Source organism: Toxotes jaculatrix, chromosome 20, assembly GCF_017976425.1.
Source record: "Toxotes jaculatrix isolate fToxJac2 chromosome 20, fToxJac2.pri, whole genome shotgun sequence".
NCBI lineage: Eukaryota > Metazoa > Chordata > Actinopteri > Toxotidae > Toxotes > Toxotes jaculatrix.
The window spans coordinates 13,948,539-14,020,627 of NC_054413.1; the positions used below are offsets into that span (position 1 = coordinate 13,948,539).

Consider the following 72,089-nt stretch of genomic DNA (forward strand, 5'->3'; position numbering starts at 1 on the left):
ACTGCAACACATCCTGCACCACCGCGACTCCCCAGGGACATATGCAAGGATCCTGTCCGTGGACTTCAGTTCAGCGTTCAACACCATCATCCCTGAACTCCTCCATTAGAAGCTCTCCCAGCTCACAGTGCCCGCCTCCACCTGTCAGTGGATCACCAGCTTCCTGACGGAGAGGCAGCAGCAGGTGAGGCTTGGGAGAATCACATCCAAGACCCGGTCCATCAGCACTGGTGCCCCCCAGGGGTGTGTCCTCTCCCCACTGCTCTTCTCCCTCTATACTAATGACTGCACCTCAAGTGATCCATCTGTGAAAATTCTGAAGTTAGCAGACAACACCACTGTCATTGGACTGATCCAGGACGGCGACGAGTCTGCTTACAGACAGGAGGTGAAACAGCTGGTCCTGTGGTGTGGTCAGAACCACCTGGAGCCGAACCTGCTCAAAACAGTGGAGATGACAGTGGACTTCAGGAGAACCCCCCCCCACTTCCCTCCCCCTCACCATCATGAACAGTACAGTGTCCACCGTGGAATCCTTCAGGTTTCTGGGTACCACCATCTCCCGGGACCTGAAGTGGACCCTCCACATTGACTGTTTAAGGAAGAAGGCTCAGCAGAGGTTATACTTCCTACATCAGCTCAGGAAGTTTAACCTGCCTAAGGAGCTGCTGATCATTTTTTACAGCGCCATCATCCAGTCTGTCCTCTGCACTTCCATCACCGTCTGGTTTGGATCAGCCACCAAACGGGATAAGACTGGACTGCAAAGGACAACCCGGGCTGCAGAGAGGATTATCAGCACCGACCTGCCCTCCATACACGACCTATACCAGGTCAGAGTTAGGAACCGTGCTAAAAACATCTCTGCAGACCCCTCACATCCTGGTCACAAACTGTTTAAACTCCTCCCCTCCGCCAGGCGCTTCAGAACATTGCTCGCCAAAACCAGCCGATACAAGGACAGTTTCTTTCCCCAGGCTGTGGCTCTGATGAATATGTGACTGTTTTTTTTCCCCACTACCTCCTTCAGCATCTTTGCACATTTTCCACTACCTCATTTCACCGTCTCTTTTATGTTTTTTGCACTATAACCTGCACTATTTCTCTCAATAGCCTGAATATATATTTATAATAGTCTGAATATATATTTATATATATGTAAATAGTTATATTGTTATCTTCTGGAACAAATTGCACTACCCACATTCAGACTGTCCCATTGCACCATTAGTGTTCCGTCGGTTGTGTGAAGTGTGTGTTGTTGTTGTCTTTGTTGTTGTACCGCAGGAGAGGAAGAAAAACCGGAGTCAAATTCCTTGTTTGTATGTACAAACTTGGCCAATAAATCTGATTCTGATTCTGATTCCTCTTAGTACTTTCCTCTTTCTCTTATTTTAGTATTAAAACTTTCTTTTCTTGTTCAACTTGCACCAACAACACCACGTCAAATTCCTTGTATGTGTAACATACCTGGCAGTAAAGTTTTCCTGATTCTTGATTCCTGATTGAGATAGGTCTCCATTGTACGTCACATTGTCTGACAACATGTCAGTTGTAGTGCTGAAATGTGAAAATTTAGGTGACTTTTAACTTGAACTAAAACTGTAATGTTACTTCTCCACATAGATCGTCAAGGAATTCACCAGGCTCATGTCAATGGACATCAATAAGTTCTATGAGGGTCTGGACAGCCATCTGCATAAACTTCTCCAGTTATTCTGGTTGAAGCGCTTTGAGGAAGTTCAAGAAGTGACATCCTTAATGGAGAGTCTCGACATGGATGTAAGTGCATATTTGTTGTAGTTGTGGTCCACATTAATTGTGCGACCCCACTGAGGAGAGGGACCAGGATATAGATTATGACAGACATTAAACCTCCTCTAATTAATGTGCTTGGATAGGCACTTTGATACAGTCTGAATGAATAAGGAAATGAAACAACATAGCTGACTCTGTAAGATGGAGGAGATGGAGAAAAACTCTTGGTTTGTTGCATAAAACCTGCCAGTGAGAAGGTCAAAGTTACCTCTCTTGAATTGAAAGCTCAGTTTCCGTCATTTGAGGGTTGACAAAAATGAGAGTTCTGATATCAACTGAATTCACCTATCATGTTTTTGCAGGTATCAAACCAAAGGAAGAGATCAGCAGCTTTGCAGGGACTGCCATGGTACATGAAGGAAAATCCTTCTACACTGATTAAGAAATGTGAGGTAAGCAGCAAAATGTGTCATGACTAGCCCCTGAGGGGGCTTTTTTTCTGAATCCCCTTGCTTTGTTATGAACTCTTTTGTAGACATTTGGACCTTTTCAGAGTCTAGTTTGTTAAGTTTTGTTCATAGTTCCTGTTTTATTTTGAAATCATGGCCCTTGTGTATCTTGTCTTGTTCTACTTTCTGTCTTTGTCTTGTTTCCCTCCATTTGTGATTGTCTGCCCCACCCTAATTGGTTTCACCTGTTGCCCATTGCCTTGTGTATTTAAGTCTCATCGTTTCCCTGTGTCCTTGTCAGTTTGTCTGTGTCCATGCCTGAGTCTGTGCCTATGTCTGTGTATGTGTCACGTCAAATCCCCGTGTTCGTGTTCCTGGTTGCCTCGGTTCTGACTCCCCCATGATGAAATGTTGTTCAATGATACAAAAAATAGTTTGCAATGGGCAGGGTTATACATACCATTTCAGGCATCCTCTGTGTGGATACACTATATAGCAGAACATGTCTAAAGAACAGGCACCTTTTTGTTTACCTTACTTTTGAGGTGATTCAGTGCCTGTTCATGGGAATCGGGTCTGAGATGTGCACTCTCAGGGTCCACTCTCTAAAGAATAAACTGCTCAGTTAGAGGGATGGCTCATGTTTCTGCATTTGGCCCTGAGGAAGTGTTGTCATTTTTTTTGCCATTTGTCCATTGCACTATGTAGTAAGAGGAAAAGAAATGTAAAGCTCTTCTGTGGGTCACAACTGTTTTTTATGTTTTCATGTTCTAACAGAACTCTCTTGCTTTCTGTAGAGGAAATGTCTCTTGCAGACACTAATCTGTATTTTATGTTGTAGAGCAAACATGAACAGAGTGGAGATTTCAGTAACGTTTGAACGTGTTAATTTTCTGGCTGACATTTGAGCAAGTTTCTCAGAGAGATACAATTTTGTATGTATATCTTGCTGCATTTTACTGCAACAATGCTGAATACTCACTTAGAATGTGTAGCCAGGACTTTCTCCCTCCCTGCCACTACATGGCACTGTGCCAACTGTTGGCACACGGAGTTGTGAGAGGTGCGTTGCGCCCCTATATATATGCAGGTGTGCCCATACCTCGGTTCCTCCTCCTGTTCTGCTCATTTCCCGTGGTGGCTGTGGCCTGGCGTGGCAGAGTGTTTTGTTTGGCGTGGCTGTGAGTTCTTTCAGTCAGACGCAATAGTAGTTGTTTGTGGCAGCTGTCAAGGCACCTGTTTCCATGCATTCAGGTAGGGTGCACTGCTATCCCTCCTCTGATTTGCGTGCGTAATGAGCGCATTTTAATATGGGTTCTGTGTGCGTAGCACACCTGGTTGCTGGCGCTGTGGGAGACGGATTGTGCCGCTGGATTGCTTCCGGGTGCACGTTTGGTAAGTCGCCATTGTCTGCCTGCCTTCGTGTGTCTGTGGCTTGGCTTCAGGTCAGCCGGTAATATATATTTTGTGCCGCACCATGGTCGAGCCTGGCCTTTGAGGTCCAAGCCTTCTAATTCTCTGTGTAGTCGCGCCATATGCCCAGGCGAGAGTGGTATGTATGGTTTCGGTTATTCCTTAAAGGAATAATCCGACTATTATTACTATTACTATTATTATTATTTTATAATATTTTAAATCTATGATGTGCCCTCTCTTTTAGCGTCCTGGCATTGCTTGGCCTGCCACTGGCTACCACTCCTTGGAGGCACTGCTGTTCTGTTTTACTCTGTTTTTACTCTGTTCTGGTTTCTGGTCGCTGTTCTGTCTTATTCTATTTTATTGTTCTGCTCTGTTTTATTCTCCTGTTTTCTGTTTTGTCATTATTCTGCTGGTGTGTGGAGTGTGGCGTTTTGCACAGACTGCTGCTCTTTTGCACTCTTTTTGTTTCTTTGGGTTTCTTTGAAATTTAAAAAAAAAAATCTATTTAGTCAGCACTATGTGTGAAGCACTTGGCCTGTTTTAATTTTTTTTTCTTTCAAACAGGTGCTGAGGGCCTGAGACGGCAGTTGATCCCTGGTGGTGGTGTTCTTCACGATTCCTTTTTGTTGGTGTGTGGTGTCACGGGTGGCTAGTTTTATGGACCTTCTCCTTTTGATTTTCCCTGCCGCCGTGGTAAGCCCTCGCCCTGTTTGCACCCCTAGGCCCAAGTGCTAGTTTTATGGTGGCTACGCCTTAGTGTCTGACCTGTAGTTTTCTTTTGACATTTCTATTTTGGTAATTATTTGTTAAATAAAGTCATTGTTTCTTTTAAAACCTCCTACACTGTCTCTGGCCCGATTGGTATTAAAGAACCTGTAGTTTTACACTCCGTATAGCTTAGTTATTTCTTGGGGTGAAATTCCCCAGGTGGTGTTGTTGCAACACCTCTTTCCTTAAGCCTCCACTCCCGCCACAAATGGATCAAAATGTAGATGTTGATCAAGTCACTTAGAGAGTTGTTTTTTTATTTCCCCCTCAAAGGAAGGATGCTTTTTTTAATTATTTTTTTTACAAGCGGGACACAGTGTAATTTAAGTTTTTGACCAGCCCTGAAAGAGTGGGAAGAGCATGGATGTTTAAGAGGGTGTGAAAGCTTCTTTTGTCGGCATGTCCCACAGGAAGAATTCACTTTTTTTTTTTTTTTTTTTTCAATATTTAGTAAGAGGAGATGAAATGTATCACGCTTCTTTGGGTCACACCACCTTGTTTTAATGTTCTGACTTATGTCTATTGCTCTTTTTGGAGGAACACTAATCCATGTGCTGTTACAGAGAAATTGTCAACAGTGGACATTTCAGTAATGTTTGTGTGTAATGTTTTTGAGCAAGTTTCTCAGAGATACATTTTTGTTGTTTTTATCTTTCTGTGATTTACTGCAGCAACTCTGAATATTCACTCAGAATGGACTCAGTTGAACTTGGAGAGTTATTGTTTTTCCCCAAAGGAAGGGTGCACTTCTTTTTATGTATTGTATTATTATTTATGTGTGGGACAGTGTAATTTCAGTTTGTGAGCAGCCCCAAGCAAAAGTGTGTTTGAAGCATAGACTGTATAAGACATGGACGTCACCCATTGGTTTCGGGGAGTCATTTTTGTGACCAAACCATGGGCATTTGAGCTGCGCCATCTTGGATTTTGCGGGAGTGTACTTTCCATATTTGGCGAAGAGGCGGTTACTCTACGGGTCAGCCGGCCGAGAATCCGGCCACTTAGCTCGGACCAACCGAGCTAGCCTAAAGTTAATCAGCTAATCAGCTAGGCTAACAAGCTAAGCGGCAGCTACACGCAGCTACATCCAGTCCCCGAGTCCGACCCGACTAGCTCGACCCCGTGTAACCGCGACACAGAACATACAACAGAGATCATAATGTTGCTGCTGTGTTTTAAACATGACTGTTTCAGATAGAGAGGTTTTAGATGGAGCTGCAGGGTTTGGTGGAGTTCAATTCAATTCAATTCAATTCAATTTTATTTATATAGCGCCTTCCACAATCAAAATTGTCTCAAAGCGCTTTACAGAGACCCAGAGCCTGACCCCAGAGCAAGCACTTAAGGCGACAGTGGCAAGGAAAACTCCCTTTTAACAGGAAGAAACCTTGAGCAGAACCTGGCTCAGATGGGGGACCCTCCTGCCGATGGCCGGGCTGGGTGAAAGGAGGAAAAGGAGGAAGATAGGACAGCTAGGAATGGAGGAGAGGGGGAGAAAGACATGTAACATAATACAGACAATGTGGGTCAGTATTTACATTACAGTTAGTGAACAGTTATTGGATAATGTGTGCTCAGCAGATTAGAATTATGAAACAGAGCACGGAGGCAAAAAGCTGTCATGACTGGTAGTTATTTACATTACAGTTTGCAAAGAATATTAATCCAATATTTATCTGTAGCAGAACGGAACATTAAACATGTTAGAAATAGATCATTGTAAACAATAAACAGCAGCAGGTGGGTGGAGCCAGGACCATAGGACATGCAGCTCCGGAGCCAGAGGTACCTGCAGAAAGGTACAGAGAAAGAGAGACCAGAGAGAAACAAACACAGGACTACGGGACAGAGAGGACACAGAGTTAATGACATGTAATAAAGGCTAATAAATTTGAGAGTGGGTCTGAGGAGAGAAAGAGAAAGAAGAAGTGTGCAGTAAATCATGGGATGTCCCCCAGCAGCTTAGGCCTATAGCAGCATAACTAGGGGATGATTCAGTTGCCTGAGCCAGCCCTACTAAGGGCTATATCCTTAACTGTAACAGTGTCTATAGAGATAATTGTGACTAACTATAAGTTTAATAAATAACTAGGACTGTAACTACAACTAATTATAAGCTTTATCAAACAAGAAGGTTTTAAGCTTCGTTTTAAAATTAGAGAGGGTGTCTGCTTCCCGAACCCAAACTGGCAGTTGGTTCCATAGGAGAGGGGCCTGATAGCTAAAGGCTCGGCCTCCCATTCTACTTTTAGAGATTTTGGGAACCATAAGCAAACCTGCATTCTGGGAACGAAGCAATCTGTTAGGATGATATGGTACTATCAGCTCTTTGAGATATGAAGGAGCCTGGCCATTGAGGGCCTTATATGTAAGGAGAAGGATTTTAAAATCAATTCTGGATTTTACAGGAAGCCAATGAAGAGAAGTTAGTACAGGAGGAATGTGATCTCTCTTGCTAATTCCAGTCAGTACTCTCGCTGCAGCATTTTGGATCAGCTGGATGCTTTTTAGAGAGTTAACTGGACATCCTGATAATAGGGAATTACAGTAGTCCAGCCTAGAAGTAACAAAAGCATGGACTAATTTTTCAGCATCACTCTGCGACAGAATGTTCCTAATCTTACTGATATTGCGCAGGTGAAAGAAGGCGGTCCCAGAGACTTGTTTTATATGTGAGTTAAAGGACAGATCCTGATCAAAAATAACTCCAAGGTTCCTCACAGTCGTACTGGAGGCTAAATTAATGCCATCCAGAGTAACTATATGATTAGATAAACTGTTTCTGAGGTGTTTGGGACCAAACAAAATAACCTCAGTTTTGTCTGAATTCAGCAGAAGAAAGTTACAGGTCATCCAGGCCTTTATGTCTTTAAGACATGCCTGAAGTATGGTTAACTGATCTGTTTCGTCTGGTTTCATAGATAAATATAGCTGGGTATCATCCGCATAGCAATGGAAATTTATTCCATGCTTCCTGATAATATTGCCTAGGGGAAGCATGTATAAGGTGAACAGTATCGGTCCAAGCACAGAACCCTGTGGAACTCCATGACTTACTCTGGTATATATGGAGGGATCATCATTAACATAAACAAACTGGTATCTATCTGATAGATATGATTTAAACCAGCCTAGTGCTGTTCCTTTAATCCCAATAACATGTTCCAATCTATCCAATAGGATATTATGATCAATGGTGTCAAATGCAGCACTAAGATCTAGCAGGACAAGTATAGAGACGAGTCCATTATCTGATGCTATAAGAAGGTCGTTGGTAACTTTCACCAGTGCTGTCTCTGTGCTATGATGAACTTCAAACAAACCGTTCCTATGTAGATGATCACACAACTGAGTTGCAACAGCCTTTTCAAGAATTTTAGAATTAAAGGGGAGATTGGATATAGGTCTATAGTTTGCCAAAATGTCAGAGTCCAGAGAAGGCTTTTTAAGTAAAGGTTTGATAACTGCAACCTTAAAAGCCTGTGGGACATATCCTGTAACCAACGAGAGATTTATCTGATCTAATATGTGAGTGCCAATCAAAGGCAACACATCTTTAAGAAGTCTGGGATAGGATCCAAAAGACACGTTGATGATTTAGATTTAGAAACTATTGAAGTCAATTCAGCTAGATCTATGGGAGAGAAACAGTCTAACGACAAATCAGGACTGGCAGACATTTCTAAAGATGCTGTTCTAGACATACCTACATCATTAACAGTTGTAGGCAGGATGAGATGGATTCTGTCTCTAATGTCTACTATTTTGTTGCTAAAGAAGCTCATAAAGTCATTACTAGTGAGAGCTAGAGGGATGGATGGTACAACAGAGCTATGGCTCTTTGTCAGCCTGGCTACAGTGCTGAAAAGAAACCTAGGGTTGTTCTTGTTTTCCTCTATTAATGATGAGTAATAGGCAGTTCTTGCCTTACGAAGGGCTTTTTTATACGTTATAAAGCTGTCTTTCCAGGCTAGGCGGAATTCCTCTAAATTAGTGGATAACCATTTCCTTTCCAGCTTTCGTGATATCTGCTTTAAAGTACGTATTTGTGAATTGTACCATGGAGCTAGCTTCCTCTGATTACTGGGGCAACAGAGTCAAGGGTTGAACGCAATGAAGCAGCAGTATTATCAACTAGATAGTCTATATCTGCTGGAGTAACGTTTAGGCCATTGCCCTCTGTAAAACTGGCACATGGCAGCGGAGATAATAATGATGGAATAGCTTCCTTATATTTGATAACAGCATTATCAGACAGAAATCTACAGTAGTTAATTTTTTTCTCAGATGCTGTGCAGTTCATTATTGTAAATTCAAATGTTACTAAAGAATGATCAGATAAAACAGGGTTCTGAGGGAATACTGTCAAATATTCAGCTTCTATGCCATAGGTTAGTACAAGATCAAGGGTGTGATTAAAACAGTGAGTTGGTTTGTTAACATTTTGTAAAAAGCCAATTGAGTCTAATACTGAATAGAAAGCAGTCTTAAGGCTGCCATTGTGGGTATCGACATGAATATTAAAGTCGCCCACTATAATTACTCTATCCGTACTAAGCACTAAATCAGATAAAAATTCAGTGAATTCAGACAAAAACTCTGAGTAAGCAGCAGGTGGACGATACACCACAGCAAATAGTACTGGTTTTTCTGTCTTCCAATTGGGATGTGAGAGGCTGAGGATAAGGCTTTCAAATGTACTATATTTCGGCTTAGGTCTAGGATTAATTAATAAACTTGAGTGGTAGATTGCTGCCACTCCTCCTCCTCGGCCTGTGCCTCGAGGAATGTGATAATTAATATGACTAGCAGGGGTTGACTCATTTAGACTGACATACTCTTCCTCCTGCAGCCAGGTCTCAGTCAGACAGAATAAATCAATCTGCTGATCCATTATCAAATCATTCACTAACAGAGATTTAGACAAGAGAGATCTAATGTTTAATAGCCCACATCTGATTGTGGTGTTTTTAGGTTCAGATGCTTTTGTAGTATACATTTTTTTGAGGTTTTTATGAGTAACACCTCTTGCATTTTTTAATTTATGCACTTTTTGTTGACGGGGAGCAGACACAGTCTCTATAGGATAAAGGGAATCGTTAGAATGGTAGGAATAATAAGAATCATGGGTGGGTGACAGCTCTAGAGAAACTGCAGAGAAGCGTGTAGGACTGCAACTCTGCATCCTGGTCTCAACTCTGGGTTGTCATGACTTTGGTTTTCTAATGAAATCTGTCATATTTCTAGATATGAGAGCTGCACCATCCAAAGTTGGATGGATGCCGTCTCTCCTAATCAGACCAGGTTTTCCCCAAAAAGTTTTCCAGTTATCAATGAAGGCCACGTCGTTTGCTGGACACCACCTAGACAGCCAGCGACGGAATGAAGACATTCGGCTAAACATGTCATCACTGGTCAAATCGGGCAGGGGTCCAGAGAACACTACAGAGTCCGACATTGTTTTGGCAAAGTTACACACCGAGTTGTGGGGGGGGATTTATTTCTAGCCTGTTATTTAACTGTGAAACAATCATTATTATTTCATATTAATAAAATATATTTAAAAAGTTAAAACATTATTATTATTATTGTTATTGTTGCCATTAATATTAATGATATATAATGAGTGAACGATAAAAAATAATGATGATGATAATATATTAAAATGTTTAATATTTAATATTTACCGGCTTTCGCCGCTGCATCCATTCACTATCCATTTACAGTTACAGCAGCACACAAACAACAGCAGCCGCTGACTGACCGAGCTGCTCTGTCCATGCAATGTCGGACTTTTTAAACAGAAAAATGAGACGAAATAAAGTTGTAGCCTCGTATTGCCGCGATAAACGGACTCTGAGAGCACGGAACACACCGCAGCAGCGTTCCTAACATTATCCGCTCCGGTCCCCTATCTGTATCAGCAGCGACAATAAATCGGCAATTAAGTCATAAGCCAGCGGCAAAATATGCCGGTACTAATTAGTGCAAACATCCAGGTAAAATACTGAGAAATTTACTTACCGAAAAAACTGCAACACAGACTCCTTCGACGGTCGGTTAGTACAGTCCACACTACAACAAGCCATACTGTCACAAAAACCTATCCGAACATTGGTAAACAAACACGGACACTGCAACTCCTGTCAACCGCTGGAGGTAGCCGTAGGCCTCTGGATGTAGCCGCCTAGCCCAGCCGCTGCTTTAGCAACGAGCTAACTGTCAGTGCCTGTCTACGGACTGTCACTCAACGTAACCACGCCCCAATTTATTAAGCCTAAATAACACTAAAACGGTTGTGGTACAAAAAAATTCACCCCCGTCACAGTGTTCACGGAGGTGGAAACTATCAATAGAGACCAAAAACAAAAAATGTACCAGGCTGTAAATATGTTTTTTTAGGCTGTAAAGTTGGCTATTTTAACATGGGGGTCAATGGAGAATTGCTCACTTCTGGAGCCAGCCCCCAGCGGCAGCCGAGGAACTGCAGCTTTTTGAACGCGGAAGTGATCCTCACTGCTGAAACCTACAACTCCCCCCTTGGTTTGAAGGCAATTTTTTTTAAACATGTCCCAAGGAAGGTCTTTTTTGACATCTCAACATCCATTGACACTTATTTTGAAGCAAGGCTGGTTGAAGTTGGACTTGTTGGGGTTTTAATAAAGGTCCTTATTGAATTGTGTTTTCAACTATTTTTTCATGTGTTAATATTTAAGTTTGATAGGCTAATTCTCACGTAGATTCTTTTCTCTTTGTAGATATTTGCTTGAGTCTCTTTGTAGATATTTGCTTAAATTTTTGAAATCTAACAATTTCTGTAAACTCAAGTAACTTGGCAATAGAGCATGAGAAAAAAAATAGTAATGTTGCCTTGTTGCACCTGTTGGTGTTTTCCAGTCCACATTACTTGATATAGAAAGTTGAGTCAACAAATCACGAGTTGTATTAGTTATGTATTCCATGTTGAACCAACGTGATTCACAGTTGTAGGAACTTCATTAAAAAAATGTAACTGACATCTCTTAAAGTTATCTAAAATAATATTTTCAAGTCCAACTTAGATAAAAGAAGTTGAGTCAACAGACTGCATGTTGAGTCAGCTCAGGTTTTGAAGTGTAATAAACTTGGCACTATAAGTTGACTCAAATTAACTTAGTCAAAGCAACAAGATGACTTGACTTCAGTTGAGTCAACTAATCTTTTTTTACAGTGTAGATGGAGATAGTATAGGGATGACAGGAAACAAGGAAGAGTGGAACAAAGGTCTCCAGCGCAATTCAAACCAGGGACAGTGGCTTGTTATTGGCGTCTTAACCTCAAAGCCTTAGGGTTAGGCTTAGATGGTTAAATGGTCATACATCCAGGGCTGCAAATAGATTTCTGCGCAAAAACAACCCATCACAACGGTAAATTGGTGCCACAGGAGAATAAACAGCTCTAACACTTTCTTTTACAGTTGTCCCTCATCTCTGTAAAGGTGACTTCATTGGAAAGTGAAAAAAGAATACCTTTTTAATCACATCCTCTCTGGCTTGAAAATAGAGTTTACTTTCACCTAATAAGATTAGTGTTGTAGGGGCTTCATTCAGCGAGAGCATAAGCTTGATACTCTATCATGGTGAATGGCACAATTAGCCTCAGGGCTGCTGTCAGGTATTACTAGCATCTGCAGTGAGAAATTAGGCTAAACTACAAATTAAATGGACAGGAGCTGAATGCTCCCACACAGAATGTATTCCCACCCCTCACCTTCCCTTGCCCTCCCTGTCTTTCTCCTTTGCCTCACATTCTCCTCTCCCTTCCTTCCTCATTGCCTCCACTTTCCCTGTCTCAACTCACCTTCTGCTCTTCCACACTTTCCTTCACCTCTCACTCACCTTCCTTGCCTCTCCTTTGGCACATACCCCCCCCCCATTGCCCCCATATTATCTCACATTTACTCTCCCTTTGCTTCTCTCATTGGCCTCCTTCACCCTGGCCTAACCAACCAGTGACTACTCCTCAATTATTGGATATTGGGCATTCTCCCACATGTCTCTGTGCTAATTAAATGTGGTGTACACTGTCTGGAGAATGTCACAACTGATTTTTCTTTCTTCAACGAAGTGGGGAACCATTTAATTTTGAAAAACCTACCACCACCTCCACAATACACATACGTACTTACAGACACAAACATGCAGTACTCATCCTTATACCAATCCTAAGAAAAGATCTCGGTATATTCAGTCTGTTTTAACAAAGCCTAACTTGCTTATATGATCCAGGGTACAGGGTGTTCATGAGTTCGAAAACTTCTATCTGACCAAAAAGGACCCCTTATCTTCCTAAACCTGAGATAAATCAATCCATTTAAAGAAATAGTGAAATAAACCAGACCCATTAACAGGGTATAAACATGGGACAAATCCTCCACCACTGCAGAGACCTGTAATTTAGTTGCCCCTAGTGGTACTTCTTGGTCATGCATTCTAACAAGCATTTGACTATGTTCTTTGGAAGGGGAGCTGCAGAGAGGTTTTTGGGGCCATTTGCTGGAGAAAAACTGTTGACCATCTGTAGATTATCCTGAAAATGGGAGCTTGTTTCTTTTTTTTTTTTTTTTTAAATCCATCCAAATCCAGCGATGTGGGGTGGAGGCAGCAGCTTCAGATGTTCAGACTCAATATGTTGTCCCTCCAATACACCATAATAAGTTAAACAAGTAAATAAAATATGTCTGAAATATTTAGACTGATGTTTTCAGGGACTGTAAAGACCTTTTCCAGGAGCTCCAGTGTTTTCAGTAGCAAATAGAAACATAGGGGGTGCATTGATTTCACTGTCACTAAAGAAACATCCATCAGCTCAGAGCCATCAACTGAAAACACACACCCTTGCTAAGGCATGATGAACAGCTCTGTCAGACCTCACCTTAGATTTGCTTTATTTGGCTCAGCACTACACTGATATTTCTAATACCACAGACTCACTTCTAACATGTTAACATAACAGTCCTTTGCTATTATCATTATTGTATGCTATTGTATATATATATATATTATTGTATATTGTATGCTACAATTTATTCATTGTTGTTCTTTGAGATACATTTGTAGTATGTTGGACATCTAATGATCTGTTAAAACACCTTAAGTACACTGGGAAAACTGGCTTAAATATACATATAAACATAAAATTTTGATGATACATCACTCAAACATTTTATGAACAGTGCCTGCATTCTCCAACTGACATTCAAAGTCTGTCCCCAGTGGCACTGTCTCCCGCTCTTTATTAATCTTCCAGCTATAAAAGCAGTCCACCCAAAATTAATGTGACTACAACTGGGTCAAAGTGGTAGCTGAACTCTTTTCAGGCCTTGTGATGCTCTGTATTGTCTGTTCAGAGCACGAATGAGACATACCATTCATTTAATGCTGTGGATAAGCTTCATTGCTGAAATCTTATATAAATTAAGTTATTGTACAACTTGAGATGTGAATCACTGCAAAAAAAAGAGGATGACAATTTTTGGTTGTACAGTTAAACAGAAATTTCAATTTTACAATAGAATTTAAAAACCTGAGATTCCACTTCATGACCTAGCAGCAGAACTGTTAGACAAACACCCTGTGAAATGTGTACATGAACTACTGCACCGTACAGTGAGAGTTCATCTTAGCAGTAAGTTACACTTACTTTTGCCATTTTAGGCTTTGTTCCTCTTGAATGTAGATCAGTGCTGGTGGTATAGGGTTCTTTAAAAATAGAAGGTACACGAACCTGTCACACTCAGTTTTTTACAATTGGTAACACGCATTTTTCAATATTGAGTTAACTTTTTCAAAACTCTTCACATAGTCAGCATAACAGAAGTCAGTGTGGATCAATGTTCAGTGCTTTGGCACAAAATTCATTCAATGCCCACATTTCTACAAATTCATGAACCGTTTTCTCACTCAAATTAACTACCACCCAAACTGTGTATTTACAGTCCATTTTTATGTTTGTATAAGTATTAGTGTAAAAACTGTTTAAAATTCAATGAAATTAAAAAAAATTTAAGTAAATCAACTCCTAAGTGGGCCGTACAACACTGAGCACCTATTTTCATGCCTTAATGACCTCTATGAAAGACTTGTACCAGGTGAGGAAACACCTGGAGCAGAACATGTTGCAATTGTATGCAACAATATGATGTTTTACCATTCCCTTCCAGTCACAGCAATGGCTTATAGCCCATCCCAGGATGGTGTCACTTTTCTTTACACCTCTCCATTTGTCATCCTCAGAGTCAGTCAGGGCCTGAACCCAAAAGCAGAACGTAGGCAGCTTCGAGAGAAATCAACAGTTTATTCACAGAGAAAACAAAAGAATAACTAATAGAACTAAGGGCGGCGGGATATCCCGGAAAACGTGTCGGCTGAGGCAGAGGGAAGGAAGCTCGGGGAGGAGGAGTCCGGCGGAGTCTGCAAGGAGGGAGAGGTGAGTGGTTAGGAGAGGGGCAAAAAGGTAAGTCGACAAAAACCACAAAGGAAAAGATTCAAAGCGATAATGACAAGGGAAAAAATCACGAGGCTCATAGATCTAGTCACCGGGAAGATGGTGGTACGATCTGGCGAGGACTGACTGGAAAGTTGAGTCTCTTATACTCCGAGGGGGAGGTAGATTGCCACCAGGATGAGCACAGGTGATTGGAATCGTTCTGACGAGGAGGAGGGAGCAGGGAGGACCCAGCCAGGAAAACGCCAAACCAAGGCCACACCAACCAAGCAGACAAAAAGAGAAAAACAGAAAAAGAGACCACCAACAAACAAACTCCAGAGGCAGCTGAGCTGCCTCATGACACCATTCCTACACCCCATTGAGGAATTTTATTCCTTTTGGAGGTAGAAAGCTTATGACCACAAGCTACATTGATCAGATGTGCCTCTGACACTCAGGTTAACACTGCTTTATTTCAAATTCTGTACAGTTCAAGTATGTATATATAGTTCAAGTAATATATATAGTATATAGTATATATATATAGTATATATATATATAGTTTTGTACGGTATTACTGGAAAAACTTCAGTCTCAATTTGTGCACTTGTAATTACTCAATGCAAAAATACCATGTTGCAGCATTTGTAATTCATCTCTGTCATTCTGTTATGCACAATAAATGCAATAAAGAACCAATGGTACTGTTCTAATTTTAGAGTTGATCCTGAGATTTGCATGAAGGATTTTAGTTAGTGTACTGTGAATGATTAACTATTGTGCCAAACTGCATGTCAGTAAAGAGGTCTGTCTGAACAATTTTGAGTAATGAACTTAGAGACATGTATAGAGAAATTAATGTAATACACTACTGTAATACACTATAAATTGTTTTGCTCAGACCAAGTCTTACTGTAGCACAAGATATAATGCAAAGAGCAATTTGGAAAAGCAAATAGATACGACTTAAGCACATTTTGTAGGTGCAGGTTTACTTCTAAAGCACTGTTAAACCCAGTCATCATAGATCAGGATTACTGCATACATGTTCCCTTGTTTATGAAAATGAGGATAAACAAAATACTAACATCTCTTGCTAGAATGCAGTACCAATAATACACCACAAGCAAATATTCATAATTTTCCAAAGATCTGAAAATTTTGTATGACACAGCTTCACAAGGTAGTCTTTACTGAATTACTATTGTGTTGGAGGCATTATTTTGTAGTCTATTGTACTGTAGTAAATTATAGTTTTTAAATACTTGTGCATGATAAAAGGTGACATTAAAATCAACAATTTATTTCCATGAATTTAAATGTGAAAATGTACTGTCTCAAGCTGAGAATGGGGACACTGTGGTTAATACTTCATGAAGAAAGAGTTGAACAAATCTGCTGGTCTATAAAATGTGATTTAAAATAACACAATGAGCTAATTTACCCCAATGGAAGAGAGTGGGGAAGTAGAAAGAGAGAAAGTGATTGTGACAAATGTGCTTTTGCTACCAAGTGCCTGTTAAGTGAGATGAGTCTTTTTATACCCTGACAAAAAATGGAGATATCAGTGATATTGAAACAGACAAGGCTCCCTTTAACCTACTTGGCGCAATTTGCTTGGAGTTAATAGTCTGTTGTTGGAGATTTGATCAGCAGTGAGCCAAGTGGATCACATCTAGTCCAAACAGTCCATAGTAGCTGTCACTTCTCATCACATCAGCATCACTGCTGTACCAGGCTAATACAGAGAGAGGAAAAACCGCTACTAGAGGAGAAGAGTGTGTCTGCATGTGAGTATGTGTGTTTACTTAAGGTACAACAACAAAGAACTGGTTGTGCTGTGTAGTAGAGTGTGTGTTTGTACGGAGGTCTGTATGTTTGTGCAAAAAATACTAAAATCACATCTGTTTTTAATTAGACCCACTTCTTGTACTTCTTATTTTATTGAACCACTGGATGTATTACATTAGTAATTCTGTCGTTGGATTTAAAACCCACAGTGGGACATTTTTAAAAACCCATGCTAATGTGTATGTGTGCGCCAGATCTCGTGCTCTCTTGATTGCGCACACGCACATTTGTACTTGTTTTGGATTTGTACACTTTATTTACTGTATTTCTTCTTTATTTATCTCTGGTATCAAGTTGTTTAGCAGATTGGCATCAAATGTTCATCTTGTGTGTTTGAAGGCAATGCACTGTGACAGCTCTGCCATTTTCCTGCAGGGCCTAAACACATTTCAACCTGACCTTATCTCTTACACAGAATAATCATGTGCAGCTTTAAATAAAGAAAATAGCTTTTGTAGCATAATGCTGTATATCAAAACCATTCGCTGACAAACATTTTCAATTAGATATTCCTTTTGCTTTAGTGGTGTTGGTAAAATGTATCACTGTAAATTTGATCAATTTAAGTAAATTTTTACTCTTTCCCAGAAAAATTAACTAGAATTTTTAAAAGAAGAACTCCAGATCATCATTTTGAAAGTCCCTTCATCTTAATTAAGCAATCATTTTAACCTAAACCATAATGTTTCCCTATACCTAAACAAACTTCAAACTTAATATTGCTAAATAATGAAAAATGGCTTAATTTTCAACAGTGATGTATAACAGTTTTGGAAGAGATAAATAAATAATTTGGTCCCATCAATAGGGGGATCTGATCAGGAAACAATTCTATAACCTCTATTTTTTTATTGGCATCATATGTGTAGCCACGGATAGGTTCACCCAGTGGTGTAGTGGTCCATGGAGAAGTGGGTATACTCAATTTTCACCTTTTTTTTTTTTTTTAAAGTAGTCTAGAAAAAAAGCCGTTTTAGAAACAGTGACATGTAAGACTACTCTATTAAGTTTACCCAAAAATCCGTCATTTCTACTTGCACACTATTATAAAATGATCATGACTTGATTAGGAGCAGTTTGTAGTTACTACTGGTCACACAAGCAGCCTGGATGAATGTAAAATGTATTTATCATGAGGCAAACATGGTGTTTCAGTTATTTTTTTGAACATTTATTTAAATAAAATACTTCAAATCTGAAGTTGACAATGCATCCTCATTCATATTTCATCTTAAATAAAACACACAAATCATTCTCTTCCAAACATCAAAACCAATCAGATAAACTTTAAAAGTGCACTGTCAGAAAACTGAAATAAATTATCTGGTTTTTAATAGCTGAACACTATTTTAGCAATATCTCCCTTTCTTTTCATTATCTATCCCTATACAAAATAAGACAGCCTGATTAGACCTCAATATTAGAATAGAATAGAATAGATCTTTATTGTCATTGTCACAGGTACAACGAAACTTAAAGTGCTCTCCAGTCAGTGCATTAAAAAAAATATTAAAAAGAATAAATAAATAAAACTTTTTTTTTTTTTTCACTGGCACCTGAGGTGTTAGCGACCCTACTCTGCCTCTGATTGGCTCATCAGTCCTCATGTCTAAAGTTAGCCAATCTAATCAGTGAAGGCTGTTAGTGAAGGGGGATTTAGAAGTGGGTATACGCAATGCTGACTGAAAAATAAGTAGGTATACGCCGTATACCGGCGTATACCCTGGACTACACCACTGGGTTCACCCACTTAACACCATCCAGATCTGGATGAATGAACTAAATTATGTGAAAACTGAAAATAAAACATTTAATTGTAATAATGATTCATGAACACATGATAGTGAAATATTGCTTGAATTCATAAACAAAGAATAAATGATTAAATTAAAAATTTAGTTAATGGTGCACATAGATGCAAAAGGTGCATTTTGTGCTCCTGATGCTGGGACCTGGTCTACGTGCCAGGCTTGGGCAAAATGCCTGTTGTGGGTTCTTCTTCCCTGCTGCTCTTCTTTCTCTCCTCTTCTTCTGTCTTCTTTCAAATGCAGTCAAGTGATGCCATTCACTGGTTTCCTTAACTTAAGAATAATTGAAAAAGGTATGTGGTGGGAGGTTGAGAACAAATAAGTAAGTTGGGGTAAGACACTAGATTTATTGGTTGCAACTAACTCTGTATTAATTTAATTTTTGGTGAAGATAAGCAAGTCAGTGTTGCCAACCAAGTACCTTTCTGGTTAGAGTTGCCAGCTTTTTGGACCCCTTTAGCAACTTTTTTTTTCAAAAAGGCACACAAATTATAATTTCCTCTAATTTCTTATCCTGTGGGACACTTGTGATGACATTACTGTGTACTGTTACACACAGAAATTTGAGTATTGTAGGATAAAATGTTATTTCAATTTAAAAAGAGAATAGAATAGAATAGAGTTTTATTTGCCATTTGCACAGATACATTGCAGTACATGTGCATTGGAATTCTTGTGCATCCCTCCCTTGAGTCAAGCTTACTAAAGGTTAAAATAATACAATAAAATAAGAAATAAAATAAAATAACCAAGAAATAAATAATACAAAAGAAGAGCAAGATAGTAGACTTACAATACTGAGAAGATTCTTAATAAAATTAAGAAAATTAGGTGCCTAATATAGGCACACTGTCACTTCCAGTATGTGCTGTTTCACATGGTGATCGTAACGGGCATATTGCACATGGTGATATTGCAAATATTTTAGAAATATTTCACATGGTGAATATAAGGACATATTGCACATAGTGATAACAGATTGTTTTTGACACGTTTTTTTGCACATTGACAGGGTTATGATATGTAGTAGCTTCTTCCCTCCTTAATGTCCTGTGCCACTGTTCTGACAGTGGCTGGGAATAAGCTGTTGTGGAGACAGGCTCTGTGGGCACTGATGCTCACCGGCCTGTGATGCCTCAGGTTGTAGCCTGAGTCCACCCACTGAAACAGAGTACGAGCTGGATGGTATTTGTGTTTCACGATGCTCTGCGCTTTGCGTCTGCAGCGCTCGGTGTTGATCGAGTCCATTATTTAAGATGCTGTGACTTTGTGGATCATAAAAAAACCTTGCTATTTGACTGCAATCTGCATCACACCACCTGGTTCAGATAAGTATAGACCTATGTGTCTTGTATTGAACCTTCTCAAGTTTTCCAAAATCTCTTCTCTGTTCACTACACTGGCTCCTTGTCCAGAGAATCCAGTTCAAAACTAGTGATTGTTAACAGAGTAGTAAAGGAAACTGTTCCTTCCTACCTCCAAGCCGTGATCAAACGTATCACCCCTGCTTTGGTCAGGGCAACAGAATAACAGGACATCTTCTGACTCAGGCTAAAAGAAAAACAAAACAAACAAATAAAAAACCCCTTTTAAGATTACATCTCAACAACCCTTCCTAGCACTAAGTTACATCTCAGTTATTTCTGCTCATTCAAACAGAAATAAGTAAACTGAGACCTCCTTCATCTGGATCACCTGAGGAATGGGGAGTAAGGTGTGTGTTACACAATTGGTTGATGTTGATTATTTTGTTCTTTTTCAGAGCTTAAAACAATGTGTGTGTGTGTGTGTGTAACTGTCAGGCACAACTGTCAAGCTCTCAGGAAAGTTTCTGTGCACTGAAACTTAATGAGTAGGACGCCTGACAGTTGTGCACAGCATCACTGTTTGTAGTAAACTTACTGTGCACTTACATATGACAACACTTAATCACAGAAGAGACTAGGCTTTTAACACTGATTAATAGAAAAAAAAGGTTCTTTTAATTCAATTCAATTCAATTTTATTTATATAGCGCCTTCCACAATCAAAATTGTCTCAATGCGCTTTACAGAGACCCAGAGCCTGACCCCAGAGCAAGCACTTAAGGCGACAGTGGCAAGGAAAACTCCCCTTTAACAGGAAGAAACCTTGAGCAGAACCTGGCTCAGATGGGGGACCCTCCTGCCGATGGCCGGGCTGGGTGAAAGGAGGAAAAGGAGGAAGATAGGACAGCTAGGAATGGAGGAGAGGGGGAGAAGGACGTGAAGCATAATACAGACAATGTGGGTCAGCATTTACATTACAGTTAGTGAACAGTTACTGGATAATGTGTGCTCAGCAGATTAGAATTATGAAACAGAGCACGGAGGCAAAAAGCTGTCATGACTGGTAATTATTTACATTACAGTTTGCAAAGAATATTAATCCAATATTTATCTGTAGCAGAATGGAACATTAAACATGTTAGAAATAGATCATTGTAAACAATAAACAGCAGCAGGTGGGTGGAGCCAGGACCACAGAACATGCAGCTCCGGAGCCAGAGGTACCTGCAGAAAGGTACAGAGAAAGAGAGACCAGAGAGAAACAAACACAGGACTACGGGACAGAGAGGACACAGAGTTAATGACATGTAATAAAGGCTAAGAAATTTGAGAGTGGGTCTGAGGAGAGAAAGAGAGAGAAGAAGAAGTGCGCAGTAGATCATGGGATGTCCCCCAGCAGCCTAGGCCTATAGCAGCATAACTAGGGGATGATTCAGTTGCCTGAGCCAGCCCTACTAAGGGCTATATCCTTAACTGTAACAGTGTCTATAGAGATAATTGTGACTAACTATAAGTTTAATAAATAACTAGGACTGTAACTACAACTAATTATAAGCTTTATCAAACAAGAAGGTTTTAAGCTTCGTTTTAAAATTAGAGAGGGTGTCTGCTTCCCGAACCCAAACTGGCAGTTGGTTCCATAGGAGAGGGGCCTGATAGCTAAAGGCTCGGCCTCCCATTCTACTTTTAGAGATTTTGGGAACCATAAGCAAACCTGCATTCTGGGAACGAAGCAATCTGTTGGCTGATGAACAGATTCTATCTACAACAGACCCACATCCTAGAATCCACAGTCTTCCTCCATCCCCTTGTTTTTGTAACCATTACCTTTAGGCAGAGATCAGTTCATGCTTTCTTTGAACCATCCCCTAGTTAAGCTGCTAGACTTAGACTGCCAGGGGACTTCTCATGATGCACTGAGCTCCCCAGATTACAGAACAGTTAGTTGATACTGTGTGCTCAGCCGATTACAGTTATGATAGGAAACAGAACACAGAAGAAAAAAGCTGTCATGATTGGCAATTATTTACATTACAGTCTGCATAGAATATTAACCCAAAATTTATCTGAAGCAGAGTGGAACATTAAGCAGAGTAATGTGTTAGAAATGGATAATTGTAGACAATAAACAGCAGCAGGTCGGTGGAGCCAGGACCACAGACAGAGAACATGCAGCTCTGTAGCCAGAGATACCTGCAGAAAGGCACAGAGAAAGAGAGACCAGAGAGAAACAAGCACAGAACTACGGGAAAGAGAGGACAGAGTTAATGACATGTAATAAAGGCTAATGTGAGAGTGGATCTGAGGAGAGAAAGAGAGAAGAGAAGAGAAGAGGTATGTAGATGATCATAGGAAGTCCCCCAGCAGCCTAGGCCTATAGCAGCATATCTAAGGGATGGTTCAGTTGCCTGAGCCAGCCCTACTATGGGCTTTATCCTTAACTGTAACAGTGTCTATAAAAATAATTGTGACTAACTATAGGTTTAGTCATAATAACTAAAACTGCAACTACTACTAATTATAAGCGTTGACAAACAAAAAAGTTTTCAGCCTAATTTTAAAATTAGAGAGTGTCTGCCTCCCATTCTACTTTTAGGGATTCTGGGAACCATAAGCGAACCTGCATTCTGGGAAAGAAGCAATCTGTTGGGATAATATGGTATGTGGAATTTTTTTTCAATGTATCTGTGTTTAGTGATACTACGTTTAGGATTGTAAATTTAGAAATAAACTGTACCCAAAACCATTCTTTGTACAAGTTATCCCACATTCTTTCAGGTTGTAAAACTCTCCCTGGAGGGGTTTTAAGACAGTAAGGATTATACCTTGTGATCATTTAGAATAGATGTCCACTAGGGTGAAATGACATCTGTAACTGCTGATCTGGAAGTGAACTCCATCTGATTGTCATGAGTTTTACAGTAGGTGTGATCAGAAGACATCCTTTATCATCCCTCAGGCTGGGAAAGATATTTATGGCATACTGTATACAGGTATAAATAGTCACACTACAGAACACTCTACAGACAACACTGCAGAACACACTGTGAACTGTATGTCTTGTCTCCATGCTGCATGAAATTAAAGACTTGATTCACCCGGTCTGATTCTTCCCTCTGCAGGATTAAACCCTCACATTGTTTTCACAGGTACTATCAGCTCTTTGAGATATAAAGGAGCCTGGCCATCGAGGGCCTTATACACTACTCACAATAAGTTAGGGATATTGTTATTTACATGAGTGCTTTTCTGATGGAAAAATAATGGGATGGCTATACCTTACCACTATACTTTTGTGCAGCCTGACCTACAATGCCTTGAACTACAGCAAGGGGCACACATTGTTCCTTTGAGACAGATATGGAAGCCTGTCCGGTGCATATTGTTCTTCTTACACAGATACAGAGACAGACACTCAAGGAGACCGGCTGCATGTATGCATGTTTAGACTATGACTTTGATTATCAGCTCGAAGGGGAGGTGAGGTCTCAACCCGGTGAAGACATACATCTCACTACCCGGAGGAATTAGAGGTGATACTGTGTTGGGGCTTAGGTTATATGCTGCCACCTAGAACATGGCATCCTTTCAGACAGCCTGGGTTGTGTGGGATCAGGGGAACAGTTTCTATACTTGTTGTCATCACACTTATCATACTGATCCGCATCTTTTGGTGGGAAGCAAATCAACGCAAACTGAGATCACATAAAGACACTGACATTGAAACCACAACTATGAGCACCGTTTCTTCTGAGCAAGCACCAAATCAGGTTCTGAAGAGATCAAAGAGACAAACACCAGTAGTATCACACCCAAATCATATATCTGTGCAGTTAAGACACACAGATAAAGCTCATAATCATAGTAGTGCGATGTCAGCCATCGAACAATCCTGTTACACCTGAGACACCAGTTGCCCTACCTACACCACCTGCCGACCATTCAGTAGTTAAGTATGTAACTGATCTGAGTCTAAAAGACACTCTTGCCATTGAGACTGGTTTCTCTGATAATAATGTGTGGATTGATTGGATTTATTATTCTGCAAAACAACTTCATGTTTCTAACTGTATGATTTGTGCTGTTTCCAGACCTACTCTTGGTACGACCCCAGTTAGATTGGATCCTGATAATGACCCAGAAGGCTTCGTCTGTCTGTTGCAACTGTTTCTCTCCCCTACACCACCAACTAATTGCGAAAGTTTACACTACATGTTGCCACCAGTGCCTGCTCGCCGACTTCCACCACATTTCACACCTTACAAAGCAAATTACACGTTTTCTTAGATACATGCACAATGGCCTTTCTGTAGGTCACCTCTCGTGGTGTAACTCCACCTACAACATCACAGGAAATGGCGCGGGCTTCGATCCTATCTGGTTTAATAGCCAGACTACGGCCAGGGCGGATGTGTGGTGGTATTGTGGCGGGAGACGCCTGCTGTCCATACTTCTGAATACCTGGACCGGTACCTGTGCACCTGTACAACTTGTGATGCCTTTCTATGTACTTCCTATTGAGGCTATGGCTTTGAGTGATGCTAAGGTTTCTACTATGCATCGTATTAAACGAGAGGTGATTCCTGGCAGTCACAATCCTTCTGTGTACATAGATGCTATTGGGGTCCCCAGAGGTGTTCCTGATGAGTACAAGGCCAGTAATCAAATAGCAGCAGGTTTTGAATCTGTATTTTTCTGGTGGGCAATGGTTAACAAGAATGTGATTGGATTAACTACATTTATTATAACCAACAGCGATACATGAATCACACTTGGGATGGGATAAGAGGACTCAGTAAGCAATTAGACAAAACAAGCCTGATGACCTGGCAAAATTGTATGGGCCTAGACATGGTCTTTGCAGAGAGAGGAGGTGATTGTAAAATGTTTGGGGCTACCTGTTGCACATTCATTCCAAATAATACAGCACCTGATGGCTCTGTTACGAGGGCCCTTCAAGGTTTGGCCACTTTAAGTGAAGAACTGGCTGAAAATGCAGGTTTAGATAATCCATTTACAGATCTCTTAGGAAAATGGTTCGGTCGGTGGAAGGATGTGGCACTGTCAGTTTTTACATCATTCTGTTTTACAATATTTCTATTAGCTCTCTGTGGTTGTTGTGGTCATTCCATGCTTACGAGGCCTGTTGCTAAGACTGATTGGCATTGCTCTAACAAGGAATCAGTTTGTGTTTAAGCAGGTACTTAAGGAGCTGCAGGAAGCCGACCACTACACGGATGGAGAATGTACATCACTGCTTGATTATGACGACAATGACATCCAGGCTGACGACAGAATATGACCTAGCACTGTTTTTAGAAACTGAACTGTAATGCCACGATGAATTGCATATCGAAAATCGCGAAAATAATGTCCCTTTCAGGCAAATAAAGACAGTTTCACTCATGCATTTATTTTTTTTCCTTTTTGCATTTACTTTTTATATATATTCTACTTCATGTCAACATATTATAATGGTCTATTTTAAATTCTGCAACGATTCATTTTTAGGTACTGTAAAGATTTTAATTGTAATCAGATTGATTTGATACATATACTTATATAATTGAATTTGATTTACTAGACATAAGTAACTTTGTTGTAACCATGATTATTTTTACTATTGTTTTCATTATCCTTTAATGATTATTTTCCATAATAATTATATTGGGTTTTTTTTTTTAATGATTATTTTTCCTATTTTATATTTGTTATACTTTGTATAAACAGGGGGGAAATGATGGAAAAATAATGGGATGGCTATACCTTACCACTATACTTTTGTGCAGCCTGACCTACAATGCCTTGAACTACAGCAAGGGGCACACATTGTTCCTTTGAGACAGATATGGAAGCCTGTCCGGTGCATATTGTTCTTCTTACACAGATACAGAGACAGACACTCAAGGAGACCGGCTGCATGTATGCATGTTTAGACTATGACTTTATCAGCTCGAAGGGGAGGTGAGCTCCTGTGTGTATAAAGAAGACATAGAGACTTCTCTCCTTGGAGTATTACAGCGATGCCATTCTTGATTCATGGTTGATGTAGACTCCTTCTTGCAAGAATAAATACTAAAAGCTCTGATCGTCTCTGAGTCTTGGCTGAATATGTTAGGATTTATTTGGTCTGAATTTTAATGAAATAAGTTCCCTTTGATATTACTAATAGTGAATGAGTAGAAACACCATTTTCATTAGTTTAATATTTATTACCCCCAAAATTTGGACAATAACAAGGATAGCCCCAAATAACAAAAATTGACAATGTCAGTAGCCGGTGTTTCCACCATTTGCTTCAATGACAGCTTGACAGCAATGTCTCATGCTCCTCACTAGCCTCATGATGTTTTTCTGAGGTTCTCTTCCACAAGTGCTACACACAGTTCTGCCAGGTCACGTAGGGGTGGAGTATGATCATCCAGTCTCTGCTTCAGCTGGTCCCAGACATGCTCTATGGCGTGGTGGCACTGCTCGTCCGTTAAGTGACGTTGCGTGTTCATGGCTGTTTGAATGATGAATTTGGAATGACTTACTGACAATACCAGCTTTTTATACCCACAGAATGTTGAAATTGATGCCACATTGAAAAGGGTTGTCTTTTAGTATTTTTTGGTATTGGCCCCAATATGTAAGGCACACTGTACACAGTGAGACCATTACGTGGAAAACACAAAATTAAGTGTGTCTATCACCCCAATACAATTGCCTCACTATCCCAAAAATCTCTGAAGTGAAACAAACACTGTATGTATGACATCCACTGAATCTCTCACAATATCACTAACTTATTGTGAGTAGTGTATGTAAGGAGAAGGATTTTAAAATCAATTCTGGATTTTACAGGGGGGCAATGAAGAGAACTTAATACAGGAGTAATATGATCTCTCTTGCTAATTCCAGTCAGTACTCTCACTGCAGCATTTTGGATCAGCTGGAGGCTTTTTAGAGAGTTAACTGGACATGATAATAGGGAATTACAGTAGTCCAGCCTAGAAGTAACAAAGGCATGGATTAGTTTTCTGAGACTAGACACTGAGACAGAATGGCCCTAATCTTAACAATATTCCGCAGTTGAAAGAAGGCAGTCCTAGACTTGTTTTATATAAGAGTTAAAGGACAAATCCTGATCAAAAATAACTCCAAGGTTCCTCACAGTCGTACTGGAGGCTAAATTAATGCCATCCAGAGTAAGTATATGGTTAGATAAACTGTTTCTGAGGTGTTTAAGACCAGACACAATAACCTCAGTTTTGTCTGAATTCAGAAGAAGACAGTTACAAGTCATCCAGGCCTTTATGTCTTTAACATGCCTGAAGCATGGCTAACTGATCTATTTCGTCTGGGTTCATAGATAAATATAGCTGAGTATCATCTGCATAGCAATGAAAATTTATTTTCTTTCTGTTCGCATTCATATCCCATTAAGGCTTACTAACTTGATTCCTTTCCTTTTCCATAGTTTTGTACCTCCTCACCTCTCTTCTCTTGTGCTGTTGCTCTTTGCTGACCTCGGAGCTGTGGAGTCTGGGTCGGCAGCTGTGGGCCACCTTTTGAACCCACAATTAGTCTCAATAATTATTATTAGTCCTCTTATTAGTTTTACTATCATTAGTTATATGATTATTATTGTTTGTATTGTTATTAGTCCTATTACTAATCCTACTATTGTCTTTTTCTTATTTTTAGTCTTGCTGTCATTGTGTGGAACCTGCACTGTGCTATGTTCTCTTTCCTTCTGCTCTTGCTTGTCCTTTGATGTAATATCAATATAAATAAAAGACTGAACTTCTCATTCCTCTTGCTCTTGCTTAATTTCACTATAATGCAGAAGAAGAACATTGTCAGGCAAAGATTTTGTATATAGTGACCAACCAAGTTATTCAGTGATCTCATTTTACAGATACTTGAAATTACCTTTGTGGGTAGATGCAGGAGCCCACAGGAGGACTTCTGTATGTTTCTTTTTCATGGATTCACATGTACACACACTATAATGGAATACACACAGAGCAGAGGCAGGCCTATTGTTAGCACAACATCATCCATCACAGAAAAAAATAACTATGTGAACCACCACTTGAAACCTCTGGACCAGATTTATGTGCATTTTAGAAGTGTGTCATGGAGGGTCAGAGAGGCCCGTCTGCTGCAGGGGCAAGGCAGGTCAGAAATACATGTATCTCTCAGTATACTGGATCATCTCCACCTTCACATCTGCACATCAAAATATGACTTTTGTCACATAACCAGTAACACAAGCACTGAGGAAGTACGTGTACGTACTGCCAAATTTCGTGTTTTTCAGGTAAAAATTTATTTTATTTTTTGCTGTTTCACATATTTTACCAGAACATATACAGTTAGTAAGCTTGCATGAAATCTATGTAGGCCTGTGCCACACAACAAACACCTTCAGGTAAAGTGGTCCAGTAATGTAGTGAGTGATCCATGTAAAACACACCGAATTTCTTTTGTCAAGTCCTGGTCTTTTTCTGTCCCACATGTCAACTGGCCTATTTTCCGTCTTATCTGATGGTTGTTGTTTTTTTAATAAAAGCAAACAAACAAACACCTGGGGGAAAGTACGGGGGATGTCCCAGTGAACAGTGTCCCAGTTGGCACTGGGTATCTGTTGATACCAAGTCTGATCTGGTTGATTAAATATATATCTAATACAACAAAATGGCAGGTGTTGATACTAAATCTTTATTTTTCACAAGCTACTTGATCCAGATACTGAAGCTCCTGATTAACTATGAAAAACTATGAAAACTATGACAATATACTTAAATTATTGATATGATATGACTGAAAGTATAACTAGAAACATGCAACACCTGAAAGTGATGTGATGTGACAGAGTAAACGTCTTGTGCTGCATTGGATTCACGTCAGATCTCGAAGTGTTCCATGATTCTTGATGCCAAATGTAAACAGTCATTATGGTGTTAGAGTTTTTTACATCATAAACAATCTTGATTTAAGTACGGACACTGCCTTGCAGAGACACCACATACCGAACAAGAGAGTTTCATTTTGACCTGCCATCAAGTTACTCGTGGCACAAATATTAATTAATGACAGCTGATATGACTTGCTGCCAGTGATGTGTCACTTTAACCAGAGAAAAAAACGGTCAGAAAGGGGTTGAAATGAGAATGTTTGCTGAATGTTTTGCACAGTGCTCTTTGCTCATAAAAGAGGAGAGATAAAAGATTTGTAACTGCGAGAGCTTCATGAATTAATGTATTTCACCACCCCAGGTGTCAGAACAAATCAATCACATCTAATTTTCACTTGCATACAGTATGCAGCAAAATGCTCACATTTAGGCTGTCATGAAGGAGAACAATACTGCAACACTAGTAAGCTGATGTGGACAAAATGCAGTTCATAACTAGTTAAGAAACTGATCTGATTTTGATCTGCTTTATTTTAACTGATATCAGTCCTTGAGATCAGTAAAACAAAGTCATGTCCATTTTATTTTTCAGCAAGTAGGGCTACCATTGTTCTATCTTCAGTGCATGCAAAATGAGTGAAAGCTCCTGCACGAACTGCTGAGAGGTGGGCAATGTCATTAATTCCACTGAATAAGAAAGGCTAGCATAATAACCAATGGCATAAGGAGAGGAGAGGACAGCACTAAAATAAATCACACAAAAACATATTTCATCTTTAATAGAGGCGGAAATTAAAAATCACTTATTTTGTTCAGTTTAGTTCAACGATTTGTAATCACTGTTCACTTGTTCACACTGTTTCTGAATCTAAGAGGTTGCATCACTTTTCAAAAGGAATTCAGTATGTACAACAGAAAAGGAATGCATCACCATTCATATGGCTGCAACATTCAGCATTGATTCTGACACACTAAGCCTTGAATCGAGATGCAATTGTGAGAGGGGTAAGGAGAGAGTAGTGGCTGGAAAGAGAGAAGGAAAGGTTAAAAAGAAAGGGAAGTTCAAAACATAATTGGACTTTTCTCTGTGTTTTCTTTTCCTGTCTGGATTAGAGGGGGGAGTCATGCAGGATTTGGAACACATGGTAATTATCCCATCTGAGATCCCATCTGCGACCCCCCCTTCCTCAACCTGTTTTCTAAATCCTACCGAGCCCTCTCAGCTTAAGCAGGATTGTCTTTCTCTGCTCCAGAGTCTCCAAGGTCACTAAAAACAAGCCAGGCTTTTGTGTCACAACAACAAAGGATTTCAAATGAAAAAGCAGATACCTTTTAACTGCCTCTGAGAGGAACCAGCACTTATTTTAAAGCCTTCACATGTTCAGAAATGCTTTTATTTTCTTGATGTGAATATCTCATCATTCATGAATGGTTACTTAATACTGTCTATATATAATATACCACAGTATACAGTGTCAGCAAAACATCTTTTCATCATTTTTAATGTGTTGCACTGTTTTGTTCCACTAACAGTGGAATGTGGGATGTGATGAGGCTGGTGCAACAGAAAGGAAGTTGTATAAATGAAGCATGTGAAGCCTAAATGAAGCAAGTGAAGTCTAAATGAAGCAATGAAGCACAAGACACAGTGGCACTGCCCTTTTGTCGCTAAAGGGGCAGGTTTAAAGATATTCTGCTTGCCCCACTGGACTCCACCAGAACACAGCAACCACCTGTTGTAAACTGTCACCTGTATGTACTGTATATCAATCAAAACTAAATAAACAAGAGCCACACTGTAAAGTACCATTTTTTTGTTTGTTTTGTGCTTCTCGAGCCTTTCGTGGTGCCTGACCCACTCTTAACTGCATCACAAAGTGCCTCAGTATCTGATGTAACTGCACTGGGAGCATGAGTTGCTGTTGGATTCCTGGCTGCCTTTTGGCTGCATGCACTGAACAGAACACAGTGTCAAAATAACAGATACCCCTCAGATAATAATAGCTCTAATAGGAAAACAACGGACTGATTTTATATCTCCTTTATCCCAAATGTGGAGGCCCTACCTCCGTCGACTCCTGAGTAATGACACAGGGAGGTCTCTTATCTTGATAACTATGTCACATTTTTCATCATCAATATGTCACTTTCACAAAATTTGAAAGTGAAGTGAAATAGCAAACAGAGCAGAACAGATAGGGGGATCCAAACACATAAACATGTTAAATATTTTCAGCTGACTCTAATACAGGTTGAGGTTTTGCACAATGGAATTAACTCCCTTTACTTACTGTATCTGTAACACAAGTATTGTGTGTGTGTCACAAAATGTTCTTTGTGTGAAGGCAGTTACTTTCTCTACATTGCATTACTGTTAAAGTTGTCATTTTGGATCTCCAGTTAGAAAAAAAATGTATTGCACTTCTGTCAAAATCTGACCATTTTCTTACCAGCAGCTTAATTAATATTAATCAGTTTACCATGGTCTCAGATCACTCACCCACTTTGATGAGTACACTGTTGAGATAACTAATAGAAAACATGGCCTGAATTAAGAAACCATAGGTGTCAGCTCTCTCATTTTCACTCATTCATACTTTCCCACTCCTGTCCTTGGTTTCACGAAATCTTAAAGGATACTCCACTGATTTAATACGCAAAGACCAATTTACTTGTTATAATTAATACTACTCAGTCTGTGAAAACATGTCTATAATCTTCTGTGGCTCTGGAGGAGCTTTGTCAAATCTAGTAAGCATTACTCCAATGACATCACTGGAGTTGTTTCAGCTGGTGGGGATGTCAAGACATGGGCATATTCCATTTAGTGGAGGTCTAATAAATAGATAAATAGATATGGGGTTGTGGTATGGAAAAAGTGCACAGGGTCAGGAAGCTATTTCTAGTTTACAGTAGTCATGCTTAGATAAACAATACAAATGGCAGTAGACGGCAGCAGCTGAAATGGCCCATGGTTAGGCTGGTTGAAAATCATATGGAGCTCGCTGACTCAGAATACCCTACATATCCTGGATAGAAGGAACCTCACATTCACTGCTGCTCTGGGTTGTCCATACGACATACTGTAGCTGGTAACAGACATCAGAAGAGTGACTGATGAAAATGATGAAAAGATGTTTTGCTGACTCTGGGTGGACTCTATCCACCCAGGTGAGAACTCCAGGAGGTTGTATTGGTGATAATGACACAACCAAATGGGCACAGTCAGCTTGGCCATTAGTCTGGGGGTGAAAGCCAGATGACAAACTGACAGTAGCTCCCAGAGCCCGATAAAGCTCTCCGCACACATAAGATTGCAACTGGGCTCAGACACAATGCAGAGATGCCACGCAGACAAAAAACATGAGTGACTAAGAGGTCAGCTGTTTCTCTAGCAGAAGGAAGCTTAGGAAGAGCCACAAAATTCACTGCCTCAGACAAATGATCAACAACTGTAAGAATGGTTGTATTCCTTGAGGGAGGCAAACTGGTCACAAAGTCAACCCAGTTGAACCAAAATGGGTCCTGAGGTTTATATGCCCTTGAGCTGGATGAAAGCTTGATCAGCCTCAGGGGTTCAGGAAAAGGGTAAGGAGATTGAGGTGAGTCTGGTGAGGGGGGCTGCCACACTGCTGAAGCCTTTTACTTTTAACTGTTTACTTGTCCACTCTCAGTGATGTAACCAAAAAAATCTGACTGTCTGGGGAACTGTGTGTGTGGAACTAGGTGTGTTTGCAGGTGGTTATTCACTCTAAGACTAGAGACGAGAGACTCAAGATTAGCGGGATCATCTCAAGAAGCTAAGTCATCCTTCATTTGTTCACTTTATCTGGTAATGAACACTCTCCGTAGTGCCACATCATTCCACAGAGAATGAGCAGCTAATGTCCAGAAATCCATGGAAAAATCAGTGACACTCCTAGAACCCTGCCTCAGACTTCACAGCAGGTTTGAAGTACTCTCCAACTGATGAGAATGGTCAAACAATGCTTTCATCTTATTCACAAAAGCTTCAAATGAAACAAGAGTGGTGGGTTGACGTGAGTAAAGAAACTTTAGTGGTTATTTGATTGCTTAGAGATAGCTCTCTGCATGTTTGAAGTGTCCTGGTCTGAATCTATTGGACCCATTTCTTGGCCAGTTCATTCTCTTTGAAGTGAAATGTACTGGTCCCAAATGTAGGACTAGTCACAGAGACTGAATGGAAACTAGCCTACAAACTTTTTTTTTAGTGTACAATCCACTGCTTTTGAAGTTTGACACATGCTAGGGTCTGTGAGTCAGGGTATCTCAGTTTCCTCAACACAAATTTGGGCCATTCTTATTTGTCTCTTGCAAATCTCCAAATTATATGGAAGTGCAATACTAATTACTACTTGCTACCAAATGCCGTGGCTGTCATCAAATCTGGATTAAACCCAAGTCAGGAGGAGGGTTGGACCAGTCCTATTAAACAGGACATGCTATATGTTTCCTGAAACCCACTTCAAGATGTGATGTTAGGACACTAATGTGGAGACCAGTGTATCCTCTTAGAACACCACTGACACAGACTGAAATGTGTCTTCTGTGTGATTACCACACCTTCCTTGAATTATTTAACAGTCTGTGTAAAATTATCTTATTAAAGGTGTATCCTTACAACTTAGTATAGATGGTGGGTAATCATCCTCTGAAGAGATTATTCAGTTCCTTATCCTGTGTCAACTATATGCCAAGTGGAAAGAGGAGGCCCTGATAATGTTTTTCTTTTTGTTTCCATTATTTATCCAGCTGACAAGCCAAAGCCAGTGGGCTGCTTTCTGGGACATAGAATTTGGAATCCAGGCTAGCTGATGCTGCTGTTCAGCTCATGTGAAGAAGTCATGCATCAAACAGAGATATTAAAATAGAACAAGTCACAAGTACACTGTCAATATTGAGCTCCTATTTGTTTACATTATTAAAAAAAAAAGAATCTATTAAAACCACAAGTCATTTAGCCCCTGACACTTTTTATGATCTTGAGGGATAAACTCTAGCTAATGATATAAGTTGTTTTTAAGTAAATTTTAAGATACCTAAGATTTTGTAATAACTGTGATTAATTTGATATATCAGTTAGCTTCATATAAAGTCTATTAAACAGAAAAAAGTCAAATCAATGGTTGGTGTGACCCGTCTTTACCTTTAACCCTTGTATGGTGTTTGGGTCTGTGGGACCCGTTTTCATTTTTTATCAAAAGAAAAAGGATATGATTAATTATTTTTTCAAACTCAGACTCATTGGCCTTGGCTCATTTTCTGTGAAGAACATATATCAGAACACCCCCCCCCCCACACACACACACACACACATTTATATTACATACAGGATGTTTGGTTTCACAGAAAATATTATCTGTTTACTTGGTACCAGCTGGTACCCATAGCACATTCTGCGTGTACTTTCCAATGGAAAGAAGACCTCTAGAGTCACTGCTCTTTAACATCAAAAAGAGTAGCTCTCATCCCAACTCCAAGAGTATATTTTTAAAAACACATTGTGTCTTAACGTACATTTTATTGTCACACCATCTGGGATCATCCACCTTTAGCCAGCAGTCAGCGTCCAGTCAATTTCCTCTGCCTGAGGTCTCCCATTCTGCCCTTGCCCAGTCCTCCTACTGTGTGCCTGTGATCCCCACTCCCATTCCTCATTGTCCACTGGCCCACGGATTGCTCCTCTGAACCCCCTCCCACCCACCAGGCTTGGTGTCCTTTGTCGGCCTGGCTCTTAAAAGGGTCGAGTGTACTGTCATATCTTCCCCTTAAAGTGCCTTTTTGAATTCTTATTATTTCCCATTTTACACTGAAGATACCACTCTAGTGTATCTTTTGATTTTGTTTACTTTCTTTTTCCCGCTTCTGATTGTCCGACCCACCCTGATATGAGTCACCTATTCATAACTGCCCCGTCTCCCTTTTGTGTTGAAGTCTCTGTGTTCGCTTCACTCCCTGTTGGTTTTTCTGTATTCATTCTCTCTTGTTTCTCTGAGGATTCATGACCTGCATTGTTGAATCTGTTTTGTTCCTGGTTTTGTACTTTAGTTTCCCTTGTGTTTAGTCTTTTGTAGTCTTGGATTCCTGGTTGCCATCTCATACACCTGTAAGACTGCAAGTTATATTACATTACATTACATGAATACATTTTATGCTTACTTTGACCTCCTCAACAAAGAATCCACTGTTAAGTCTACTCTCCCTCCAAAGGACCTGCCACTGTCAGTATCCACAGCAGATGTGAGAAGAATCCTCCTGAGAGTGAATATGAGTAAAGCTGCTGAGAACCAGCATTAGAGAGAACCTGTCATGGTCATCATGTCTCCACCCTGATAAAGAAATGACTATACTTCATAAGCATCCTGTTATATGGGATGTAGACAAGCCCACATCTCATAAAACTTTTGTTTTTTTCTGAGTAGCATAAAGGGATAACATCTTTAATTGCACTTGAACATAATAGGCAGTGAAGTAGGGTTATTTTTTATCAAAAGAAAAATTAAACGAACGACTTGTAATTGGTATGAAGTAAACATCTGTTGAGTATTTTAACATAAAATTGTTTGTGTTAATTTGAAAACCCAAAAATGCAGCGGGTCCACCAGACACAGGAACACTGGCTGAATAACAAAAATACAAACACCACACAAGGGTTAACCCTAAAACCCTAAAAAGAAAAAAATGAAAAACATGAGATAGCTACTGACAGAAATGGACGCCATGAAAAGTCCTACTGCTATGCTTACTAACAGTTCCTATTTGCACTTTACAGACAACAATTTTTACTATTACTTTTGCATTTGGTCTATATTTTACTTTCAATAGAAACAAAAAATCTGAATCTGAATATTATAATGAATACACATTACTATGCTTAATTTTCCACTCTGCTTAAGATACATTTTGGATTAATATTCTAAGCCAACTAAAATTTAAATAATTACCAACTATGACAGACTTTTGTTCATAACTGTAATCTGTAATTTGTATCATGTTTTATATGCTGCATGTCCTTCTCCTTCTCTCCTCCATTCCCAGCTGTCCTATTTTCCTCCTTTTCCTCCTTTCACCCAGCCCGGCCATCGGCAGGAGGGTCCTCCATATGAGGTTCTCCTCAAGGTTTCTTCCTGTTAAAAGGGAGTTTTTTTCTTGCCACTGTCGCCTTAAGTGCTTGCTCTGGGGTCAGGCTCTGGGTCTCTGTAATGCGCTTTGAGACAATTTTGATTGAGGAAGGCACTATATAAATAAAATTGAACTGAAAATTGAATTGAATTGAATATTTGTGGTAATCTGTGTCATTTGGGAGAGTGGGGCAGAAGGGTGGGGTGGCAGATATTACTGCAAAAAATCACATTTGCAGATGCTGCATTTCTTCAGACCGCAGAGTTTGTACATGTCCAAATATTTAATTCAAATTTGTTTACACCCTTAGAAGATTTCCCAAAATTTTGGACTGCTTATCCAAGTAGGTGTCCAGTGGGATGGGTAGTCACTAGTGGTTAGTGGGTCAATGAATTATTAAAGTGAAGTGAAGCTGGTGAGCTGGAGTGATTATGGGCAAGCTGTAATACCCACACTTGCATTGGTTTGCAAGCCTACTTGTGTAATATATTTCCGTTAATTGCCACAGTGCCCAAGGAGTCATTAAGATGTTCATCAGAGCTCACTAGGACACATTTATTTAAATAAGTGCATCCCACCACTCACGCAAATACAAATACTGTATATGACACAACTGAGTTCAGATGTTTTGTTGGAACAAATAACACTTTAACATGGCATTTAATTAGTATCACAAACTGCACACAAAAACCGTGTGCATGCACATGGAGAGCACAGTACAGTATCTGAGAATGGAAAAGAAAGAGGGAGCGTTTCTGCTACAAATGTGGTCTCTGCTCCTTTGATTGGTCTCTGTTCATATTCTCAAACAATTTTGAATATTTACTGCACTTACTGTATGTCAGTGTCAGACCACTAGATGCCACAGGAGTGCCAGTAGTTGCCACATAGGGTCAGTTGTCACTCTGGTGTTCACTCCATTCAAGTGAATTGGAATGTGGTCTCAAACTTTTGGACCCCATTGTAGATATTCAGATATCAGCTTGATGTTTGTCTCTCATAGTCTTTAATAAAAGGATATTGTATTTTATATTTTATATTTATTGACAGTGATAGTGTTAAGTGATGTAATTATTCTGTTATTACCTGTACCATCACAGATTGTCAATATTGCATGACAACTATATGTGGAGGATCTGCCATAACTTTGTCGTGTTTGGATGTGAATAATAGTATTCATACTGAATCACCATATGGTCTATGGTCGGCTGGAGTGTACAGTGTTGAATTGTGGGATACATTTAGGTCTAGATACTGCTCCAAAGCGAAAGTAGAAGAAATGCACATCAAGTGTGAGTTAAGTACACTTGTCTGATGGCATTTTTCCAACACAGGGCATGCTTTCCCACTACCTGCCAATTAAATGAACGTCCCAATACCCAACGTGTTGGTACTGGGACAGACCTTTGCTCCAACAGACATCAGAAAAAAGTTATCAGGGGCTTCTATTACAATCATATTTTCAGGTTTATGCTTACCAAACATGCTCCCTCCGTAAAGCTTGACAAAAATAAACAAATATTTCTCTGCTAAGGTTATAGTAAAATGTGAGTGTTTAAAGTGTTGTAAAATGTCTAAAATCTTTGGAAATAAACAAAAGATATGTACAAATGTTGAAATCAGAATGTGAGAAAATAAACAGAATGTGTAAAATGGGAACAGGCTAAAGTATTTAAATGTAAAATGTTGTTTGATTACATTTCATTAAAATGAATAATTTTATTAATGATTCTACTCTATAAAAGAACTAATTGTGTTTATAATAGGAATATAATCTGCTGCAAGTGTGCAAGTGTAATGCACTTCAGGTGTTACCAGCTCTTCCATGCTATCTTCACAGTATATCAACAAAGAAAAACACACACACTGACTCAAGGCTTTATTAATTATCACCATGAATATAGTTTATTATAAGTATTGCACAAAATCATCCCACAGTCAATTACTAATTGACTTGACAGTTTTTAGGACTACATGTTAGCTGATGCTTTTCTGCTTGATTTCCCCCTTTCCACTTCCTTTTAAGTTTTCCCTTCTTGACTTAAATGTTGTTTGTTGGCAGACAGCGTATTGCCCAGTCAGATTTAAGAGTGAGGGGTCTCTGCCTACACACCACAAATACAAACACAAACTCCTCCCTCTTCCCTTCACTACCATCACTCTGTCACAACACAAAGATATCAGCTTTAAGTTCATGTGTAATATAATGGCAGAAAGAGAGGACATGGTTTGATCCCACACTAACAATTCAGCCATTTCATTCATGTTATTGTCCAAAGTCAGATTCTCTGAGGACAGCAATGATGGCATAATATAGAAAATAAAATAATGCACAAGTTATGAAGGTTGATTTATATTGGTTTCTCCACATATTTAAAAGTTTAGGTCTGAGCATCTTATTGGTATAGGGAAGATCTGTAGAAGGAGAAGCCTATAATAGCTGAGGGCGTGAATGTGCTGTTGTCTAGTCAGCATAGATGATAAATCCAGAGAAGGTGCTGTACTTGTTGTTGTTGCCTCCATGAGCTTTGCCTCCATCTAGTTTAATGTAGACCTCGTCTCCTGGCTCCAGATGCAGCACAGCACTGTTACTGGCATAGTCATAGTTCTGGTCTGCATCCTGGGCAATGGCACTGGCCCGCACCTGCAGGAAAGCACACACAAGCACACACAAGACTGTCCATTTACAAATATGAAAATAAACAGTTCTTCTATCTAGCAAGTATTAATACTTTGACTAAGTTTAGGATTAGGTTTGAACAGCTAGGAGGTGTAATTGATAAGTTTGTGACCTAAAATAGAAGCAGATGAAAGTGAAAACAATTTGGTGGGCATTAGTGTTTGGTGTACTTTATTAGTACAACAAAACCATTTCAACCCAGAGTTGAGACCAGAAGGAAGCAGAGCTATAGTCCTACACGCTTCTTTGTGCTTCCACTAGAACAGTCACCCACCCAAAGCCCAAAGACATCCCATCTAAATTAACTAAATCAAACTAAACGCTGAAAGAATGAAAATTAAGACCACCGTAGCAAAAGTGAAACTGAGGCCGAGGAGGTGGTGGAGTTGTAGCCATTTTTTACTCAAGTCAAAACTAAACCCATACTTACTTAAACTAATTCAAAAACCTTGTTCTTAGTCTTTCATACCCAAATTGGAAAACACTACAACCAATTCTAAGCAAGCCAGTAAGCAATCTTAATATTCCTTTGAATGTCCATAATGATGCGTTTATCATTTATCTCTTCTCTCAGAGAGTAAATAAACCCTCTCACTGTTTTAACCACACTTTCAACCTTGTTGTGGCATATGGCATTGAAATTGAACATTTAACAGTCTTCCATAAGAACCCTTTTATCATCATCATTAAATTACTTTTTTTTTTTTTACCTATTACAGGACTATGGCATTAGGCAAGATGTCTCTCTGATAGTGCTGAGGCTAAATTCCTCAATAAAACAGAGGACTCCTATGCTAACTTTAGTCTCCAAACTGATTATCTTGTTGACAGTGCTGCAGGCTCAATGTGAATGATACTTGACTCTACTGCCCCTGATGATAAAACAAAAATGGTTTGGTCCATGGTTTAACTGTAAAACCTGCATATTAAATAAAAAGTGCAAAAATATGAGAGGATATTGAGTCCTGCTTAGCCTGGAAAGCTAGTCTTAAACATTTCAAAAGGCCCTCCACGAGAGGTGATTGATAACTTCCAAGGTAGAAGGAGTCAACTGTAGAAAAACTAGTACATTTAATTTTCAACATCAGTCCCCTCTACATTTACACAGTCCAGACGTTGTGGATTATATGGATGCCTGTTTTATAGAAATCCAAGGCTTGGACTTCCAAAAAGGGATAATGTTATCGTCACTGTCAAAATGGAGACCACTGAGCTCCTGCTTCATCTTGGGGAAGAGGGTGTCAAATCAGGTAAAGACTGACTTTCATTCTCAGACAGTGGTAATTTGCAATTTTCAATTACCCGAAACAGAAATACCACAAAAGTGATTAACTTTAAACTTTCTGCATAATCACTTAAAGAGTTGAACTGTGCATGCATGCAATATATGATCTCCTTCTATCTTAGGCCACAAATTTATCACCCCACATATTTTAACTGATTTTAAAATACTGCCAGAGCAGCCAATTGCTCTTTATCAAAGGAGAAAAATAAAAACAAATATCCCAGGATTGTTTTAAGCACTGTAGTCAGGCTGACAGAAAGCTTTTTCGATTCATGTACCCGATCCCAATTAGGCCACTTAGATGGCCTAATTAGGTCACCCTTAGATGGCAATTCTTTTTAATGGATATGATCAGCTTGTCTATATTAACAGGCTGTGTACCATAGTCCTTTAAAGTAGCTACATATTCTTAACATGTAGCTAACATATTCTTAAAAAGCTAGGTGTTTTACTCATCTATAGACCTATATCTAACCTTCTATGATACACTCTAGAGTGCAAAATGTTAGATCTCAGTGCTGCATTTGATACCATTTACCACCTCATACTATTACAGAGACTGTAACATTTATTGGACATGAAAGGAACCGCAATATGCTGGTTTAAGTCCTTACACTTGTTAAGTTAGGTACTTTTTTTCTTCTAACATCTTGAGGAATGTTGATTTTCTGTAATAAAAATAATAATATAATAATATAATAATATAATGATAAAGAGCATGGTCTGGACCTGCTCTACATGAAAGGAGATAACTTCTGCTATGATTTGGCACTATATAAATAAACCTGACTTAAAAAATAAAATAAAATAAAATAAAAGTTGAAGAATGCTACAGCTTGTAATGTGCTGTAATGTAAAAACTGCCCCTAGGTGTGGTCTTCATCAGTGAAAACAGCATGAGTTTAGGTCCTCGGTTTAACAGGTTTGTCCTCTCCACAGGTAGTCAACCATGACAGCAATGAAGCCTCGTGCTGTGTTCCAAAAGTCATTCATTGTGCTGGATATGGTCTCCTGCCTATCTGACTGCTGCACTGGATACTGCCTTTTTCAAAAGAAATAGACACAGTGCTCAGGAATCAGGTGGCATTTTCCTGGACAAAAGTTAGCTCACTAACCCCACCTGCAGCACAACAACGCAACCACGAAGCTAGGAAAAGCTATTCATCTGAACACTTAATTTAGTTCTACAACACAAAACACATCAACACCTGTGGAATTAGTTACGTATCTTAGGAAACATTTAACAACAGACACGGATGTTTTTAGCACTATACAAAAAAACAGTAAAAGAAAATAAGGTACCAGACACAGCGTTTAGGAATTCCTGCTCCAATTGGCATTTCCATGCAAAAGAGAGCTCACTAACTTTATTGATGGGATTAATGCAATATTTTGTAATGCATATTATATGCACTGGTAATTTACTGCTCTTACAAGGTTATTAACTGTAACTTGGCCAATATTATGGGTAGGATTATACTTTCTATTCACTTTGTGAACACACCACTGGTTAAACAAGTAATGATGTAATTACCCATCTATCAGGTATATCTGTATTATAGGAATAAAATGATACTATATAAGGGTTGAAAGCTGTTGTGAAAACCACTATAATAGCACTGTCTTAGATTAGCTACACCCATTGAGTAATCAGACTAAAATCTGATTAATTTATCCATGTAAGTTATCCTACAAGTTATACTGTTCATTGATAAGTGTAATTTATTTGTCCTAATTTTGTACCTAGAAATTTCATCTTGCATCATTAACTCAACAGGCTACAGGTTACTGATGAATTTCATGCTTAGCTAATGCTCTGCTTTCTGCTACTGCAATATGATGATGACTGGAATTCATAATTTATCATAATACCTTATGCACAAAAAATAATATTTGTTAAATATACCATTTAAGAAACAACATACTATTAATGAGCCAGCAGCAACTCAGACTGATATGATAAAACCTGTCATCATCAATCTGTATTTATAAGGTTTGCTTAATGAAAAACTTCACTTCTGTAAAATGAAGCATTTCTTTAGCCGTGACAACTAGAAGTTAAATCTATACTACTAATTTGCTATAACAAAAACATTTTTGAAAGAAATAATGCTGCCCAGATTAGGTTTTCTACCAACTTAACATTAACATTTAACCACCATCCTTTTCTGATCTTAATCAAAGGTCTCAAAGGTATAAACATCACTGAGTCAGTCTGGGATCACATGAGAAACACAAGCAAATGAGCTGTGGCAAGTTCTCCAAGATGCTTGGAGCAATATACATGCCAAGTATCTTGAAAAACGGTGCACTAGTGTACATAGGAGAATTGCTGCTGTTTTAGAGGTAAAGGGGGTTCACACCAATATTGTCAGGTCATCATCTGCCGCTTATCTGGGTTGAGGCCCAGGTCATGGGGGCGACTGCCGCCCAGTCCGCAATGCACCGAAGTCCTATGGCACCTCCACGGGTGGTGAGCCCATGGGAGGTGGTGCCGCCTGGAGTGGGGTTCAAACCCACAACCCTGCGAGATTGAGTCTCATGCTCTACCAACTGAGCTAACCAGGCAGCCACACCAATATTTTTGTTTTTAGTTTTTAGTTTTGTTCTGTTTTGTTTTGTTTTTTTGTACTGCACTTTGTATGAAGTTAATTGACTGGATTATTCTTGGCATTATTTTTGAAAGCATCTGCACTTTTAGTACCTAAAAACCTTTTCACAGTACTATATATATAGACTTCCTACATTATAAAAACACATTTTACAAGTTTACCTGTGATCAGTTACAGATATCAGTTACCTAATTCATGGTCGCTTGAAATTCAATTCAATTCAATTCAGTTTTATTTATACAGTGCCTTCCAAAATCAAAATTGTCTCAAAGTGTTTTACAGAGACCCAGAGCCTGACCCCAGAGCAAGCGCTTAAGGAGACAGTGGCAAGGAAAAACTCCCGTTTAACAGGAAGAAACCTTGAGGAGAACCTGCCGTATAAAGCATGATACAAACAGGGTTGGCAGTGGACAATGTTAGAGGGCCAGCATTCAGAAATACCAGCAAGATCCAGCTAAATTGTATCTCACTAGTATTTATAAAATTGGTTTTTAGATAGACAAAGTGTTAGTCCTGTAGTTAACTAGCACCAGCTCTGCTGATCATGCTGTATGTTCATCTTGTGAAATTACTGAATGAACTGATGACAATAGAATGCAAAGGAATGGTGTCTTATTCAAAATTTCACATAAATTACAGAACACTGGCACATTAAATTATGTTGGGCTACAAGTGATCTCATACATCATCTCAAAACACACCAGCAATTGTACTGTTCACCCATGTCTAGTCAGCAAATAGCAAATCAGATTATTGTGACAGAAAACACCTGAATCCACAATGGCTGTGTGCTAAAATTTAGGCGCTAGGGGTCTTCCATCAGCAGGGTTGTGAACTACATGGTAAATGGAGTACATTTATGTAATAAAATAACTTCTAGTCTTATTGACTACTCAAATAACATTCACCCATTCACCAGACCTTCATACAGCACTTTTTTCTATGCATACAGCACTTTAATGGTTCAGTATCTTGCCCAAGGACACTCAGACAAGCAGACTGGAGGATCCAAGGATCGAACCACTGACCTAATTAGTGGATGACCCGCACTACCCCTTGGAACCACAGCCACCCTCAGCTCTATCCACGGCAACAGGCAGTTAGGCTTGGCATACATTAGAAGATTTTCAAATCTTAACTGATTTTAAAATTGTGGAAAACCACAGACATAGCAACAGATTCTAATTGTAAGAACACACACACTAGATAATTCAATCAAGACACAAGACCACGCACTTGGCATTTATACTACTGCTATACTTCAGAGTGGCAATTCCAGGGACTCAGGATCTCACAGAAACGTGTAATCAAATGTGACTTCAGAGCAAAACAAAGATGGAAGCATCACTGTCAGATTGGTTGCACATATGTGTGTTATATTTTGCACTGAAAAACAAATATGAGGAAAAAAAACTATGGATGTGTTATGGCTGCAAAGATGGAATCAGCATGGCTTTTACATTTTGCAGTGTGAGTTGGAGGTGGGTTGGCAAAAAGGTTTTATTGTTAGTCTCAAACAGGACTAGTGAACGCTAATCCTAAAAGCTTCAGGGTCAGCTTGTTCTCATTGGCTATTGCAGGTTTCTGATCAATATTCCAGTGTTGTTCCTTTCACAATACAGGATTTCATATGGCAAACATGGTTTATATTTACAAAAGTTACTGACTCTGATAAAGCTGGTAACATTAAAATTATGTCTGTAAATTGCCACGATTGTTTGGAGGAGCTAATTGGACCTAAAGTATGCCCAATTATCCTCTAGTCTGGGGTCAGCATTAGTGAGTCACCCAACATGAATGTGTTCCACTAACATTTCAACCTACATAATTTTTACACACTGCAGAAAGTACAATCCGGTGGCTGCTGATATGTATGCTTATCTCTAACCCATTGTTTCTCAAACTGTGGTACGGGCTCCCTCTAGTGGTATGCGGTGAAATCTTGTTTTGTATTTTGTAAAATTAATTATTAATTGATTAAAATGTAAAAATACTACTACAAATAAAATATCTGAACCATGAGACTAGCCTTTCATAAATGCTTTCACAGGTCACACTAGTGCTGTGCGATATGGGAAAAAAATTATATCCCGATATAGGTCATTTTACATCCCGATAATGATATATATCCCGAATTTCTTCTTAAAATTATATATATCCACACAAGAATGCAAATTTATCTTATTTAAAATGTAATATATTAAATGAACAAATACCATTCAGAAATATCTGATGGTGTAATCAGTTTTCAAGTAATAGAATAGAATAGATCTTTATTGTCATTGTCACAGGTACAACGAAATTTAAAGTGCTCTCCAGTCAGTGCATTAAGAAAAATATTAAAAAGAATAAATAAATAAAACATATAGAACATATAGTAACACTAGCAGCATACACAACAGACATACACACGCAGTCATACGCACCAAATCATTTCCTAAAAACAGAGTATTGCATATTATTTTTTTGCAGTATTGAGGGTTGTTATTGCGGTTGGATAAAAACTGTGTTTGAGTCTGTTTGTCCTTGCATTTATTGACCTGTACCTTCTGCCTGAAGGCAATAGTTCAAACAGGGAGTGACCGGGATGGTGGGTGTCCTTTATAATGTTCTGTGCTTTTTTCAAACAGCGAGAGCTGTGTAGTTCTTCCAGTGTGGGGAGAGGGCAGCCGACTATCTTTTGGGCAGTGTTGATGACCCTCTGGAGTGCTTTCCTCTGAGCCGCTGTGCAGCTGGTGTACCATACACACATGCAGTATGTTAGTATGCTCTCAATGGAGGCACGATAAAAGGACACCAGCAGTCTTTGTGTGATGTTATTCCTCCTGAGTATCCTCAGGAAGTACAGTCTCTGCTGGGCCTTTTTCAGCAGCTCAGAGGTGTTCACGCTCCAGGATAGACTCTCCTCTATGTGGACACCCAGGAAGCGGAAGTCTGCCACCCTCTCCACACAGTCCCCATTGATGGTTAAAGGTGTGATCTCCGTTTTCTTTCTCCTGAAGTCTATGATGAGCTCTTTGGTTTTTGAGGTGTTTAGGAGCAGGTTGTTTGCCCTGCTCCATGTTGACAGTCGCTCCACCTCATCTCTGTAGGCAGACTCCCCCCTACCCCCGGAGATGAGTCCCACCAATGTAGTGTCATCTGCAAATTTCACCATTTTGTTGCTGTGATGAACAGGGGAGCAGTCGTGTGTGTAGAGGGAGTAGAGCAAGGGACTCAGCACACAGCCCTGGGGAGAGCCAGTACTGAGGCTTAGGGCTGTGGATGTGTGGTGGCCCACTCTGACCCTCTGTCTGCGGTCAGAGAGGAAGCTGTCTATCCACATGCAGATTGAGTGTGGAAGCCCCAGGTCCCCTAGTTTGACCACTAGCTTGTGAGGGAGGATGGTGTTGAATGCAGAGCTGTAATCTACAAAGAGCATCCGCACATAGCTCCCTTGCTGCTCCAGGTGTGATAGTGCAGTGTGGAGTGCTGTGGCTATGGCGTCCTCTGTGGACCGGTTTGCTCTGTAGGCGAACTGGTGGGGGTCAAGGCTGTGGGGTAGGGCTGCTGTGATGTGACTACGGACCAGTTTTTCAAAGCACTTCATCACCACTGGAGTGAGTGCCACTGGTCGGTAGTCGTTGAGGCTAGAAATGTGGTGCTTCTTGGGCAGGGGGACTATAGTTGAGGATTTCAGGCAGGGTGGGACAGTGGATTGTGCCAGGGACTGGTTGAAGATCTTTGTGAGGATTCCAGCCAGCTGATCTGCACAGTCCTTCAGCACGCGTCCCGGGATGCCATCGGGACCAGCTGCCTTTCTCGGGTTGACGGCCCGACTTTGCAATAAAGTGCAAAGAAATAAAGTACAGTAACAGACCCACTCAGATACAGTATTCAGTTTTCAAGTAGTGCAATAAAGTGCAAAGAAATAAAAAAGCCCTTTTTTTCAACAGTGTATACTGGGACCATGTCGACACATATGAATTTATATATAGCATCTGTAATTTCAATGTGTCTGCGGGAATCCTTGTCATACGCAGTACCTTTAAACATCAACACTTTGATGCTTGTTTGTGTGCTTTTCTTTTCGTCAGTTTTAGGTTTCGTGCTTTGCTGCATTTTTTGACTCTCCGTGTACTGTTCAGCATGCCTTGTCTTCAAATGATAGAAGAGATTAGTAGTGTTCGAGTCGCGAGTAGCGACCTCTTGGTGGCATATTTTACATATCACCTTGTTTTGGTCGATGTCTGTCTTTTTATATCCAAACCAAAACCAAACAGCGGAGTTCCTTTTCCCTCGTTTGGGGACGAATTCCTCCTCTGTTGGTTCGACGTTTGTTGTGCACTCCATCCCTACGACCATGCTACCACTAGCAGAATCCATAACTAGCTCTCATGCAAATGGAAAACAGTGAGCAGTCAGCCCGCATGGTCAACAGTCAGCCGTAAAGGAGTTTGTGTCGTAAAATGCTGCCGAAAGCGGCAACGCAGCTGCAGTTACATTATCTGAGCAATTACAGCCCATACACGTTAAAATTACGATAAAAACGATAGAGGACTGTATCGTACGATAGACATTTTTCTATCGTTTAATGATATATATCGTACTATCGTACAGCACTAGGTCACACTACTAAGCGCTACCGCCAATAGTAGCTCTGCCTGCAAACATCAACTCTTAGCTGCGATTAGCTGTCAGCTAGAGGCTAAACTTAACAGTGATGGCAAGTTGGTTAAGCTGAGATAGTAAAAATAAGTTATGAACGGTCCAAATATACTAAAGTCGTGGTTCAAAAGGGGAATGAAAAGGGTGAAATCTGTGGATCAGGAGGAGGATATTTCAAGCAGCCTGGAAGACAGTGTTAGCGTTAGCAGCTACATCAACAGCAAAACAGTACGGAAATATGACCCGAGTTATAGCAAACTTTGATTCAGCTTGAGCGGAACAGAGGAAGAGCCAATGCTACAGTGTGTGGTATGTGGTGAGGTTCTCAGCAATGAATCCATGAAACCATCACATCTCAAACGGCATCTTACAACCAAACACACTGTGCTGAAAGACAAATCAGTGGATTTTTTCTATGTAAATGGGATGAACTGCAGCAGTCCAAATGCACGATTCAGTCCTGTGTTACACCTGTGATTAAAGCTCAGGAGGCTTTGTATCGTGCTAGCCTCCGCATAGCAAAAGCCGGTAAGCCGCACACAATTGATAAACAGCTGTGTCTACCATTAGCCAAAGAGATGGTACACATTATGTGTGGCGAGAAGGTCGCCAAACTATTAAATTTGGTGCCACTTTCAAATGACACAGTGTCACAGAGAACAGGGGCGGGCTGGGGAAATTCAGCCCGGGAGCTTGGTTTGAAGAGGCCTTTTATCCGATCGCACGACGGTCGCAAGTGGAACTCTGATTCTGCATGAAAAGAACATCAGTAATAACAAAAATTAGCAATAACTCATTGATTATTGCCAACCCACTCCTGCACACTGCACCTGTCACTGTTTTTTGGTTCCTCCTCCACTTTCCTCCTTCTCCTCCTCCTATATTTATGTACAAACAGAGCGGGAATGCAGAACATATAGCCTATATATTCAAATATGATCTTTTTAACTTTGAATACAGACTCTCTCCTGAAATATGTTTTCTTTTACAATAAAAAAAATGTGTGTTTCTTTTGGTCAGCTACTATGGATTTTATTTTTAATTGATAAAGCAGATTAATGATTTATGCATTCATGGTGTATCATTGCTGATAGGCTACCCTTAATGTTCTGTGTGTCCTAAACACATCAAGTCTGGGATGATAGGAACATGTAGGCAGTGCTTGCTAACCTGCTGTGGTCATGCTGATCAGTTCTGCCACGGAAAAGCTCCGTCAATTTAGCACATTTGGCTGCATTCTGCGCTAGCTGGTTTTCTTTTTAGCCTTGATTTTTTTCATCTCCACCCATTTCTTTTTCTGGCTTCTTTCTTTTCACCATATTTCTGGCCTCTTTCTTAATTTACCCCGCTCGTCCTTCTTCTTTTGACAGTTTGATGACTGACTGAGCGGCTGAGCCAATCACATTTCAGATAAGATAAGATAAGACAGACTATATTCATCCCACAACGGGGAAAATCAATTGTTACAGCAGCATATAGAAAAAGGTAGAAAACGGCAGTAACAGAAAATATAAAAATAACAATATACAATCCAAAAACACAAAGGAGAAAAAACAAAGGCAAAAAGTACTCAGGTTATAAATATTATATACTATATATTTACGAACAAGGATCAGCTCAAGTTAGGAGGGGCCGCTCGTATCCGCCCTTGATATGTAAAATATTAGTTTGACCCAGTCCAGCGGTGCGGAATCATCCCGGTCTAACGTTAAGTTCCACTCTGTGCCACCTGCGACTGCGAGGACAGGCTGCTGCGTTACACTGATGCTGCATTTTAAGGGGTAAAAAAACGTTCCGACCACCGGCCAGGAACAGACCGGCTGTTCAGGAAACCTCCCGAACCTCCCGATGGCCAGCCCACCCCTGGCGGAGAATAGGAGCCATGGCAGATGATGTTAGAAAGACACTGAACGCATTAAAAATAGTCGCAATTATTCCATCCAATTGGATGAGACTACTGATGTTGCAGGTGTACAGAGGCAGGCACACTGCCATCTCCAGAGAACCTTGCTGTTGCTTTGCTTCTTTCCATTGTATTGTTGTTGAACTAAGAATTATTCTTGTTGCGCTCATTTTTGCCCTGCTAACCTGCTAATCTTACGCTTTGCTTTAATTTCCCCCATATGTTTGTTGCGGTCAGCTTGCTTTTTGTTTTTTTTTTATGTTCCATGCTGGCTGACTCACTACCACCCCCTACTACGCTTTTCTTTGGGAATCCTTGTTCACACCTTGCTGCTTGGGGACACACATATGACAATATCTCACATCTGAAAAGTGGTCATATTTGACCGTTTTAGAAAAAGTTCAACTTAGCAGCCAAAAGTAATGGGGCATTAGGCACATTATTTTCATTGCGTGGAAATCTAATTTTTCTTTTTTATGAGAAAGAATTTACTTTTTGTAGAAGTTTGAACACTACAAACTCTACATTGTTTCTCATGTTATTTTTTCTTATTTCAAAGACAGACACTTGAGACCAACTTCACAACTCATGTAAAAAGCTACTATATCATAGTAGCTGCGTGGAAATCAGACGGTCATAATTTGCATCACTCACATCCAAGGGTCCCTAATGTACTCCTGGATGCAGAAAGTATAACGCTATCATTCAAGTGCTGCCACATGTCGATTTCCTGGATGCATACATACCAATGTAAACTTGATTCTTCTTTATCTTCCAAAAATAGGAGCAGAAGATATTAGTGCATTCATTCTGGGCCAGCACTAATTCACAGAGCCTTATCTGTGCATTTTGTTACTCCACTGGTGTCCCTAAGGGGACTGATGTTTTCATTTGGTACCATTCTGTAAATAGCTGCAGGAATTATCAGTATCTGACTTTCACTTATGGATATCCAGCCTGCATTTAATTTCAGTTCTGTTTTTGACAGTATTTCATTCATTATAAAACTTATGGTACGCACTATATACGTGCATTCAAAGTATTAAAATTTTGATTTTACAGCAGAATAGCTCTGCACCTGCTCCTTTCCTATAATATTTTGTATATTGCATAGAATTTTCTATAATATCCATACAGAGATGGATCTATTGCAGGACAGTTTGGGCAAGATTTAGCAGATACTCATTAACCTCAACATTAACAAAATACTTAAGTTTTCAGCAAACAGAAGTACTGTAGAGATGTGGTTCATCTATAAAATGTCACTGAAACAGACACAAAAGAACCCCACTGTGGCTTGCTGTTGTGAAACTGACCTCAGTTTTTATATATTTTGTGGCTCTTGCCTGTTCAATGCGCTGAGTGGTCAGTGTTGTAACGGAGCACAGTGTGGTGTTTTTGACATCTTAGCACATATCTTGATTTATATGTACTACCTATTAATCAAAATTCCTGAATTCAGTGGTCCCAGTCTTTATCCCGTGGATCACATTGGGACACCCTTTCTTTAATTTCAGCATGTACATAATTGTTTATCTTTATTAAAATTGTCTTTTGTTGAGAATGCACCTTGAAACATTTTATCTGTATCCCAATTCTGAGCTATATCCTGGTTTCACACCAGGATATAACATCATGTTATGATGTTTGCATGGAACATGCCAACGTTCATATGTGACTCATACACAGCAGTGAGAGCAAATGAACCATGTGAGTCACAAAATAAACATCAGCCAGCATGTTAATGATATGACTGCAAGAGTCAGTCCCCAATAGAAAATCTCTCTACAGGGTCTGCCTGTAGTCTTCTTTCAACATCTAGTGTTCAGTTCAAAGTGAGTGATGGGCTTATTTAACACTGTCATACAAGCATAGTGGATGTTGCTGGTGACAGCTGGAGGTGCCCCACCCGCGGATGGCGCCCTGTAGCTAAAAATGGCCCTGGCTGTTCACCCCCACATCCCTCTCTTGTTAAAGACTGCAGGTTTGTTTGGAGTGTTTGGAACGCTTCTTTTTTCTTCTGCATTTTTAGTCTTACTGTTTCTTAGGTCTCATTGTAGGCCATGTTAGCCTTCTGGTAATATAAATATTTTTGGTATGAATATTACATAAAGCTTTTTCCATGTATCAAAAAGTATGCAATTGCTATCTATCTATCAATTTTTTTTTTTTCAGTTTTTGTAGTAGCGCAGTGATGGGAGAAGCATTCAGATCATCAAATACCACGATGTAAAATTATATGCATTAGAGAAATCTCATTTCAGTAAAAATATTACCAGCAAAATGTACTTAAATTATCAAAAGTGAAAATACTCAGAAACTCCCCAGTCAAAATAATTATTATACCATTATATTATCTTTACATATTTACTGACGCATAACATGTAAGCCATATTTCAATGTTGTAGCAGGTTAAGGTGATCATATGTCTGAATGTAAAATTAAACTCTACAAAGTAATAAGGATGGCAACTCGGAAATGTTGTGGAGCGTATGTGTAAACTAGCATGAAATGGAAATACTCAAGTAAAATGCAAGTATCTCAGAACTCAACTCAGTTGGACAATTAAAGTCCACGACTGCTGCAGTGTAACCATATAACATACAGAAATCTTTTTTATACATTTTTTCAGTTATTATTTTCAAAATTTCTGTCACAGTTTACAAGATTACTTATCATTATGATATGAATTAAGAAATTATTAAAATCCGTCTGTATCTTGAAACACAACACAGAATGTGGTTGATTCCTGATTAAGACATATAAAAAGATTTTAGAAAATTACTGAAACAAAATAATTTACATTTGATTGTTAGAATTCACTAACAGAACAACGTACTTGGTGAAATGGAGACACCTTATATCCATTAAATCAAGAAAAGTCTTTTTTTTTTATCAAATCAAGGCAATGAGCAGGAAGATCTGTATTGTTTTCCCTTCTCAACATGTTTAGAAGTCTCAGTAGCACTAGTCCTAATTGAAACATGTCTTTCAGCCATGGCAGATGATGTTAGAAAGACACTGAACGCATTAAAAATAGTCGCAATTATTCCATCCAATTGGATGAGACTACTGATGTTGCAGGTGTACAGAGGCAGGCACACTGCCATCTCCAGAGAACCTTGCTGTTGCTTTGCTTCTTTCCATTGTATTGTTGTTGAACTAAGAATTATTCTTGTTGCGCTCATTTTTGCCCTGCTAACCTGCTAATCTTACGCTTTGCTTTAATTTCCCCCATATGTTTGTTGCGGTCAGCTTGCTTTTTGTTTTTTTTTTATGTTCCATGCTGGCTGACTCACTACCACCCCCTACTACGCTTTTCTTTGGGAATCCTTGTTCACACCTTGCTGCTTGGGGACACACATATGACAATATCTCACATCTGAAAAGTGGTCATATTTGACCGTTTTAGAAAAAGTTCAACTTAGCAGCCAAAAGTAATGGGGCATTAGGCACATTATTTTCATTGCGTGGAAATCTAATTTTTCTTTTTTATGAGAAAGAATTTACTTTTTGTAGAAGTTTGAACACTACAAACTCTACATTGTTTCTCATGTTATTTTTTCTTATTTCAAAGACAGACACTTGAGACCAACTTCACAACTCATGTAAAAAGCTACTATATCATAGTAGCTGCGTGGAAATCAGACGGTCATAATTTGCATCACTCACATCCAAGGGTCCCTAATGTACTCCTGGATGCAGAAAGTATAACGCTATCATTCAAGTGCTGCCACATGTCGATTTCCTGGATGCATACATACCAATGTAAACTTGATTCTTCTTTATCTTCCAAAAATAGGAGCAGAAGATATTAGTGCATTCATTCTGGGCCAGCACTAATTCACAGAGCCTTATCTGTGCATTTTGTTACTCCACTGGTGTCCCTGAGGGGACTGATGTTTTCATTTGGTACCATTCTGTAAATAGCTGCAGGAATTATCAGTATCTGACTTTCACTTATGGATATCCAGCCTGCATTTAATTTCAGTTCTGTTTTTGACAGTATTTCATTCATTATAAAACTTATGGTACGCACTATATACGTGCATTCAAAGTATTAAAATTTTGATTTTACAGCAGAATAGCTCTGCACCTGCTCCTTTCCTATAATATTTTGTATATTGCATAGAATTTTCTATAATATCCATACAGAGATGGATCTATTGCAGGACAGTTTGGGCAAGATTTAGCAGATACTCATTAACCTCAACATTAACAAAATACTTAAGTTTTCAGCAAACAGAAGTACTGTAGAGATGTGGTTCATCTATAAAATGTCACTGAAACAGACACAAAAGAACCCCACTGTGGCTTGCTGTTGTGAAACTGACCTCAGTTTTTATATATTTTGTGGCTCTTGCCTGTTCAATGCGCTGAGTGGTCAGTGTTGTAACGGAGCACAGTGTGGTGTTTTTGACATCTTAGCACATATCTTGATTTATATGTACTACCTATTAATCAAAATTCCTGAATTCAGTGGTCCCAGTCTTTATCCCGTGGATCACATTGGGACACCCTTTCTTTAATTTCAGCATGTACATAATTGTTTATCTTTATTAAAATTGTCTTTTGTTGAGAATGCACCTTGAAACATTTTATCTGTATCCCAATTCTGAGCTATATCCTGGTTTCACACCAGGATATAACATCATGTTATGATGTTTGCATGGAACATGCCAACGTTCATATGTGACTCATACACAGCAGTGAGAGCAAATGAACCATGTGAGTCACAAAATAAACATCAGCCAGCATGTTAATGATATGACTGCAAGAGTCAGTCCCCAATAGAAAATCTCTCTACAGGGTCTGCCTGTAGTCTTCTTTCAACATCTAGTGTTCAGTTCAAAGTGAGTGATGGGCTTATTTAACACTGTCATACAAGCATAGTGGATGTTGCTGGTGACAGCTGGAGGTGCCCCACCCGCGGATGGCGCCCTGTAGCTAAAAATGGCCCTGGCTGTTCACCCCCACATCCCTCTCTTGTTAAAGACTGCAGGTTTGTTTGGAGTGTTTGGAACGCTTCTTTTTTCTGCTGCATTTTTAGTCTTACTGTTTCTTAGGTCTCATTGTAGGCCATGTTAGCCTTCTGGTAATATAAATATTTTTGGTATGAATATTACATAAAGCTTTTTCCATGTATCAAAAAGTATGCAATTGCTATCTATCAAATTTTTTTTTTTCAGTTTTTGTAGTAGCGCAGTGATGGGAGAAGCATTCAGATCATCAAATACCACGATGTAAAATTATATGCATTAGAGAAATCTCATTTCAGTAAAAATATTACCAGCAAAATGTACTTAAATTATCAAAAGTGAAAATACTCAGAAACTCCCCAGTCAAAATAATTATTATACCATTATATTATCTTTACATATTTACTGACGCATAACATGTAAGCCATATTTCAATGTTGTAGCAGGTTAAGGTGATCATATGTCTGAATGTAAAATTAAACTCTACAAAGTAATAAGGATGGCAACTCGGAAATGTTGTGGAGCATATGTGTAAACTAGCATGAAATGGAAATACTCAAGTAAAATGCAAGTATCTCAGAACTCAACTCAGTTGGACAATTAAAGTCCACGACTGCTGCAGTGTAACCATATAACATACAGAAATCTTTTTTATACATTTTTTCAGTTATTATTTTCAAAATTTCTGTCACAGTTTACAAGATTACTTATCATTATGATATGAATTAAGAAATTATTAAAATCCGTCTGTATCTTGAAACACAACACAGAATGTGGTTGATTCCTGATTAAGACATATAAAAAGATTTTAGAAAATTACTGAAACAAAATAATTTACATTTGATTGTTAGAATTCACTAACAGAACAACGTACTTGGTGAAATGGAGACACCTTATATCCATTAAATCAAGAAAAGTCTTTTTTTTTTATCAAATCAAGGCAATGAGCAGGAAGATCTGTATTGTTTTCCCTTCTCAACATGTTTAGAAGTCTCAGTAGCACTAGTCCTAATTGAAACATGTCTTTCAGCATCTGATTTGTCATGGTGTGCAGCTCTGCTGGTTTAATCCCAGAGATGTTTGCTGTGTGTTGCGGCCTGCAGCAGCATTACTGTAGCAGGCTGACAGGCAGGAGGGATGTGCTTGGTGGAGCGATGCTGCAACACTGGTTTGCCCAACGGATTAGATCTGCTGCTGACAGCCTGATCACTGTAGAGATGCACAGAGAGTAGGACACTATGATGGAACAAACATGCAACAGAGGAAACAAAAAGCAGCAAAGGGCCTCTGTGGGTCCTCGGGCTTTATTATTATTAATATTATTGTTATTATTATTATTATTATTATTTGTATTGTTATTATTATTATTATTATTATTATTATTATTATGTAGCAGTAAATGTAGTCTTGACTCATGTACTTTTGATTTACATCCCTTTTGTGAGTTTTTTGTGCTATATTTGAGAAGAAAGTATTTACTACTGCAACTTAGACTGCTGATGATTACATGTTTTACTACCCAGACAAGTGAAAATGCATTATATAATGTATTAAATGCATGAATAATGAATTACTCTGGAAGGAACAATTCTCTGAAATAAGAACTTTTAAATATGTAGACACCTCTCGCCCGTAGTCAGCTGGGATGGGCTCCAGCTCCCTGCGACCCTGACGGATCAAACGGTATAGAAAATAAATGAATGAATGAAATATGTAGACTTCTTTACTTAGGCTTACAGTTTTAATGCAGGACTTCTATGGTTATTTTTTCCATGTAGTATAGTTGGTTTGCCTAAAATATATTCACCGTGATTATTGGGTGAGAAAAAAGATTAGTATACAATTAAATATGTTGAGATCACATAGAAATTGCCACTATTATTCTAATTTAATGAAATTTGAAAAGGTACAAATCAAGCAGATCTGCTTTCCGGTTTAATTCAGCTTACAAGTCTACAGTTCAGGGTAACTGTAAACTCAGAGTAGTAAGGACAGTAGTAACTAAGTATCTTCAGATTTTGACCTCTGGCCCATAAGCCCTTCAGCCTATAGCCCATGTGCAGGGTTTGCATCCTGCCTCTGCGCATCCACCCTTCTAGGTATCCAAGTCCTTGTCTCCGCGGTCAGAGGAGCCCTGTTGTCATTGTTTTGTTAGATCGTGCTTACACATATTGACTAAACTGCTGGTAGTAATGTCCTTGGACGATTCGCTTAAAATTGGGCGTTACAGCAACATGCCTGAACTGTAACTGTAGTTAGCAGTTCAATTTATAACAAATTGTATTTTACGGATGTTGTGAAGGCTATAAGTCAATTAAACGGAGCGTTGGTTAACACAACAAAACCGCGCGTCATCTATACAGCCAACGGCAGAGACCCCATAGAAAACGTCAGACTGTGTAGTGAATATATACTCTTACGTGCACAGTTTGTGTTACCTGATTGTTTTTGCACAGATCAGCCCACATGCTAGTACCGTCCCCTCCGCGCATCAGTACATGGTAAGTGAAGAAATAAATCCCGGGGATGGAGCACGTGAACTTCCCGGTGGTCGGATCGTAGTGGTTTCCCAGATTGGTCACCACGTCGTCGAACTTGAGCACCTCGTAGCCTTCGTGTTGCTTTTTCAGGCCTGCGTAAAAGGCGATCTTCGGCACGGTGGTGTAGGTGGCCGCGCTAATTGCGCCGGCAGCTGCGCTGGATCCCGGAGGTCCTGGTAAACCAGGTCGACCCGGTTCACCTTTCTCCCCGGGTGGCCCCATTGGACCGGGCGGTCCCGGCTCACCGGGAGGTCCCCTTGGACCTGCCTTACCCGGCCGACCCGGTTCCCCTTTCGGACCTTGGATAAAAGTGGGTAAAGACTGCACGAGGCTGTTGTCTCGGACTGTGTCCGCCGTGGCTGTGCTGGACGGAGATTTGGTGCCATATGGGTCGCACACCATCCTGCAGGTACCAAGCATTTCGTAGTGCGCGGCTGTCCCTGCTGAGCTGACCAGAACCGGGATAAGAATAACTAAAACCAGAACCATAACGACCCCCAGGACACCTGCCGCCACCAGCCGCTTCCTGCCGACCAGCCGCGTCAGCGCAGGATGATCCTGTTGTCTGCTTTTGGGTGAAATTTTGCTGGATGGAGAGGTAACCCTTTAAAGAAAAAAAATGTAGCAGAGCTACACTTTGTTGGTAATGTTAATTAACTTTTTAAAGTAGAGCGCCCCTCCCCTCGGCGTCCTCGTCTCTCTCCACACTTTTCTGCTGATGCGCTGCTTATTCAAGTTTCTCTGAAAGTTCAGCCCTTACTGGTCGGTGATTTCCAAAAGCACTGGATTCAGCATCTCTGCGACGCTCTGAAATCCAGATGTGGGGTCTGACCCCTCTTTGATCCACAGGTCCCTAAATGTTTGTACAGCAGCTGAACACTTAAGGTGGATCAGGACCAGGTAGACCGTCTGCTTGATACAGAGCGCTTAGAGTCAAAAGCGCTGAGACTCAGCAGGAGCTAAGCGAGAGAGAGAGAGAGAGAGAGAGAGAGAGAGAGGGAGAGAGAGAGAGAGAGAGAGAGAGGATCCAGAGGCTCTGATATCCAATAGAAACAGGGCAGATTATCCAACCGGTGTTTAATAATATTTTTACAAATCTGAATCCGATTCCAAAACCACTTATTAAACTCTTTATCTTTCAAGGTAGTTTGGTCAGGAATTTAGGTAACTCTCAGTTAATTATTATTATTTGGTATTTTTATTTCCCTCAAAACTAAACATTCTTCTGCGCTGCGTAGGATATTTTGTCATTGCTCTGTGACATCCATTAACCATGTCTGGACTCATTTTTTCCCCATTTCTTGCGAGGGAAACGTGTTTGATCTTCACTTGGAGGTTGTGCTACAGCTGCAGAAGTAAAAGCAACGGGAAATAATATTAATTCTACTCTGTTATTCAGCAAATAACAACTAAATAAATTGCTTGTTCTGACGTGAAGGTGGAAGTATTTGTTTTATTTATTTGATTTATCAGAGGTTTTAGATGTCTGAGATGATGGCCAAAAAGGTAAAATTATCTAATATTTCACCAGATTTTTTTTCTATTTTTTTACCCAATTAATTGTCTTCCAAAATCATTTTATGATCATTCGGAGGAATCCAACCACTAGAATCAGAATTAGAATCAGAATCAGAATCAGAAACACTTTATTGCCAGGTATGTTACACATACAAGGAATTTGACATGGTGTTGTTGGTGTAAAACTGTTGGCGTAAGACTTGGACTGACAAGTCCCATAACACACCCAAGCAAAACATACTAAATAAAAAGAAAAAAGTACTAAGAGAGGACAGTCTGTACAAATAATGTGCAATGTTGCAAAGTACGTACATTAAAGATTAGTAGTGATGTAATGCAAGTAGTGTATCTAACAATGTCATATATGATAATTTAACAGTCACCAGGGGCCATGTACTTCTATTTTTGATACTTTAAATGTATTTTGCTGATAAAATTTCTAAGGATAGGTTCAGGACAGTTCAAGTCTGTCATAAAACAATAGTGTTAGGGCTACATATTTTGACCCCCATTTCCTACAATATAGTCTCATTATGGGCGAAAAGCTTCAGGGTTAGTGTTTACATTAATATCTTTTTGAGACAGAAAATAAATCCCAAACCTATCCTTTTTACTTCTTATGCAGTATTTTTATACTGTTGTACTGATACTTTTATTGATGTAAAGATTTTGAATACTTCTTCCACCACTGACTAGAGCTCACATGAGAGTCTGCAGCCCACCTGTTCGTGTGCATCTGTGCTGGTTAGTTCCTGGAGGTCTGAGTGTTATTGCACCTCAGTACACACTGGGTGAGAACCTAGGGGGAAGGCTACATAAAGCTGAGAAACTTACTGTGATAATTGTTTTGATACTACTTTGATACTACTTTTGATTCTGCTACACAACAGTAGCAGAATTAAAAAACTTGCAAATGTTAAAAGTATTTAAATCAAAATACAAAACAGTTAACACTAACAGACACTACAAGCTGTGTAATTTAACCAAAGCAGTATTACAAACTGGGCAAAATGGGCAACTGCCCAAGGTCCCAAGACCTTCAGGATCACCAAAAGCCCCAGGTTTACTTTAATCTATTTTTGTCTACATGTTTCAATTAATTGCAAGTTAGCATAAAGTTGAATAACAAGTGAATTGGGTCCTTCATTGTCCATCTTTTGGCCCTGGTCTTGGAGAAGGGGCTCTGTCTCAAAATCTAGATTTAAAACCCTAACCGCTTTAGTTTATATTTGTTTCTTATTTGTTGTAATGTTGTGTTTTATGAAATTGCTATCATTTGTTTCTGTGGTGTAAAGTAAATAACACACAGACAACCTAAGGCACAGTTGTATCATTCCATAAAAGGAAATATCACAAAATAGTGAAATATAATAATAATAATAATAATAATAATTATTATTATTAGTAGTAGTAGTAGTAGTAGTAGTAGTAGTATTGCTTTTGTTGCCCGACCAATAGCCAAAAATCCCCAATTTTGAATTTTCTATCATGGAAAATTGAGAAACTAGCAAATATTCACAAAATGTTCACAAACACCAGCATGTGGATTTTCCAACGAGGGGAGGCAACACACTGGATTTAGTGTACACAAAGAAGCATACAAGGCCTCCTACCTCCCCCACCTGGGACTCTCTGACCACATTAACATCATGCTGAGACCGGCATACAGACCTAGGGTGAAAGTCATCAGACACACTCAAAAGGACGTATGTGTGGCCAGAGGGGGCCTGCTATGCTCTGAAAGACTGTTTTAACACCACAGACTGGGACATCTTCAAACATGCAGCCACTTACAATGACCACACAGACATGGAGGAGTATACAGAGGCTGTTACCGCATACATCGCAAAATGCATAGATGATTTCACTCACAGGAAAACCATCACTGTTTGTGCCAACCAGAAACCGTGGCTGACAGGAGAGATTCACAGGCTCCTGAGGGTTCAGGATGCAGCCTTCAGAGCTAGGGATACTACAGGTTTAGCAACAGCCAGAGCCAACCTGTCCCATGGAATCAGGGAAGCAAAAGAACAATATAGCAAGGAAATATCTGGTCACTTCAGCAACACCAGAGACACACACTCACAGACTACAAACCCCCACCACAGACCTGTGACAGTGATATCACTCTGTCTCCAGCCAGTGTGAAGATGTCACTTGACAAGATCAATACACGAAAAGCAGCTGGACCAGACAACATACCTCGTTGTGTCCTAAAGGACTGTGCGGAGGAGCTCAAGGATGTCCTTACGGACATCTTCAACATCTCTGTGAACCAGGATGTTGTCCCAGTGTGTTTCAAAGCCACCACAATAGTACCAGTTCTGAAAAATTCCCACCCATCCAACTACAATGACTATCGACCCATGGCCCTGACCCTATCATAAGCCACCTTCCCTCCCTCCCACGACCCATTCCAGTTTGCATAAAGGACAAACAGGTCCACAGAGGACGCAATCTCTGCTGCTCTCCATCCAGCCCTTACCCATCTGGACTCCAAAAACTCATATATGAGGATACTGTTCCTAGACGTCAGTTCAGCTTTCAATACAATCATTCCTCAGCAGCAGAAACTCAGGCACTTGGGACTCAAAACCTCTCTCTCCAACTGGGTGCTAGACTTTTTAACAGGGAGGCCGCAAAATGTAAGGGTCGGCAACAACACCTCAAGGACCATCACGGTGAGCACAGGGGCCCCACAAGGGTGTGTGGGTGTGAGCTTCACCCTGCTGACACCCACGACTGTGTGCCCAACTACAGCACCAACCACATAATCAAGTTTGCAAATGACACGACTGTAGTGGGCTTCATCACCGACAATGATGAAGCCAATTACAGAAGCGAGATGAGCCAACTGGTCCAGTGGTGCAAGGACAACAATCTGTTCCTCAACTTGGGGAAAACCAAAGAGACTGGACTTCAGGAGAAGACCTCTGCAACATCCCCCACTGACCATTAACGGTGCTGCTGTGGAGAGGGTGAGCAGCACTAGGTTCCTGGGGGTGCACATCTCTGAGGACCTCTCCTGGACCAGCACCACATCACTCGCCAAGAAGGCTCAAACACGCCTCGACTACCTCCGCAAACTGAAGAGAGCATGAGTCTCATCCCCCATCATATACTCCCTCTACTGAGGGACCATCGAGAGTATCCTCACTGGCTGCATCACTGTGTGGTATGGAGGCTGCACTGCCTCCTGACGAAAGGCCCTGCAACGCATAGTGAATACAGCCAGCAAGATCATCATGGACATTTTCCACACCCGCCTCACCCGCAGAGCCATCAGCATTGCTGGTGACACCTCCCACCCCTCACACACTCTCTTCAGCCTCCTGCCATCAGGGAGAAGGTACCAGAGTCTCTGGGTCCGCTCCACAAGACTCTTCATCCACACAGCTTCATCCACCAGGGTGTCAGGATGCTGAACTCCATCCACTACCTCCCTCCTCTTCCCCCAGCCCCTGGACCAAAATCCAACTTTTCATCTGCTGCTAACTAACCATCACCTGTGGACTGTTTCATTCTGCACTTTACTCACTCAATAAATTTGTACTAATGCCAACTATGCAGCTGCCATACTGCACACTCTGATTGTACATAGGTTTTCTTTCTTATTCTATTTTATTTTACCTAAATACTTATCTGCACATAGGTTTTACTGTTCTATTTTTTAATCTTTATTTTTACTTAATGGCACCTCTCACTTGGTGAGAGAGGAACAATATTTCGATTTGTCTGTATGTCCTGCACATATAGTGAATTGACAATAAGCTATATTCAAATGCTAGATAGTGCTTACTGGTATGGTAAGCTGTTACCATACCAGTTTGGGCAGTTGTGCTTAAAGGATGACCGAAACAACTGACCAGTTGTCAAAATTGTTGCCGTGTCACCTCTAGAGTGCTGGTTGCTTTCTGAGTGCCTGAAGAAATAATGACACTGCAAAGTATAATGGGGATCAATAGGGACCCAACAACAAATTTTTGCCTTGGGGCCCCCTAGGAGATTACTCCAACCATGAACTTAATCAAACTGCAGCAGTAAGTCTCTCCAAAGTCTGGGGCAGAAGAAATCAGGAGTAATATTCACTGGGTAACAAGCACTGAGTCTACTCCACAGCCAAGTCAAGTATGCTAGTTTGTTTCAGCTGCAAGCACACATAGCTGTAGTAAGCCCCAGGGGGAAAACATGTCTGCCATATACTATCTACACTGCTTAAAGCAAGCTAAGCTTTGACACACTATTCAGGTTAGTTTGTAACACCATTTAAGGTTCTGATGCTTTCATGTTTATGGCCGGCAGTTAGTTTGGCAATACATAAATGGCAAGCAAGAGGGAGAAGGTGAAATCATTTGTCAGTGTGGGACTTTAGAATGCAAGTATATGACTACTTTCTGAAGGCAGCGTGTACCAGTGTATGTAACTTGCAAACATACCAGAACGTATTTGGTCGTTCATTTTTAGCCATCACTAGTGCTGGTCGAGCTGCTGTTACTCCTGACATAATGATGAACAAACTAATTAGCTGAACAAGCTATGATGGTTACCTTACATAAAATGTCCATAACATAATGAACCATTCAAAAATAACTCCCAATCTAGTCTTGAAAAGGGGGACTCATTTTACTAATGTCAACCATGATAAGTATTTGGACTGATTACAGAACAGTTTCACTGTCACTGGCACTTTTGTTCTTACTTATAACTGACTCTTGAGTAAACTTCTCCCACTTTTTGCAGTAAACACATTAACCTGGCAATTCTGCTTAGACTTTACCAGCAATTGCGTGAAGGTTAAAGTTCTTATGGGACTGGCAAAAAATTGGTTGTGTCAATTCAGCAGTGCCTTGACACTGGTAAAGACATGTCCTTATTGTCCATATCCAAATCCATGTGCATGACCAAAGTCATTTGTCTTGTGGATCAGGAGGACACAGAGGCAGTGACGGTGTATTGATGCCACTAAAATCAAACTAACGTCGTCTTCTCTGGCATCATTAGGTCTCCAAACATCACACTTGCTGAGAGTCCCTGAAAATGAGCTGTGAAGGTAGCAGAGGATCAGTGGATTGGCACTTCACTCAATATCAGCACAGTGAATGATGAATTGCTGTGGAGGGCTTAGAAGAGGCATAAATAAAGGACTGAAACTGTTGTTATTGTTGTTGTTATTATTAATAATAATAATAATAACAATAATAATACATTTTCAATTCAATTCAATTCAATTTTATTTATATAGCGCCTTCCACAATCAAAATTGTCTCAAAGCGCTTTACAGAGACCCAGAGCCTGACCCCAGAGCAAGCATTTAAGGCGACAGTGGCAAGGAAAACTCCCTTTTAACAGGAAGAAACCTTGAGCAGAACCTGGCTCAGATGGGGGACCCTCCTGCCGATGGCCGGGCTGGGTGAAAGGAGGAAAAGGAGGAAGATAGGACAGCTAGGAATGGAGGAGAGGGGGAGAAAGACATGCAGCATAATACAGACAATGTGGGTCAGTATTTACATTACAGTTAGTGAACAGTTATTGGATAATGTGTGCTCAGCAGATTAGAATTATGAAACAGAGCACGGAGGCAAAAAGCTGTCATGACTGGTAATTATTTACATTACAGTTTGCAAAGAATATTAATCAAATATTTATCTGTAGCAGAACGGAACATTAAACATGTTAGAAATAGATCATTGTAAACAATAAACAGCAGCAGGTGGGTGGAGCCAGGACCATAGGACATGCAGCTCCGGAGCCAGAGGTACCTGCAGTAAGGTACAGAGAAAGAGAGACCAGAGAGAAACAAACACAGGACTACGGGACAGAGAGGACACAGAGTTAATGACATGTAATAAAGGCTAATAAATTTGAGAGTGGGTCTGAGGAGAGAAAGAGAAAGAAGAAGAAGTGCGCAGTAAATCATGGGATGTCCCCCAGCAGCCTAGGCCTATAGCAGCATAACTAGGGGATGATTCAGTTGCCCTACTAAGGGCTATATCCTTAACTGTAACAGTGTCTATAGAGATAATTGTGACTAACTATAAGTTTAATAAATAACTAGGACTGTAACTACAACTAATTATAAGCTTTATCAAACAAGAAGGTTTTAAGCTTCGTTTTAAAATTAGAGAGGGTGTCTGCTTCCCGAACCCAAACTGGCAGTTGGTTCCATAGGAGAGGGGCCTGATAGCTAAAGGCTCGGCCTCCCATTCTACTTTTAGAGATTTTGGGAACCATAAGCAAACCTGCATTCTGGGAACGAAGCAATCTGTTAGGATGATATGGTACTATCAGCTCTTTGAGATATGAAGGAGCCTGGCCATTGAGGGCCTTATATGTAAGGAGAAGGATTTTAAAATCAATTCTGGATTTTACAGGAAGCCAATGAAGAGAAGTTAGTACAGGAGTAATGTGATCTCTCTTGCTAATTCCAGTCAGTACTCTCGCTGCAGCATTTTGGATCAGCTGGATGCTTTTTAGAGAGTTAACTGGACATCCTGATAATAGGGAATTACAGTAGTCCAGCCTAGAAGTAACAAAAGCATGGACTAATTTTTCAGCATCACTCTGCGACAGAATGTTCCTAATCTTACTGATATTGCGCAGGTGAAAGAAGGCGGTCCTAGAGACTTGTTTTATATGTGAGTTAAAGGACAGATCCTGATCAAAAGTAACTCCAAGGTTCCTCACAGTCGTACTGGAGGCTAAATTAATGCCATCCAGAGTAACTATATGATTAGATAAACTGTTTCTGAGGTGTTTGGGACCAAACAAAATAACCTCAGTTTTGTCTGAATTCAGAAGAAGAAAGTTACAGGTCATCCAGGCCTTTATGTCTTTAAGACATGCCTGAAGTATGGTTAACTGATCTGTTTCGTCTGGTTTCATAGATAAATATAGCTGGGTATCATCCACATAGCAATGGAAATTTATTCCATGCTTCCTGATAATATTGCCTAGGGGAAGCATGTATAAGGTGAACAGTATCGGTCCAAGCACAGAACCCTGTGGAACTCCATGACTTACTCTGGTATATATGGAGGGATCATCATTAACATGAACAAACTGGTATCTATCTGATAGATATGATTTAAACCAGCCTAGTGCTGTTCCTTTAATCCCAATAACATGTTCCAATCTATCCAATAGGATATTATGATCAATGGTGTCAAATGCAGCACTAAGATCTAGCAGGACAAGTATAGAGACGAGTCCATTATCTGATGCTATAAGAAGGTCGTTGGTAGCTTTCACCAGTGCTGTCTCTGTGCTATGATGAACTCTAAATCCTGACTGAAAAACTTCAAACAAACCGTTCCTATGTAGATGATCACACAACTGAGTTGCAAGGGGAGATTGGATATAGGTCTATAGTTTGCCAAAATGTCAGAGTCCAGAGAAGGCTTTTTAAGTAAAGGTTTGATAACTGCAACCTTAAAAGCCTGTGGGACATATCCTGTAACCAACGAGAGATTTATCTGATCTAATATGTGAGTGCCAATCAAAGGCAACACATCTTTAAGAAGTCTGGTCGGGATAGGATCCAAAAGACATGTTGATGATTTAGATTTAGAAACTATTGAAGTCAATTCAGCTAGATCTATGGGAGAGAAACAGTCTAACGACAAATCAGGACTGGCAGACATTTCTAAAGATGCTGTTCTAGACATACCTACATCATTAACAGTTGTAGGCAGGATGAGATGGATTCTGTCTCTAATGTCTACTATTTTGTTGCTAAAGAAGCTCATAAAGTCATTACTAGTGAGAGCTAAATGACAACCACAATAATAATGAACTTTATTTACAAGCTATATTCAAATGACCTTCTGGTCTTCATATTGTAAGGGTTATCCTTTTGATACCCTTAACTACATTCATGACCTGCGTTCTTAACCGGAGGCTTTTCTGTGGGTGTAGTCAATAAGCACCGGGATACCGTCTTGTGTAGATCTGTCTTTTCTTTAATAACGGACCAGAAGCACCCTTTCAGCAACATGGACAAAACTTAACTAAGTGATGTGGCACATCACACACATTCAATTCAATTCGATTCAATTCAATTTTATTTATATAGCGCCTTCCACAATCAAAATTGTCTCAAAGCGCTTTACAGAGACCCAGAGCCTGACCCCAGAGCAAGCACTTAAGGCGACAGTGGCAAGGAAAAACTCCCTTTTAACAGGAAGAAACCTTGAGCAGAACCTGGCTCAGATGGGGGACCCTCCTGCCGATGGCTAGGCTGGGTGAAAGGAGGAAAAGGAGGAAGATAGGACAGCTAGGAATGGAGGAGAGGGGGAGAAAGACATGCAGCATAATACAGACAATGTGGGTGAGTATTTACATTACAGTTAGTGAACAGTTATTGGATAATGTGTGCTCAGCAGATTACAGTTATGATAGGAAACAGAGCACAGAGGCAAAAAGCTGTCATGACTGTTAATTATTTACATTACAGTCTGCAAAGAATATTAATCCAATATTTATCTGTAGCAGAATGGAACATTAAACGTGTTAGAAATGGATCATTGTAGACAATAAACAGCAGCAGGTGGGTGGAGCCAGGACCACAGAACATGCAACTCCGGAGCCAGAGATACCTGCAGAAAGATACAGAGAAAGAGAGACCAGAGAGAAACAAACACAGGACTACGGGACAGAGAGGACACAGAGTTAATGACATGTAATAAAGGCTAATAAATTTGAGAGTGGGTCTGAGGAGAGAAAGAGAAAGAAGAAGTGCGCAGTAGATCATGGGATGTACCCCAGCAGACTAGGCCTATAGCAGCATAACTAGGGGATGATTCAGTTGCCTGAGCCAGCCCTACTAAGGGCTGTATCCTTAACTGTAACAGTGTCTATAGAGATAATTGTGACTAACTATAAGTTTAATAAATAACTAGGACTGTAACTACAACTAATTATAAGTTTTAAGCTTAGTTTTAAAATTAGCCAAACTGGCAGTTGGTTCCATAGGAGAGGGGCCTGATAGCTAAAGGCTCAGCCTCCCATTCTACTTTTAGAGGTTTTGGGAACCATAAGCAAACCTGCATTCTGGGAACGAAGCAATCGGTTGGGATGATATGGTACTATCAGCTCTTTGAGATATGAAGAAGCCTGGCCATTGAGGGCCTTATATGTAAGGAGAAGAATTTTAAAATCAATTCTGGATTTTACAGGAAGCCAATGAAGAGAAGTTAGTACAAGAGTAATATGATCTCTCTTGCTAATTCCAGTCAGTACTCTCGCTGCAGCATTTTGGATCAGCTGGAGGCTTTTTAGAGAGTTAACTGGACATCCTGATAATAGGGAATTACAGTAGTCCAGTCTAGAAGTAATAAAAGCATGGACTATTTTTTCAGCATCACTCTGTGACAGAATGTTCCTAATCTTACTGATATTGCGCAGGTGAAAGAAGGCGGTCCTAGAGACTTGTTTTATATGTGAGTTATTTTTGATCAGGACAAATCCTAATCAAAAATAACTCCAAGGTTCCTCACAGTCGTACTGGAGGCTAAATTAATGCCATCCAGAGTAACTATATGATTAGATAAACTGTTTCTGAGGTGCAAACAAAATAACCTCAGTTTTGTCTGAATTCAGAAGAAGAAAGTTACAGGTCATCCAGGCCTTTATGTCTTTAAGACATGCCTGAAGTATGGCTAACTGATCTGTTTCGTCTGGCTTCATAGATAAATATAGCTGGGTATCATCTGCATAGCAATGGAAATTTATTCCATGCTTCCTGATAATATTGCCTAGGGGAAGCATGTATAAGGTGAACAATATCGGTCCAAGCACAGAACCCTGTGGAACTCCATGACTTACTCTGGTATATATGGAGTGATGAACAAACTGGTATCTATCTGATAGATATGATTTAAACCAGCCTAGTGCTGTTCCTTTAATCCCAATAACATGTTCCAATCTTTCCAATAGGATACTATGATCAATAGTGTCAAATGCAGCACTAAGATCTAGCAGGACAAGTATAGAGACGAGTCCATTATCTGATGCTATGAGAAGGTCGTTGGTAACCAGTGCTGTTTCTGTGCTATGATGAACTCTCAATCCTGACTGAAAAACTTCAAACAAACCATTCCTATGTAGACGGTCACACAACTGAGTTGCAACAGCCTTTTCAAGAATTTTTGAATTAAAGGGGAGATTGGATATAGGTCTATAGTTTGCCAAAATGTCGGAGTCCAGAGAAGGCTTTTTAAGTAAAGGTTTGATAACTGCAACCTTAAAAGCCTGTGGAACATATCCTGTTACCAAAGAGAGATTTATCTGATCTAATATGTTAGTGCCAATCAAAGGCAAAACATCTTTAAGAAGTCTGGTCGGGATAGGATCCAAAAGACATGTTGATGATTTAGATTTAGAAACTATTGAAGTCTATTCAGCGAGATCTATGCGAGAGAAACAGCCTAACGACAAATCAGGACGAGAGAAACAGTCTAACGACAAATCAGGACTGGCAGACATTTCTAAAGATGCTGTTCTAGACATACCTACATCATTTGTAGGCAGGATAAGATGGATTCTGTCTCTAATGTCTACTATTTTGTTGCTAAAGAAGCTCATAAAGTCATTACTAGTGAGAGCTAGAGGAATGCATGGTTCAACAGAGCTATGGCTCTTTGTCAGCCTGGCTACACTGCTGAAAAGAAACCTAGGGTTGTTCTTGTTTTCCTCTATTAATGATGAGTAATAGGCAGTTCTTGCCTTACGAAGGGCTTTTTTATACGTTATAAAGCTGCCTTTCCAGGCTAGGCGGAATTCCTCTAAATTAGTGGATAACCATTTCCTTTCCAGCTTTCGTGATATCTGCTTTAAAGTACGTATTTGTGAATCGTACCATGGAGCTAGCTTCCTCTGATTACTGACCTTCTTTTTCAAAGGGGCAACAGAGTCAAGGGTTGAACGCAATGAAGCAGCAGTACTATCAACTAGATAGTCTATATCTGCTGGAGTAAAGTTTAGGCCATTGCCCTCTGTAAAACTGGCACATGGCAGCGGAGATAATAAAGATGGAATAGCTTCCTTCTGTTTGATAACAGCATTATCAGACAAATATCTACAGTAGTTAATTTTTTTCCCAGATGCTGTGCAATTCATTATTGTAAATTCAAATGTTACTAAAGAATGATCAAATAAAACAGGGTTCTGAGGGAATACTGTAAAATATTCAGCTTCTATGCCATAGGTCAGTACAAGATCAAGGATGTGATTAAAACAGTGAGTTGGTTTGTTAACATTTTGTAAAAAGCCAATTGAGTCTAATACTGAATAGAAAGCAGTCTTAAGGCTGTCATTGTGGGTATCGACATGAATATTAAAGTCGCCCACTATAATTGCTTTATCCGTACTAAGCCACTAAATCAGATAAAAATTCAGTGAATTCAGACAAAAACTCTGAGTAAGCAGCAGGTGGACGATACACCACAGCAAATAGTAGGCTACTGGTTTTTCTGTCTTCCAATTGGGATGTGAGAGGCTGAGGATAAAGCTTTCAAATGTTCTATATTTCGGCTTAGGTCTAGGATTAATTAGTAAACTTGAGTGGTAGATTGCTGCCACTCCTCCTCCTCGGCCTGTGCCTCGAGGAATGTGATAATTAATATGACTAGCAGGGGTCGACTCATTTAGACTGACATACTCTTCCTCCTGCAGCCAGGTCTCAGTCAGACAGAATAAGTCAATCTGCTGATCCATTATCAAATCATTTACTAACAGAGATTTAGACAAGAGAGATCTAATGTTTAATAGCCCACATCTAATTGTGGTGTTTTTAGGTTCAGATACTTTTGCAGTATTATTTTTTTTTGAGGTTTTTATGAATAACACCTCATCAATCATGGGTGGGTGACAGCTCTAGAGAAACTGCAGAGAAGCGTGTAGGACTGCAACTCTGCCTCCTGGTCTCAACTCTGGGTTGTCATGACTTTGGTTGTCTAATAAAATCTGTCATATTTCTAGATATGAGAGCTGCACCATCCAAAGTGGGATGGATGCCGTCTCTCCTAATCAGACCAGGTTTTCCCCAAAAAGTTTTCCAGTTGTCAGTGAAGGCCACATCGTTTGCTGGACACCACCTAGACAGCCAGCGACGGAATGATGACATGCGGCTAAACATGTCATCACTGGTCAAATTTTGACGTAGTTACACACCGATTCCACATTAATTTTAGTGACCTCCGATTGCCGTAATCGGGTGTCATTACCGCCGACGTGAATAATGATCTTACCAAATCTACGTTTATCCTTAGCCAGCAGTTTTAAATACGATTCAACGTCGCCCGCTCTGGCCCCAGGAATGCATTTAACTATGGTCGCTGGAGTCTCTAACTTCACATTTCGCAAAATGGAGCTGCCAATAACCAGAGGTTTTTCCTCTGCGGGTGTGTCGCTGATTGGGGAAAATCTGTTTGAAACATGAAGCGGTTGATGGTAAACCACGGGCCATTGTTTCATGCTATGTTTCCTTCGGACTGCCACCCAGCCGCCCTGGCTTCCCGGCTGCTCGGTAGCTGCCGGGGAACGGCTGACAGGAGCTAACGTAGGACGGCTAGCTATAGCTAATCTAGGCTGGTTCGCATCAGCTACAGTGGACTGACTAGCTAGCGCTGCTACGGGGCGATTATCTATGGTGCGGAGCCTCTACTTCCCTCAGTCTCGCCTCCAATGCTACAAAAATGCTACATTTATTACATATACCATTATCGCTAAAGGAGGCAGAGGAGTAACTAAACATCTCACACACCGTGCAAGAGAGAGGAGAGACAGCAGGAGAAAGAGAAGCCATTGCTAACAGCTAAGCTAGCGGACCAGAGATAGAGTGATTAGATTAGAGTGTACTGTTAAATCCAGAGGGACACGTGCACCACAGATGTTTAACTAAAGCAATATACGTGTACAGGAATTCAGAGATTGACTACAGAACACGGCAAAGTAAGAGTTGATTAATAAGCTAGGATAACACTTGTAACACCACAGTGCAGAAGCAGCAAACAGGAACTGCACATTATGTTTTTGTATTTTATTTTATCTTCTCTCTTTGAAAATTGAATCGAAGGCAACTGGACATATGTTTGTCTGGGAAGACAAGATAGACCGATGCGTATGAACTGATGAAGCCCCTTGGATAAGAGGCAAAACGTCTTCCCAGACAAACATATGTCCAGTTGCCTTCGATTCAATTTTCAAAGAGAGAACTATGACCTGGATGAATGAGAACATTCACAGATTTATTTTATCTTATTTTATTTTCTATATTTCCAGATACATATTTTATTTTATTCTTATTTTATTCTTATTCTGTGTGCTGACAGACATTGATCTGTGTTTATTTTCATTTTCATAAATGGTGCAGGTACAAAAGACACATTTAACTGTACATTGTACTAGCTTATGTATAATTGTGCATGTGACAAATAAAGCTTATCTTATCTTATTTGCAACAAACATTTGAAGGTTCTGTGATCACACCCCAATATCTTAGCAATTTAAAGAGTGCTGCAACCCTCTGAAAGACTTTTTACAATTTTTGACTTTTCAGAGTCAGTTAAATCTCTTTTTTGGCCCATTTTGCCGGAGGAAAAGAAGCATGAGACTCAATATCTGAGGGTTGTGGGTTTGAGCCCCACTCTGGGCGACACCACCTCCCATGGGCCCACTACCTGTAGGAAGTGCTGTAGGACTTTGCATTGTGCACTGGGTGGCAGTCGCCCCCTCAACCTGGGCCTGGAGCCAGATAAATGGCAGATGATGACATGACCTTGATATAGGGTGCTGATCTCCTTAGGCCATACCCTCCCTCATTACACAAATACACATCACCTGATATGCTTAAATCCAATAAGAATTCAAGTTTATACAACTTGGAGTTGGAAAATATGCATAAAAATTATGATATGGTCAAAATACTCTCTTGCCTAATTATTGTGAACACGCTGTAGTGGTGACATCTCATTCACACTCAACTGTCATTTTAGGCTCCCACAGGAACAGATTGGTTTCCTCGTCGTGTGTCTCACAGAGTCCCCATACATTA

General features: G+C 39.9%; 1 protein-coding gene across 1 annotated transcript; it reads right to left on the reverse strand.

Annotated features, from left to right (window-relative positions):
- Nucleotides 1-38,339: 38,339 nt before the first annotated feature.
- Nucleotides 38,340-57,049, reverse strand: c1ql3a (complement component 1, q subcomponent-like 3a). Its single transcript, XM_041065895.1, has 2 exons — nucleotides 56,420-57,049; nucleotides 38,340-38,519 (listed from the first exon to the last, which is right to left on the reverse strand). The coding sequence occupies exons 1-2, from the start codon at nucleotides 57,008-57,010 to the stop codon at nucleotides 38,340-38,342; spliced, it is 771 nt and encodes a 256-aa protein (XP_040921829.1). The 5' UTR covers nucleotides 57,011-57,049.
- Between the last annotated feature and the right edge of the window lie 15,040 nt (nucleotides 57,050-72,089).

Excerpts from the sequence above, each read along its gene's own strand:
- c1ql3a (XM_041065895.1), bottom strand. The coding sequence starts at position 57,010 with ATGGTTCTGGTTTTAGTTATTCTTATCCCGGTTCTGGTCAGCTCAGCA. Across the intron at positions 38,520-56,419 it reads ATCTGTGCAAAAACAATCAG|GTGCGGGCCAGTGCCATTGC; the intron begins GTAACACAAACT and ends GCTTTCCTGCAG.